Consider the following 52,669-nt stretch of genomic DNA (forward strand, 5'->3'; position numbering starts at 1 on the left):
CACTCTACATTCTTAGTGAATGATATTTGAAGGACAGAGAGTGATGCCAAGAAATCTTCAACTTCATTCAGCATTCATTTTTGGTGGTAATGCTCGTATTCTGTTGTAAGTATTTTATACTGCTTATAGATCACAGCATGTACATTAGTTCATTGTTAAAATCCAACAAGATGTTCAGGGGAAAAGCAAAAGATGCGAGAATAAAATTAAAGTTAAAAACAATGTGGTATTAAATTTGAATTGGAAGTATCAATATGAACTCAGTTTTTGTTTTCGTAAGTTAAAAAACTTTTAATTGAACTATAATAAACATACAGAAAAGTATACAAATGTACAAGTCAATGAATTTTCACTAACTGAATACATCAGAGTAATCAGCACCCAATCAAGCAACAAAACATTTCTACAGAAACCTCCCATTGCTCTTTCCATCACTATCCCTCCTGCCATGTACCCCTAACCCCCTCACCTCCACCAGTATCCTGACTTTTTTTTTTTGAGACGGAGTCTCGCTCTGTCGCCCAGGCTGGAGTGCAGTGGTGCGATCTCGGCTCACTGCAAGCTCCGCCTCCCGGGTTCACGCCATTCTCCTGCCTCAGCCTCCCAAGTAGCTGGGACTACAGGCGCCCGCCACCGCGACCGGCTAATTTTGTTTTTGTATTTTTAGTAGAGACGGGGTTTCACCGTGTTAGCCCAGATGGTCTCCATCTCCTGACATCGTGATCGTGATCCGCCCGCCTCGGCCTCCCAAAGTGCTGGGATTACAGGCGCCCGCCACCACGCCTGGCTAATTTTTTGTATTTTTAGTATCTTTTTTTTTGAGATGGAGTCTTGCTCTGTAGACCAGGCTGGAGTGCAGTGGCGCAATCTCATTTCACTGCAAGCTCCACCTCCCAGGTTCACGCCATTCTCCTGCCTCAGCCTCCCCAGCAGCTGGGACTACAGGCGCCTGCCACCATGCCCGGCTAATTTTTTTGTATTTTTAGTAGAGATGGGTTTTCATCGATCTCCTAACCTCGTGATCCGCCTGCCTCGGCCCTCCAAAGTGCCGGGATTACAGGCTGAGCCACCGCGCCCGGCCGTATCTTGACTTCTAATTATATTAAAAAGTTCTCAATTTTTGTATTCCACATAATCATATAGTATGTCCTCTTTTATGTCTGGCTTCTTTTGCCCAGCATTATGCTTCTGAGATTTATCTGTATTGTTGTACATAGTCATAGGTTGTTCATTTTCATTGCAGTATAGTGTTGATTCAGAAATTTTATTTCTGCAGAAAAGCAACAGTTCAATATTCAGAAAGAATAGGTGACTTTAGAACATGATGCAACATCCAGGGAAACATACCTCACATCCACCTTCCAACACAACTAACCACCTGGCATGAGGTCTGAACTTTCTACCTTTGCCGTCACCTGTTTTGGTTACAGCAGTTATTTGTTAAAATGGGTTCATAGCCCAAACATACTCACAGGCATTCAGAGTGAAAGTTACATGGTAAAAGGTGCTTCAGATACATTAAGTTAAATAAAATCAAACTCTCATTACTTCATTATTTGGAGAAGCTTATAGTTTTATTTTCTTAAACAATTATTAATTTTAATATGCTCATTTAACCACAGAATGCTTTCTAAAAATACCATCAAGCACTAACGTTTCCTGGGAAATGGTTTCAAATGCTATCAAGTTTCATATTCCATTTGAGAAATGGAATACAATGATGTAATACACTGAACATCATGGCTTCCCAATTATAGCAGCAAATACAGTTCATAATGGATGACCACGGTGAAATCGCTGAAGTCCAACTGATGCAATCATTTATACGAACTCTGTCTTTATTAATTTTGAGAAGGTAATTTTAAGGTGTTGGGTTATACTTTTACATACATAAAATTCATTCCATTCTTAATACATAGAAAGCTAAAAAAAAAAAAAAAAAAGACTATAAGCATGAATTGAGATGATACTGGGCCAGAATCATATCTCTTTTACTATCATTATGATGTTCTGAAGGTAGAATGCCTAGAATCTAAATATATAATTAAAGCTGGATGGATCTGGTCCAAGATATTCCACATAAATGATTTTCTATTCTATACTTAAACTGTTGGATATAATTTGCCATAGAAATTAGAATTACCAGATTTCTCTTCATACGGAAAATGTCTAGATTTTGGTTTTGCCAGCCCTCCTCACCTAGTTCTTATAATCAGTTTTAGGTTAGTCTTGTAGAATAGTATGTTGGAAAAATTTAGCAATTACCAATTCTTCAAAGATTTTACTTGTAAAAAATTAGGTTCTTGGAGTCTCTCTGAGACTACTCTGGCTCAGGAGAGTAGGATTTTTTTTTTTTTAAGTCAGATTCTAAATGTATTCTTTTAGAAAGCGTATCTTCTAATCGTCTTAATTTTTCATTTGTTTGTTGGTCTACTCAGGTTTTCTTCAGCATGTGATCAATTTTAGTATATTTTTTCCACAAAATAATTCTGGATTTTCAATATTTTAAAATACATGTATAGTGTGTGTATAAATATAAATATATATACCTACACACTACACACACATATTACATATATATAGTATAGCAACTTATAACTTTAAAAATCCATAGCTGTCACTTTTATCATTCATATAGCTGTAGCTGTGTAATCTCTCATATTTCTGTGATCAAAACTGCAAAGGTCTTGACTATATTGGTATCCTTTAAAGAAACACACACAAAAATACCAAGTCTACTTTTTATTGTTTATACCAGTGCTGACAATAGAAATATGTGAGCTACATATATAAAATTTTCCTGTAACACATTTTTTAAAAACAAAAAATAGTGTTATTCATTTTAATGTATTTTATTTGAACCAATATATCTAAAATATTATTTCAATATGTACTCAATATGAAAAATTGAGATACTTAACGTTTTTAAAACAACTAAGTCTTCAGAATCTTGTGTTTTACAAAAAAACACCATTTGAATTTGGACTAGCCACATTTCAGTGCTCAATAACTCAATTTCAAGTGCTCAACAGGTTGCTAGTGACTACCATATATTAGTACAGGTCTAATCCATTATTTCCCACATTTAGCAGTAGTAATTGCTTTCTTTTACTCATTCTTTAAACATATGAAGTGAGAGCCGGGCGTGGTGGCTCACGCCTGTAATCCCAGCAGCTTGGGAGGCCGAGGCAGGTGGATCACCTGAGGTCAGGAGTTGAGATCAGCTTGGCCAACATGGTGAAACCCCATCTCTACTAAAAATACAAAAATCAACCTGGTGTAGTGGCGGGCGCCTGTAATCCCAGCTACTCGGAAGGCTGAGGGAGGAGAATGGCTTGAACCCGGGAAGCAGAGCTTGCAGTGAGCCGAGATTCTGCCACTGCACGCCAGCCTGGGTGAAAGAGCGAGACTCCGTCTCAAAAAAAAAAAAAAAAAAAAAAAAAAAAAAAGAGGTGCATACCATGGGTACTATAATACAGAGATAGAGAGGTCAACTAAATAAAATGTGGACCTACATTTTAACTTCCTGAATACATTATCGTCATTGTAATTAATATTCCAATCTCAATGTGTAGAGCTTTGGCAACGTCCACAAGTTTTAATATGTAGAATTTTTTTTTTCTTTGAGATAGAGTTTTGCTCTTGTTGCCCAGGCTGGAGTGCAATGGCATGATCTCGGCTCACTGCAACCTCTGCCTCCTGGGTTCAAGTGATTCTCCTGTCTCAGCCACCCGAGTAGCTGGGATTACAGGTGCATGCCACCACACCCGGCTAATTTTTGTATTTTTAGTGGAGATGAGGTTTCACCATGATGGTCAGGCTGGTCTCGAACTCCTGACCTCATGATCTGCCCACCGGCCTCCCAAAGTGCTGGGATTACAGGCATGAGCCACCGCGCCCAGCCAGAAATTTTTTTTTAAATAATTCATTTTAAACTGGTTATAATTTCATGGATAATTTGATCTTTAAAAGAACATCATGGAAAATTTTAAATACACAAAAGTAGAATAGCAAAAACAAAACAAATAAAAACCATGTATCCAAGACTCAGGTTACCATCATTTTGCCAAACCTGTTATTCATCCCCATTTTTCTTTTGCATGAACAAAAGGACATTCCAGATATATCATCTCCTGTGTATAAACTTCAGAAATTATCTCTAACAAATATACTTTTACATAACCACAATGGTATTATCACACACAACAAAGTTTCTTAATATTATCTACTACTGTCAATATTCCATTCTCCCAATTATTGTAACTATGTCTTCTTTTACATGTTTGTTCAACTCATGATCTAAGTAAAAACCACTCTTTCATTGCATTTGATTGATGTCTCAAGTCTGTCAATACCTAAGCGTTCCACCTTATTTCTTAAAATGCCATTTTATTGGTTCGGAAACCAGGTGATTCCTCTTGCAGAATTACCCTTATTTTAGATTTAATTGCTCCTTTTTGTTTCATGTAATTTACTCTTCCATTCCTTGAATTTTCTCTAAACTGGGAGTTGGCTCTTGAGGCTTAAATTCAGGTTCAATATTTTTGGCAAGATGTGTATACCTTACTATATCACATTAGGAGGCACGTAATTTTTACTCTCTTGCTTTTTGTGAAGTTGAGATGATAAGTGGGTTCAGATGTTGTCAGTCTCATCTATTCACTGTAAAGTTCACAACCTTCACTGAATGGTCTCAACTTCTACAGAGAATCATGCCTAGATCCATTATTTCATTATGTGTTACACAATAGCTTTCTAATATAATTTTCTATTATTCTTTCTGCATTCATTAGCCTGGAATTTTCTAATAAAGAAGAACTTTACCTCATTAACTTGCCTTGAAATACAGTTCCTACAGGAAATGCAGACTAAATGACTTTCCTTTCATTTACACATTTTCAGAATGAGGTGGTTCCCTGGCAACCTCTGTGTGTATACTACACAGATGGAAGAATATGGAGATAGTAATAGGTAAGATCAAAAGCTTTTCCACATTCAGTCCTGTAATAAAGTTCCTTTCTAGGATGAATTTCCTAAAGTTTAACATGGTTTCAAAGGTGATGAAAGGCTTCTATATGTTAATTAACATATTCTTTCCTTTAAATAAAACTTCTATGCTTAGTTGTGAGCATGAAGCAAAAGGGATTCCCACGTTCAAAAACCTTTCCTCTAGAATGTACTTCCTATGCTCAACATAAAATTCGCAATGGAAGAGTTCTAACTATTATTAAGTTACATTATGAATTCGCTGATGGTAAGTAAGATGTGAATGTTGTCTAAATGCCTTTTTACATTCCTTACATTTGTATGGTTTCTCACCAGAATGAATTCTCTGATGTTGAATCAGTGATGAATGAAGTCTAAAGGCCTTTCCACATTCCTTACAGTCATAGGGCTTTTCACCAGTATGAATACTTTGATGTTGAGTAAGTTGTGAAAGCAGTCTAAAAGTCTTCTCACATTCCTTACACTTATAGGGTTTCTCACCAAAATGAATACTCTGATGTTGAGTAAGCTGTGAGAACAGTCTAAATGCCTTCCCACATTCCTTACATTCATAAGGTTTCTCTCCAATGTGAATACCCTGATGTGAAATAAGTTCTGAGTAACGACGAAAGAACTTCTGACATTCCTTACATTCGTACGGCTTTTCACCAGTATGGATTCTCTGATGGAGAGTCAGATGATAGCCACGACTGAAAGTCTTACCACATTCCTTACAATCATAAGGCTTCTCACCAGTGTGAATTCTCTGATGGAGAGTAAGTTGCTGCCGCACTCTAAAGGCCTTTCCACACTCCTTACATTCATAGGGTTTTTCTCCAGTATGAAGTTTGTGATGTAGTCGAAGGCCTGTACTACACAGAAAGGCCTGACCACATTCCTTACACTCATAGCACTTCTCAGCAATGTTAAGTCTCTGATGTCGAGTAAGGTGTGCATACTGCCTAAAGGCCTTCCCACATTCCTTACATTCATAGGGTTTCTCACCTGTGTGAATCCTTTGATGGAGATTAAGTTGTCCTCTAACTCTAAAAGCTTTCCCACATTCTTTACATTCATATGGCTTCTCACCAATATGAATTCTCTGATGTACTCGAAGGTCTAAGCCACATGTGAAGATCTTTCCACATTTTTTACATTCATAGAGTTTGTCAGAAGTATGAATTCTCTGATGTCGACTGAGGTGGGCACACTGTCTAAAGGCTTTTCCACATTCTTTACATTCATAGGGTTTCTCACCAGTATGAATTCTTTGATGGAAAGTAAGTTGTTGTCGTACTCTAAAAGCCTTCCCACATTCCCCACATTCGTAGGGTTTCTCTCTGTTACGACTTTTCTGATACAGAGGAAGAGATGTGAGTTTTCTGTAAGTAGGCGTTTTTTCAGAGTTGGTTTTTGTCACTTGTCTGAAACACACCTCATGAGGACTTTCTTGTCCTTCAAGTCCACAGCTTTTAATTCTTTCCATTACCTTCCACTGAGATAAGTTCATTTCATAAATATCCTTTCCTTGAAATAACTTTTTAGTGTCATATCTGGATTCCAAATCTGAAAGAAAACACAACCAAAACATATTTTCCTGTTCTACACAAAATAAACAAACGAAAACTTTATAATAGAAATCAGTGACACACACACACAAAAAAAGAAAGCCCAATTGAAGTAAATGGGCTCAAAATCTCTAAAACAGGTAATTTAAAAGAAGCTAAAAGGAAATAAGAAAATGATGAGTTAAGACCAGATTATTTGGGTGCAGATCAAAGTTTGAGACTCCCCACTTAAATTTTTCAATTTCTCTTTTCAATTAGAATACAGAGCAAATGCTTTATCAGGAGTAACATGCACTCTGTTAAACACAAGGTATCAACTCAAGCCACTGATCCCTTTGCTGTCCATGTCCCTATGACACTTGCCTCCTTTCTGCTCCTCGAATGTGTCGCAATCTTTCTTTTTTTTTTTTTTGAGACGGAGTCTCCGTCACCCAGGTTGTAGTGCAGTGGCTCGATCTCAGCTCACTGTAACCTCTGCCTCCCAGGTTCAAGCAATTCTCCTGCCTCAGCCTCCCTAGTAGCTGGAACTACAGGAGTGCACCACCATGCTTGGCTAACTTTTGTATTTTTAGTAGAGATGGGGTTTCACCATGTTGGCCAGGCTGGTCTCGAACTCCTGACCTCAAGTGACCCGCCCACCTCGGCCTCCCAAAGTGCTGGGATTACAGGCGTGAGCCACCACATCCGACCCAATCTTTCCACTTTTTGGAGCTTTTCACTGGCTATTAAATCTCCCAGGAATCCTGACTTGGGTTTGCATGGTTGGGTTTCTTTCATCCATCAGGTTTCATTTTAAAAATCAGAAAAACAATCCCTGCTGACTTCATGTAATATATATCCTTTGTTTTCTATCCCAGTCACTTCTTTCTTCTTTTCTTTCTTTCTTTTTTTTCTAAGACAGAGTTTCGCTCTTGTTGCCCAGGCTGGAGTGGAATGGCGCAATCTCGGCTCACTGCAACCTCTGCCTTCTGGGTTCAAGTGATTCTCCTGCCTCAGCCTTCCAAGTAGGTAGGATTACAGGCATGTGCCACCACTGTATTTTTAGTAGAGATGGGGTTTCACCATCTTGGCCAAGCTGGTCTTGAACTCCTGACCTCGTGATCCACCTGCCTCAGCCTCCCAAAGTGCTGGAATTACAGTCATCAGCCACCGCGCCCCGCCTACTTCTTTCCTTTTTTTTTTGAGACAGAGTCTCACTGTGTTGCCCAAGCTAAGGTGCAGTGGCATGATCTCGGTTCACTGCAATCTCTACCCCAGGGTTCAAGCAATTCTCGTGTCTCAGCCTCTCAAGTAACTGGGATTACAAGCACCTGCCACCATACCTGGCTAATTTTTGTATTTTTTAGTAGAGACAGAGTTTCACAATGTTGGCCAGGCTGATCTCGAACTCCTGTCCTCAAGTGATCTGCCCGCCTCAGCCTCCCAAAGTGCTGGGATTATAGGTGTGAGCCACCATGCCTGGCTACTTATTTCTTGCTTAACACTTTTCTCAACTGTGTTGTTATTCATTAATTTCTCCACTTATTATTCTCTTTATTTTCTTACCTTAAACTTCCCCAAGGGCAGAAACAATTTTTCACTCACCAGTGTATAGCAAATCCACAGTACATATTAACTGTGAATTAAATTCTCATAATTAGTCAACAATTATGGCATATGGTATCCTGCCTCCAATCTTAAACCTTACTACACTGATTAAACATTCTTTTTATCACTTCCTACAGAGATGGGAAACAAGTACATCTAAGCTATCTCAGTAAAATATATAAATGGAAAATAGTGATTTCTTTACACTTGATCATCCTTCCAATTGCCTCTTCATGTACACTTGCAGATACCTCCACTGCAGTTCAATTCCTACTTTGCATAATCGTAAGTGAACTTTGCCCCCTTTCACGACCAAGGTAATAAGAGGGTCTAAATATTTATCTTTACTTGAGTTTACATAACTTGCACATCTATGTTACAGGTTCCCCATATCTTCCTGAAAGTCCCCATAATGCCATTTGTGTACTTCCTAGAGAATATTTCAGTGATTTTCCAGGTGTAATAACAGGTTTATACTATGGTAAAAGGCTAGTAAAATTCTGAGCAAAGAGATGTTTTTTGTAAATGCGCCTTTCCTCAAAATCTTTGCAACAGGAATTCAATACTCTTCAAAAAGGAAAAGGTATTTTAAATAATGTTGCTTTAGGGTTAGGGTTAGCGTTAGGATTAAAGCAACGTTATTTGTAATATACCCAAACTGGAAAGAATCCAAGTGTTCATCAATGGAAGAACAGCTAATAAATGATGGCATATTAATACATCACAATACTATACAGCAACGAGAATTAACAAACTACAACTACATGCAGCAAGGGTTAATCTCAAAAACATAATGGTATAAACAAATGGTATAAACAAAACTAGACATAGAACAATATATACTGTACAATTCCATTTTTATAAAGTTTAAAAATGATAATTAATAATCTATGGTGGTGTCAGGACAGTGGTTAGTCTTGGTGGGGAGGAATGACTGAAAGAAGTCAAGAGGGGCTTCTGGTATCTAGTAAAGCTCTATTTCTGAATCTGTGTACTAATTAATTAGATAGGTGTGGCCACTGTGACAATTCACTAATTATCTGTATATTTTTGTATGTATTTATATTTCAATAAGTTTACTTTTAAAAAGTATACACTAAAAAGATACTAAAAGGCAACAATAATTTAAATGCTGTGGGTAAAATGTGACCAGGGACAGGTAAATGAATGGAACAGAAAATACTGCTATATAATCGTGTTTCTCTCACTCTCTCTGTCTCTCTCTTTCTCTGTCTCCCCACCCAAAAAAAAGCAATACAAAACTATGGCAATTGTCTAGAATTTTGGGGATAAAGTCCATTTATGGCCTCAATAAGACAAATAAGATATAAGTGATATTAACAAAAGCATCATAATTAGCTAAATAATGGTAGTAAATAAAAGTAAGTAGTTATGAAGGTAATACAAAGGTTAAGAAACAAGATGCTCATTTCAAAGGATTTACCTGCAAATTAAAAATAAAACCAGTAATCTAAAAGGAAAGCCAGTCAAAAATCAAATTAAAGGCTAAAGCATTCATAAGAAAGTAAGAAAGTGTTACTGTTCATAGCATTAAAGTCCACACAAACTGGGCACCATGGCTCGCACCTGTAATCCCCAACTACTTGGGGAGGCTGCGGTGGGAGGATCACTTGGGGTGGAAGGATTATTTGAGGCCAGGAAGTCAAGACCAGCCTGGCCAATGTAATCAGACCCCAATCTCAAAAAAATAAAATTTAAAAAAAGAAATTTAAGCCCATACAAATTGGCATAAGAAACAATAAACAATGGAAAAGGTAATGGAATAAAGGAAGTGAGAAGACAATGCAAAAGTAAATATAACATAAACAAATTAGGACAAAATGTCTGTATTCACTAATAATCAAATTAGAATAGGTTGTAAAATTTATCCTGTAAAATTTGAAGGTTTTCATTAAAAAAAAAAAAAAAAACATTGCCAGTGTTGATAAGGTGAACTTGAGATTATCATATATGGCTCCCTATTTAAGTGACAAGCCAGATCAAGATCTTGGTATTTTGAACATTCTCAGTTAGAAGGCTGTCTATAATATACACAGCTGAGCTGTATGCTACCAAATAGTCAGCCATGTTTGTTCCCAAATTTGCCTATTCCAGTTCTTACTGCTACAAGCAACTAAAATTATTAATGTTTAAAGACAATTATTTCTATGAAAACTAAGTTGGATGTTTTGGAAATATTGGCTATACATACACATTGCATTTTTGTCAATGTAGGCATGGATGAGAAAATAGTAAAAGACAGAAAACATAAAAATTCAAGAATTCTGCCCTCAGATTGCTTCACAAGTATCTTTACATTCCTGTTCTACTTCAAAGAAGTTGAAACGGGAAAGAATAGCCTATGTTTCATAAGTACTTTAATCAAGACAGAATGGGCTAGACCTACAGTGAAACAAAATGCTAGGCCAAACATCAAAAGATTGGGCTATGATAGACAATTTTAATGTTCTACCTCCTAAAACATGCATGTAAAATATTTATATATTTTAATTTTAATATTATTAATATTATTAATTATATAATACTATATAATTTATTAACAATTAATAAAATTAATAAGCCAAATACTAGTTTGGATTCTACTGAATCAAAGAGTTTATTCTAGTAAGCACTGCTAATATGAAAACAAAATATTAGTCCATCTTAGATCAAAATGAAAGAAGTATTTCCATTTGCAGGGCATTAGCTTTAATTTAAAATAAAATAGGGGCTGGGTGTGGTGGCTCACACCTGTAATACAAGCACTTTGGCAGGCCAAGGCAGACAGATTGCATGAACCCTGGAGTCTGAAACCAGTCTGGGCAACATGGAGAAACCTCAAAATAAAACAAAATAAAATAAAATAAAATAAAATAATAAAATAAAATAAAATAGGGAGCAAATTATCTTGTCATCCCCGGAGGTATGCTGTTTCCTGAGGTATAATGTCTCCCCCACCCCTTTTTTTTCTGGCTGATACAAGATTATACAGGATACAGAATATTTAGGACCAAGACAATTCTAATTATATTAATATCAGAGATCTGAAAATGTTAAAACCCCATGACCACAAAATTGTACTTCTGAAAATTAACACTGATCTAATACTGCATAATCCATACTGAATTCCAATGAAATACTGAATAATCCTCAGGTTCAGACGATAATCTTACTGCCATTTCACCAAGGAACCAGAAACAACTGAAAGAAAAATATGTATTCTCCTCTTCACCACATTCTCCAATCAATCTATGTCTGAATTCTTACCATATGTGTGGTTTTCCTTCATCAATTGGTTCCACTCCTTCCCATCTACTGAAGGTCGCTGCCCTACAAAACTACCCTCTCTCTCTACTTCATCAATGTTCCTCTCTTTGAAATCATCCTCGTAGCCTATAAACACGTTCTAATGTTTCACATCGTAAAATATATTCCTTGTACTCTATGTATCTGCTTCCCTTCTATGGCAAAATTCATCCAAAGAATAGTTTAGCCTTATTTTCATCATTGCCTCACCACCATTTTCTTTTTATCTCTCAATAACTCTAAAACAAACAAACAAATGAAAAACCTTTATAACAGAGCATTTCTAACATATCAAAAAGTAGACAGAACAGCATAATAAATCTCCATGTATCCAGCACCAACCATTAACCCCATGCCCAATCTTGGCCTATGCACCTCCCAATCTACTTCCTTCATATTATTTGAAGCAAATCTTGGCTATTATGTCGTTTCATGTGTACAAAGTTTGCATCTCAAAAAGCACTTTTACAAATAACCACAATACCATTATCCAAACCCAAAAAATGAATTATTAAATACCATCAAGTCAGTGTCCACACTTCCATCTGATAAAATTTTAAACAACCTAAAAAGAATAACTCATCCAAAGTTCACAGAATACAACTGTTGACGTGTCTTTTACATCTCTTTTAATCTATAGGTTTTCCTATCATTTTTTTATTTCCCTTGTAATTTATTTGTTGAAGAACCTGTTTTTGGTCCTGTAGTCCCATATTCTAAATTTGGCTCACTACATTCCCAAGGTGTAGAACATAGTCCTCTATCTTCTTCCCATAAGTTGGCAATTGGTTTTAGAAGCTTGATAAGACTCAGGACCTTTTGTCGGCAAAGTTACCTCATAGGTGGTATCGTGCTCTTTCATTAGGAGAAACAACGTCTGATTGTCTCTATTTCTTTGATGCTATCAGCACTGATGTTCAATATCTAAATCCAGTAGTCTTTATGGGTTCCACAATGGTAATATTCTATCATTTCTTCTTCATTTATTCACTGAATTATTAAGAGAAACATACCTCCATCTACTACCTATTCATATAATTCTTATAAGGCAAGATAAATGCTTCTTTTCCTTTTAATTCATGCTTTTTAAATGTTAGTTTTCTAGTAACTTCCAATGATGAATAATTTGCTGTTAGTATCAAGAATTTATAAAATTAAGTGTATTTTATGCATTGCAATACATTGCAGTCATTATATGATATGACGTTCAAATAGTCCCATCTTTGGCCAACTGGAGCCTCTTCAAATTGGCTCCTCTTCCCTGACCACCCCATCTAAAATTACTCCATTCACTCATTATAATTCTCCATATCCTTACCTTACTCACTTTTTTCATAATACCTAATTACTTCAGGATATTTTAGTAATCCATTTACTGATTTATTTACTTGTTTACTGTGTGACTCCCCACAATTTAAACTCCATGAACAGGGGCAATGAAAAAATGCATACATAAAAGTCAAAATATAAAAGATGAGCTAGAAAGGGATTAGATTCAAAATACACGTAAAATGGAATCACTAGGGAAGAAAGCTTTCCCTTATTGAAATAGGGGAAAGAAAAGGGAGGGAAACAAGACAGAAAAGAAACGAGTGAGGCCGGGCGCAGTGGCTCATGCCTGTAATCCCAGCACTTTGGGAGGCCGAGGCGGGTGGATCACGAGGTCAGGAGATCGAGGCCATCCTGGCTAACATGGTGAAACCCCGTCTCTACTAAAAATACAAAAAAATTAGCCGGGTATGGTGGCAGGCGCCTGTGGTCCCACCTACTGGGGAGGATGAGGCAGGAGAATGGCGTGAACCCGGGAGGCGGAGCTTGCAGTTAGCAGAGATCATGCCACTGCACTCTAGCCTGGGCAACAGAGCGAGACTCCGTCTCAAAAAAAAAAAAAGAAAAAGAAAAAGAAACGAGTGATAAGTGGAAGTATGGATGAAATGTCTTTGGTGGCTCATGCTGAGAAGATCTAAATTTTCTTCCCAAGCTTCAGGTCTCTTCTTCACAATTGACATCTAAGGGGTGTGTCTCCTCCTCAACCAGCAGGTCTGGCCATGCCATAATGGCTGACCTCTGCCTGATCAGCACTTACCTAGAGTCCATCTTCTTTTCTCATCCCTCACAACCATCCAGGGCTCTTTCCCTTGTTCCAATAGGGTGATCACATCTGGCTTAGAAATGGAACATCCTGCTTAAAAATAAATAATAGAATATAATGAAGAATTTATTCAAGGCTTCCAAACAAAGATGACTATCAGGATTGAAAAACATTCATAGCATAGAGTTACTTTAGGATCACAAGGGAAAACAAGAACAGAGAAGTAGGGACCTGGTTTTATTTTAATTTAAACTTACACAGGCTCTGTCTCTTGAGAGAAAAGAATAGTTGAAAGCACTGGTTTCAAATCCTGCCTCTCTTTCCCATGTCAGTAGAGCAACTAATTCAATCTCTCTGCACCTCAGTTTTCTCAGATGTGAAAAAGGGATAACAGCAACGTGTATACATAGCATTGTTGTGAGATTTGATTTAATGTGTTTAGATGAGTACCTGGTACATGTTAACCATCATATATGTTCATGAGGTACTACATTTGCTATTTTTTGATATTATTTTTTTAAAAGAAAAATAAGTTTCTTGCCAGGATATGCATACAATATTAAATGCAAATTCATGTATTTTAAACTTAATCACAAAGCAGTTAAAATATGTCTGTTGTAGGAAACTGAATACTGTCCACTTAAGTTTTAACAAACTGTCGATTCAACCCAGCATCACATACACTGTAAAAGCTCTTTTAATAGCTATGTAGAGCCAGACACCTCTGTCTTCCTATTCTCACTGTAAATGAGTTACAAATAACATGGACCATCCATAGCAGTATGAAATCAGATTGTTTTGACAACGGTTTTGCCATGAGTGTCTAAGAATTTATATCCAGCTGTCATTAAAGACCGGTAATAACAGAAAAGTCAAAGAAAAATGTAACGGTCACTGAATTATATGGAAAGATGAAGGTGCTTAATAGTGGTACTTACTGTCAAAGCACAAAGCAGACATTTAGCTAGTTTTTAGAAAGACAGCCCAGACACAGTGGCTCACGCCTGTAATCCCAGCACTTTGGGAGGTTGAGGTGGGCAGATCATGAGGTCAAGAGATCAAGACCATCCCGGCCAACCCGGTGAAACCGTCTCTACTTAAAATACAAAAACTAGCTGGGTGTGGTGGCGTGCGCCTGTAGTCCCAGCTACTTGGGAGGCTGAGGCAGTAGAATTGCTTGGACCCAGGAGGTAGTGGTTGCAGTAAGCCAAGATTGCGCCACTGCACTCCAGCCTGGTGACTCAGCGAGACTTCGTCTTTGGGGGAAAAAAAAAAAAAAAAGAAAGACAGCCCAGAAATTCAGTCCTGTGAATTTCTAAATTATCTGACACAGATATGCTATGCTTACCCAGTGACACCAAGTTGCTATAGTTCTCTAATATCACATCTCTGTACAGATTCCTCTGATATGAGTTCAGGCATTCCCACTCTTCCTGAGAAAAGTCTACAGCCACATCTCTGAACATCACCAAATCCTGAAATGATAAACGCATGTATTATTTATAAGATAAATGAAAATATTTTGAAGATGGAAGAAGGTGGCTGGGTGTAGTGGCTCAATGCTTATAATTCTAGCTTTGGGAGCCTGAAGCAGGAGGATTGCTTGAGGCCAGGAGTTCGAGACCAGCCTAGACAAAATACCAAGAACTTGTCTCTTAAAAAAAAAAGGCTGGGCGCAGTGGCTTACACCTGTAATCCAGCACTTTGGGAGGCCGAGGCAGGCGGATCACGAGGTCAGGAGATCAAGACCATCCTAGCCAACATAGTGAAACCCCGTCTCTACTAAAAATATAAAAAATTAGCCACGCATGGTGGCGGGTGCCTGTAGTCCCAGCTACTAGGGAGATTGAGGCAGGAGAATGGTGTGAACCTGGGAGACGGAGCTTGCAGTGAGCCGAGATCATGCCACTGCACTCCAGCCTGGGCGACAGAGCAACAGAACGAGACTCCGTCTCAAAAAAAAAGGAAAAAAACTGGAAGAAGGGTTTTGATTGATGATATATGTTCACTTCATATATCAAATGAATAGACTGGGGCTGGAAGCCTGTGATGTGGGAAGGTGGCAATAAAGATGTGAGTGTGACTAAAGCAGAATATATGTTCTTGAAGATTTCTATAAACAAAAGACCAGGGTTTGGCAACATTTTCTGTAAAGGGCCAATATTTTAGGCTTTGTATACCACATATGGTCTCTGTTCCACATTCTTCTTCTTTTTTTGTAACAATTATTTCAAAATGTAATTAGCTTGCAGGCTGTTCCAAACAAGCTACAGCTTGTGGGCCAGATTTGTAGTGTATCTAGCTTGCCCACCACTGCTATGGCCAAAACTTCCTATGTACTATGGAATAGGAGATAATTTTATTTATTTCCAGACATATTCAGGTAATTATCAGAATTTCTCAATGAACTGAAATAGGTTCATTGGAACAGTACTTGCAAAGGACCTAAAAAATTCTCAATAAATGGGATTTACTCTATCTTCTTTTCCTTTAAAGATTTAAAAAAAATAATAATAATTGATGGTATTCGCCCCAAAAAATGAACTGTAAAATGTCTATTTTTAAAAAGTATACTTTGCATAAAACTTAAAAATTTCTTCTAGATATAACTTTATCATAATGTATCATTAGCATTTTTATTATAACAGATCCTTTATTTAATATTTACAGTTTACTGCATGATACAGTAGTTCTCCCTTACTCATGGTTTGCTTTCTTCAATTTCAGTTACCCACAGTCAACCATGGTCCAAAAATATAAAATGGAAAAATTCCAGAAATAAACAATTCATAAGTTTTCAACTCCATGCCATTCTGAGTAGCATGATGAAATTTCACACTAATCACTCCGCCCCACCTGGGATGTGATATGCTTTGTCCAGCATATCAACATTGTATATACTACCTGATTACCGATCAAAACAACATCATATATATAGGATTCCATACTATCTGAGGTTTTGAGGCATCCACTGGGGGTCTTGGAATGTATCCCCCTTGGGTAAGGAGGGACTGCTGTACTCCATCTGATGGATGGATATGTTACACTTAATAGTGATTATATTTAGATATAGCTATACTTTTAAATATATTATATTTAGAATTTACACTACAAAAAATCTCTAAAGCTGCTTCAATGCCCAATATTCTAGTTAAGCAATATGTGGATATTGAGCACTTGAACTGGGACTAGTCCAAATTCACATGTGCTGTAAATGTAAAATATATACCAGATACCAGATAGTGAAGACTTTAGAAACAAAAAAACAAGGTAAAACATATTGATGATTTATATATATTCTTTATTTTATCTTGGTTTTGAGGCAGGGTCTCTCTCTTTCACCTAGGTTGGAATGGTGTGGCACAATCACAGCCCATTTATTGATTACAGCTCACTGCAGCCTCGAACCCCTGGGTTCAAGCAATTCTCCCACCTCAGTTTCCCAAATTGCTGAGACAACAGGCATATGCCACCACATCTGGCTAGTTTTGTTTTGTTTTGTTTTGCTTTGTTTTGTTAAGAGATGGGATCTCATTAAGTTGCTCAGGGTTGTCTCGAACTCCTGTGCTCAAGTAGTCCTCCTGCCTCAGCCTTCCGATTCCAAAGTACTGAGATTACAGGCATGAGCTACCACTGTCAGGGCCTGACCACGAGTTTTATATTGATTGCACTGTGAAATAATACTTTGGCCATATTGGGTTAAATAAAAGACATTAAAATTAACTACATGTGTTTCTTTTTACTTTTTTTAATGTGACTACTAAAGTATTTAAAATATTTGGTCTTGCATACTAGTCTATACTTTTAAAATTTGACTACTAGAAAATTTTCAATTATATTTGTGGCTTGAATTACAGTTATTTTGGACAGTGCTATTTTAATCCTGAGAATTTCAGATAAAATGCCCACTTCTAGGAACTTCATTTCTGCCCCATCTCTGCTCTAGACAGATAAGGAGCACACAGGAGATGCTGAATGATTTGGTCAATGCACACATGGATACTGATAAAATTTGGCTGTGTCCCCACCCAAATCTCATCTTGAATTGTAGCTCCCATAATTCCCATGTGTTGTGGGAGGGACCCGGTGGGAGATAATTGAATCATGGGGGCAGTTGCCCCTATACTGTTTCCATGGCAGTGAGTAAGTCTCACGGGATCTAATGATTTCATAAAGGGTTTCCCCTTTCTCTTGGCATTCATTCACTCTTTGCCTGCCACCATGTAAGACGTGCCTTTCACCTTCCACCATGATTGTGAGGCCTCCCCAGCTATGTGGAACTGTGAGTCCATTAAATCTCTTTTTCCTTATAAATTACCCAGTTTCAGGAATGTCTTTATCAGCAGCGTGAAAAGGGACTAATACAGATACAGATGGAGAAGACAGGGGCACTTAGGAATCTGGCTGGCTCCATCCCTTGCTGGAATGGGGAAGACTGGGGAGCAGCTGTTGAATGGGGCTCTGTTAGAAAGTTGCAGAATAACAAATGAGAATGTTCACATAACCTGAAAAAAATGACAGAATTCCAGAGTAGAAAGAAATTCCAACTTACACGAGCCATGATTTTAGAATTGCTAGACTGGTCAATTTTCCTCAAGGTTCATGTACTTCAGAAGCAGGGTCCACAGACACCAGAGCTGCAGAAAGAACGTGTAAAATCATGAGAAGAGAATTGCCTCAGAGTTTCCAAATTTTAAAAATCGATACTACTTCTCCATTCCTATATGCAACTCCCACCCCCAACACACAGACAAGTTTTGATAGGTAAGAGGTAGTTTAGACAAAAATGTCCTCCCCAAAACCACACTGAAATCAGCTCAGCTGCACAAGGAATTGAAGAGCAGAGACTCTGCGGCATCAAAGCATATGTCTACACACTTCAGCAGGAGGGCCGCCAGTTGGTCCCCAGCTCTGACCCCAGGGCAGGCTGGTTTGGACCAAAGAATGGGTTGTGCAGACCTGTCCTGAACAGATCCTCCTCCCTCCATCCCCACCTTCCCAGCTGAAAAGGGGCTACACCATCTAAACCAAAACTTCCTTCTTGGCCTTAGGAATCTGGCTGGCCTTCCCAAACATGAAGACAGAAAATAGCATAGACAAGAATTTCCCAAACTTTGCTCAAATTGGAATCACCTGGATATCTTTAAAATATACTGTTGCCTGGCTCCCACCCTTAAACACACTGATTTAATTAGTGTGACGTGGGATTTAGGATTTTTTTTTTTTAACTACCTCCTCCTCCCATGGATGTTTATAATGGGCAGCAAAGTTTGGTAGTCAAACTTTAGTATGCATCAGAATCACCCAGAGGGCTTGTTAAAACACAACTTGCTAGGTCTCACTCCTAGAGTTTGGCATTCAGTAGGTCTGAGATTGGACTTGAGAATTTGCATTTCTAAAAAGTTTCCAGGTGATGTTGATGCTGCTGGTCCAGATGCCACACTTTGAGAACCACAGGTATAAAACACCTGTAGAAAGGCTATATAGCAGCCTTTATTATGGCAAAACTGCAGGTGCACATTGGGATCCCTTCCCCAACGCTTAACTCAGAGCTCTCTGCTCCTTATTTTCCTATTCAGGATCATCAATATTGCCTGCATGATCTCAATTACCAAGCAATCTTTCTTGGTACTCAGACTTAAAGAAGTAAATGTATGAAACCTGAGCATGGATAATGTTCTAGAAGGTAGAAATAGGCTGGGTGCAGTGGCTCATGCCTGTAGTCCCAGCACTTTGGGAGGCCCAGATGGGAGGATTGCTTGATGCCAGGAATTGAAAACCAGCCTGAACAAAAAAAAAAATTTTTTTAATTAGCTGGGTGTGTTGGCACCTGCCTGTATCCCTAGTTACTTGGGAGGCTGAGGCAGGAGAATTGCTTGAGCCCAGGAGTTCAGGGCTGCAGTGAGCTATGATCTTTCCACTGCACTCCAGCCTGGGTGACAAAGTAAGACCCTGTCTCTTAAAAAAAAAAAAAAAAAAAGAACAAAATAGGAAACAGAAATAACCTATCAGCTTATCAGTCAAAATCTACTCGTAACTAGAGAGCATATTGAAGGAATTGGATTGGCAGATTTCAAAAAGCTATGACACCTCATAGTTACTAAGCTGTTGGGGAAATGGATACTCAATGATATGATGTACAAAGGATGAAATAATATGTGGATAGAAAGTGTTCAAAATGGGACCAAAAAAGCTGGAAAGAACCTAAATGTCCTTCGGCAATGTCAAATAAATTATCATGCATTCACACAATGGAAAATTAAACAGCCAAGTGCAATGGCTCACACCTGTAATCCCAGCACTTTGGGAGGCCAAGGCAGGTGACCACTTAATAAGTCCAGGAGTTCAAGACCAGCCTGGCCAACATGGCGAAACTCCATCTCTACAAAAAATTAGCTGGGCATGGTGGTGCACACATGTGGGCCCAGCTCCCTGGGAGGTCAAGGTGGGAGGATCGCCTGAGCCCAGGAGGTCGAGGCTGCAGTGAGCCCTGTTCATGCCACTGAACTCCAGCCTGGGCAACAGAGCGATACCCTGTCTTAAAAAAAAAAAGAAAAGAAAAGAAAAATAAACACCCATTAAAAATGAAGATAAAATTCATATTTGATGTCATGGGAAGACAGCCACTATATATTGTTGGGGGAAGAAGACAGGTTAGAAAATACGATTGCAATGTAATTGTATTTCGGCAGGTAAACTACATACACATGCATACATGTATATGCATGTGTATAAAATGATCTGTGAATTGGAATAAAATTTTATTGTTACCTCTACTTGATGTATCCCAGTCTTAGGTGATCTTTATTTGTTCTTCCCTGGAGTCTTTACATCTTTTTTTTTTTTTTTGGGCAGGATTTTGCTCTGTCACTCAGGCTAAAGTGCAATCTCGGATCTCAGCTCACTGTAACCTCCACTTCCAGGGCTCAAGCGATCCTCCTACCTCAGCCTCCTGAGTAGCTGGGACTAAAGGCACATGCCACCACCCTGGCTAATTTTTGTATTTTTTACAGCGATGCAGTCTATGTTGCCTAGCCTGCTCTCAAACTCCTGGACTCAAGTGATCCACCTGCCTCCACCTCCCAAAGTTCTGGGATTACAGGCTTGAGCCACTGCACCTGGCCTGAATTTTTTAATTAAAAATGTATATCACTTATATCTGAACAAAAATTCAAAACAGCTATGCAAGGAATATCACAAAAAGCTCCAACAGTTCCATCCCTGCTACTCTGCCCCTATCTTCCAAATCTAGAGGCAATAATTTTTACCTCTATTAGCCATTCCTTTTGGTGTTTAAAAAACATGCTAATATTTCTACTTCTGAATTTTTAGTTGTAATCGTTATATATTCACTTACTACTATGAGAGGCATAGTTTTAGCTATCTTTTACCTACTCAGCTCCCACCCACATATGCATAGTTGCAGTCCCTTTATCCTTTCAATATGATTTTCTTCTTTTTTTTTTTTTTTTTTTTTTGAGACAGTTTCACTCTGTCACCCAGGCTGGAGTGCAGTGGCACAATCTCAGCTCACTGCAACCTCCACCTCCTGGGTTCAACCGATTCTCTGCCTGTCCCAGCCTCCCGAGTAGCTGGGATCACAGGCGCACACCACCACGCCCAGCTAATTTTTGTGTTTTTTTGTGGAGATGGGGTTTTGTCACGTTGGCCAGACTGGTCTTGAACTCCTGGGCTCATGTGATCCACCAGCCTCGGCCTCCCAAGGTGTTGGGATTATAGGCGTGAGCCACTGCACCCAGCCTCAATATGGTTTTATTCTATTTCAGAGTAAATCAGTTTTTAAATTCAGTTTACATTATTGTGACTAAACACTGTTACCAACTGAACTATGTAATATACTCAGGTTATTTTTTCTTTTTTGCATATGACTTTTTCTTCTGAGATTAAAATGATCTTGTTTTTTGTTAGTTTTCTAAGAAATTATCATTAATTCATTTCCCTGAATCATGTAATTGAAGGATGAAGCTCCTGGTACAAAATAGCACAGCTGGCCAGGCATGGTGGCTCACGCCTGTAATCCCAGCATTTTGGGAGGCCAAGGCGGGCAGATCACGAGGTCAGGAAATCAAGACCGTCCTGGCTAAAATGGTGAAACCCCATCTCCATTAAAAACACAAAAAACTAGCCGAGCATGGTGGCACGTGCCTGTAGTCCCAGCTACTTGGGAGGCTGAGGCAGAAGAATTGCTTGAACCCGGGAGGCGGAGGTTGTAGTGAGCCGAGATTGCGCCACTACACTCCAGCCTGGGCGACTGAGCAAGACTCCATCTCAAAAAAAATAAAAAATAAAATAGCACAGCTGTCTATTTTATATTCTAAGAATGAAAATCAATCCTTCAGAAATACAAATACTTCAAATACCTGTATCCCACCTGGCAAAAGTCAATTCCTAAATGTGCCTATGTCTAAAATTCACATGACTCTGAGGTGAAAAGTTGATCAAGTCATAGGAGCCAGAAATCCTCCTGAAGGAATTACTTGGGCAGTTTGGAATATTCCTGTCCAATAAGTGATTTCTTAAATAATTTACAAAACATCCATAAAATGGAATACTAAGGTAATCACTAAATGCTAAATTTTAGAAAACAGTTAAGGAAAGGAAAATATTCAAGATACACTGAAAGAAAAAAAAACAGTTTACAAAACAATACATGATTAGATTTTTTAGACCACTAAAGGGAAACAGACTTGAACAGATGAAAAAAAAAACTCTTAAAATTTCAATTCTGAGATTTTAAAATTAATTTTAAAATCAGATTTAAATCTCGACTTAACTGAAATTTCCATAATCTGAAGAACTGTAAATATTTGGAAGGTCTGTCAAACCAGAAGTGGATCACTGGAATGTCACTTTTCTCCATACATCCATGGAGTCATATAATCCACAAGAGCACTGAATTCCTCTTTTAAACTAAGAACTAGAGGTCTTAGTTTCTTTTAAATTTGCAATTAGTATTAGCCTATTCTTCAGAGATAAAACCACCAGCCAGGTACAGTGGCTCACACCTGTAATCCCAGCACTTTGGGAGGCTGAGACGGGTGGATTGTCTGAGGTCAGGAGTTCGAGACCAGCTTGGTCAACATAGTGAAACTCTGTCCCTACTAAAAGTACAAAAAACTAGCTGTGCATGATGGCAGGTGCCTGTAATCCCAGCTACTTGGGAGGCTGAGGCAGGAGAATCGCTTGAACCTGGGAGGCGGAGGTTGCAGTGGGCCAAGATCGCGCCATTGCACTCCAGCCTGGGCAACAAGAGCGAAACTCCACCTCAAAAAAAAAAAATTAAATAAATAAATAAAACCACACACAAAACCACACAGACTTGTAGAAATATTTTGGGAAAATATGCTCTAAAACATTAATAATTATTATTTCTGGACATTGGGACCATTGATCATTTTAATTTTCTTTATAGGTTCCGTAGTTACTAATATTTCACAAGCTTGTATTAATTCTATCATCAGAAATATTTTAAAAAGCTATTCCAAAAAATTTTAAATGACTGGGAAGATAGGCTACCTTACAGTCATTAAGAAAATTGTTGGCCGGGCGCGGTGGCTCAAGCCTGTAATCCCAACACTTTGGGAGACCGAGGCGGGTGGATCACTTGAGGTCAGGAGTTCAAGACCAGCCTGACCAACATGGTGAAATCCCGTCTCTACTAAATACAAAAAATTAGCCTGGCATGGTGGCGGGCACCTGTAATCCCAGCTACTTGGGAGGCTGAGGCAGGAGAATCGCTTGAACCCGGGAGGTGGAGGTTGCAGTGAACAGAGATTTCAGCATTGCACTCCAACCTGGGCAACAAAAGCGAAAACTCCGTCTCAAAAAAAAAAAAAGAAAAAAGAAAATTGTGATTAAACAGGCCCTGCATAAATGGTGACAACAGGGAAATCAGTGTGACTGAAAAAATAATTTCTACCAGTTCCTGAGTATTGTATCTCATCAAGACCCTGAAATAGTTCTGTGAAGGATTACAATCCTGGTTTATGTCATTTCCAAAGTGTTTTAGAGCCAGTAAGAACTGCAGACAAAAACAAATGCTCATTTCATGGCAGCTACTTAATAACTTGCATTTACCCCTCCTCAGCTCCAATAAATAACTAATCATTAAATGCCTAGCAATTTAATAAACATTACATTGTTGCAAAATAACTTAAAAACTTTTATTGTAGTATACAAGATTCATATGTAACAATTTCTTGACGATTCTTATTTACAACAATACTTCTCAATATTACGTTATGCTTTTTTCTTATCACTAAATATAAACAAAATTCTTATTATTGCATAACATTCCATCACATGGATGGAGTGTGATTTAACCATTTCCATATTGCTAGATATTAACTTTATAAAAGAACATCCCTAAAGTCATTACCAGTTATTTCATTTCTAGACAGTGAGAATCAATGTTGTTGGAGCTTATACAACTCTGATAATACCACGAAATGATAGACTTCCTCGCTCCCCTGAAAAAATTAACCATTTACAAATACATACAACAATTCTGTATATAATCTTAAAATATCTTTGTTGCCCTGAAAGCTCATAAACAGAGTCCAAGGACTTATGTTACCAATCCCTGTTCTGGTCCACTGGAGGGTCTGGCTCATTTTCCTGCTTGCAAGCATCCATCATAATTACCTTCACATTTGCATTGCTCTTGGGAATACACAAAGCTGATAGGGAATGACTGAGCATCATCATTTTAATACCAGTAGCTAGTATGAATTAAGGACTCACTATGTGCCAGGCACTCTCCTAAGAGCTTCACAAATATTAATTCATGTAATCTTCAAAACAACACCGCAAAGTATACACTATTACAATTCTGAGGAAATTGAAGCACAGATTGCTTAAACTCGTTCAGATTTAAGTGGCAGTCAGGATTCAACTCCACTTAATCTAGGCTCGAAATTCTTAACCACTACACTACACCTCTTTCAGTCGATCCAAGATATACCCAAAATAAACTCATGCTGCCAAACCTCAAACCACATCTGACTGGTACCAAAAACTTCCACTCATGAATTTCCTGGAAAAAAAGAAATCTCCACTCCTACCCCAGAACCATTAAACATATCTAAACCCTAAAAAACTTAACAAATAAAAACGAAGTATGAACATTAATCTCCAGCAAGGGTATTTCCATATCATCAAAATCCTTAGAAAAACAGCGCTCACAGAGTAACTGAATATGCAGCCTACAGTTAACTAACCACGTGTCTAACTATAGAACAGCATGAAGTGGGCACTAAAAAAGGGAAATCTATTAATTAGGTCCCCTGCCGTTAACTAGGTAGGGAAATCCTAAGACCCAAATCAATGAATAAATAGATCATTCCTAAGCAGGATTTTAAACGGAAGGAACTCGAATGCATTTCACAGAAACAAAGCAGCAGCGCGAACTCACACAGAACTGGCTTTTAGAAGAGCAGCAGCGATTCGTTTCTCCTTCTCAGGCGCCTTCTCTGGAAACTGGCAGGGCTGGGGAAGCAGGCAGAGTTCAGGACACCCCAGGCTTTTCTTGACTCGATTGGAACCCACCCTCCACGCTTCCCTGGCTCCAGCTAACCGCCACCTGCATGCACAAATGGAAACGACAGGGCAGAGGGTCAGCAGTCACCCGAGTCTGGGTTCGCAGCTCCGGGTACGCTGTAGTTCCGCACCCGGTTGCCCACACCCGGGACCACCCACTGTGTCTTTTCGGAACTGTCCAGCGTGTCCTCCCAGACCCCAGACACCCGCCCCAAACCTAGGTCCCAGCGTTTTGCAGGGGACCTTCATCCTGGGGCGTTCACCTGACTTCCCTCTTGGGCCTTTTCGTTACGGCCGAGCCTAAGCGGCTGAAGCGCGGACGAGGATGCGCGGGGCCTCGGTCTCCAATTGCACCATAGGCCGCACCCACGAACCGGGCCCGGCACAGTTACTGCCGCCCGGGCCTCCAGGCCTCAGGGCTGCAGCAGCTCAGTCCCGGGAAAAAACGCACAGCGGCCTGAGGCGCCACAGGAACCTTTTCTCCACCTTCGGCCCGGCCTGCAAAACCTGGCCCACCCCGCGCTCTTTTCCCTCAGAAAAGCACCGGCCACAGCGGCGCCCGGCTCCCAGCTCCAGCCTCACCCGACTCGGAGGATCGTCCAGCCCCGGAGTCAGCGGCGCCAAAATACTGGAGAGCGCCTGTCTCGGTCGCGAATGCGCAAGCGCGCGGGGGTCGGAGGCAAGTCCCGCGGCTGCTCCGGGCCGGGAGGGGCGCGTGGGGCCGGGTCTCGGCGGGGATAGTCGGGCCAGGGAGACCGACCCAGAGGGGCCGCAGTGTCCCTTGCCTCAGGCCTTTACCTCTAATGGCGGCCCCGTGACTGACCAGTGCCATTAAAGATAATCCGGGCCTGCTCCCCTGTGGACACTGCGGTCCAAAATTTAAAAAAACAATATTCCGCCTTTTTATTTTTCATTTGGTTCTCGGCTTGGCGACAGGCGGAGGCTGCGAGCCCCGCCCCGCCCCCAGCGACGCCTCATCGGATCCTTCGGAAATCGGCTTCTGCCTGGAGTGCGCAAGCGCGCGGGGGGCGAACGCGCGGGTCCTTCAGGGAGCAAGGGAGACGTGTGGGGCCGCACCTGCCGAGGGGTCGGGAGGTTTGGAGGTGGGTGGAGGTTGGCTACAGGATCCCGAAGGGGATAGAGTGTTCAAATCTAGGCCTGTAACCGTGACCCTGGTGGTGAGTTGGATGGAGGAAACCCCAGTGTCGCGAGCCTGGACTAAGGCGCGGCGCGTGCTGCTTGTGGTGTTTGCTGCGTGACGGCCGCCTTGCCCCCGCGTACCTGGACCGAGTGCCTGGCCGCAGGCGGAGTAGTGTTTTCGTGCACGGGGCTGCTGCGTGCGCGTGTGCCGTTCTCTAGCGGGGGATTAGGATGGTGCCGCAGAGAAGGCTGCGCGGTGGTGCCTGACTCTGCCGCTGGCTGTAGGGGGTCTCGGGGTCTGCGGTTTGTGTCTGCGTTTGTGACGTACCTGAGATCGGATCTGTGACTGTGGCTCTGCCTCGTCCAGTGTTATTTCCAGAATCCTTTTGATAGGGCAGCGCTTCTGGTTCTGGTTTTCCATGGAGACGGTTTGTGGGTCTCTATGAAACTGAGTGTTGGGATTTTGATTATTTACATCTGGCCCTTGTGTGCCCTCAGGACCGTGGTGTTAGGCAAGTAAAATAATTGCAGAAAAAAAAATTGGAAAGGAATAAGGTTGCTATTACTTCCAAATGATGGAATTGTAGGACTGTGTCAGAAAATTGAATAGGACACCATGAAACGGGAGGGAGAGGCATTTTATTTTCTTCCACACCTGGACTTGGAATATTCTAACGAATGAGATTTGTTTTTTCCCCTTTGTTCCTAGATGAACTCTTGGATAAATTCAATGTCTCCAAGCATTCTTGGATAGTAAGTTTCTTTGATCTTTAGTTAAAAGATCAGCCTCATTTTCGTAGCTAAAAATACCTTTAGTAATAAAAATGTTCATTGTAATACTTCCTTTAAAATATTAAAAACTTTCTTCTTTCTCCTTGATGTCTTCTAGATATCTCAAGTTTTGGTTGAGTGAATATGTGGAGTATATGTACTAATTACGTCAATTATTTTCTCTTTAAAACCAAGTACATTTCTTTCATAAGTTTTTGTTTATCAAAGATTTATTGGTTTTCTTTGTACTTGTTGCTCTTTTTTAGAAATGTTCCAACAGATATGCTAAATGTTCATCGATTATTTTTTCAGTGGTTCAAACATCGGAGTAGAATATCTCTTCCATTTGGTGGCTCCAATTGGACTGTACAGTTGTCCTAAAATTTACCGTCATTGTTTTCCTGAGTTTGAGTCTTGTTTCTTAGAAATCAGCTAATTTTTGCTAAAGTTCTTTTCCAGTAAGTTCCTTAAGATGCATGTGTTAAAGCTGTTTTTTAGTTATGTCATGTTTGAAAATGTCTTTTTTTTTTTTTTTTTGAGATGGAGTCTCACTCTGTTGTCCAGGCTGGAGTACAGTAGTGCAATCTTGGCTCACTGCAACCTCTGCCTCCCCAGTTCAACCGATTCTCCTGCTTCAGCCTCCCGAGTAGCTGGGATTAAAGACGTGCACCACCACGCCTGGCTAATTTTTTTTTTTTTTTTTTTTTTTTGTAGTTTAAGTAGAGAGGGGTTTCACCATGTTGGCCAGGCTGATTTCCAACTCCTGACCTCGGGTGCTTCGCCAAAGTGTTGGGATTACAGGCGTGAGCCACGGCGCCGGGCCTGAAAATGTCTTTATCCTGCCTTCACACTTTGCCTAGATTCAGAATTTGGAGGCCTCACTTCACAGTGTTTTAGTAGCTAATGTTGTCAAGTCTAATACCAATTGTTTTCTGTTCCTTTTTGATTTCATGTCCTGCTCCCACCAACGCCCAGATACTTACTGCCACCTGTAATCCACAATGCACTTACATTTCATAATTTATGCACTTGGCATGTATGTTTAAACATTTTTTTCTGCTGATTATAGGTCAGCACTTTCAGTTTATAGGTTTGAACATTTTTCTTCCTCTTTTTCTTTTTTGACAGTCCTCTATCCTGAATTTTTGTTCTCTTGTCCTGGAATTTGTATTTCATGGAAGGACTTTTCATGACTTGTATGTTTTGTCTCCTATTTTTTCTCTTTTTCTTTTTCTCTTACTTTGGGAAATTTTGTTGAATTTACAGTACAATTGTATTTATTTTTAATTTGATAATCATTTCTAATTTCCAAGAGCTCCTTTATATTCTGTAATTTTTATTTCTTCATAGCCTTTTGTTTTTATTATGGATGCAATAAAACCTCTAATCTCTCAGAGGGTAATTACAGTAGTTTAAAGTTTTCTGGTGCTTTTTTTTTTTTTTATCTATTTTTGTCTTTTATATCCAAATCAAATTCCCCCTTTACAAAAAAGTTTGAATTTTTCTCTCCCTTTTTATACTGGATACTTCCCTGAAATGTGTGGTTATCCTTGCCTGTAGTCATGGCATGAAATCTTCTCAACCTGACTTCAGAGCCAGCCTTTTCACTGGGAGCTGTGAGCTGTTCTTTAGTTCCTCCTTAGAGGACAGTGAGTTAGTGATGTCTGAGACCTCAAAGACCTCTCAGAGGCCCACAGTTTTGAGTGTGGTTTTTCATTTAGTTTGCCTATGCCTCAGTTCTGTCTTTCTTTATGCCTTTCTTTATGCAGGTATACATCCTCTCTGGGTCATTTTATCCACAGATCACCCCCTACCCCAATTTAGTGTATTTGATTCCATAAGAGAGGAAAAGTAAAAAAGGTGAACAACCAGTTTGTGTTCAAACTTTCAACAAATCTGTTTCCAGATCCACATCTCTCCAGGGTCATGCTCTTTGGTGCCTGAGGTTTCAGGGATTTATGCATTGAATTGCCTCATTAATAGAAATCTGACTCCTAAGCCCTTTCATACCAGAATTCTTGGACTGTTCTCCTGTTTGTGTGTGTGTGTGTTTTTCGTTTTGTTTTGTTTTGTTTTTGCAGTCTCCCTCATTTTCTTTGGTTCTTACCTGTTAATACTTTTTATATTCCTTTACTTAATATATTCATTTTAATATTTTTTTTTGCAGAGGAGAAATGGGAAATCAAAGCATCTACTTACTCTGCTTATGGAGAAGCCTTTCATTACTCTTTTAAATAAGATTTTTGCTTTTACTGGACTTTTTTTCCTTACACCAGCTTATTTCTGTTAGTTACTGCTTTTGTTTTCTGTTTCATTAATTTCCACTTTTATCTTCATCAGTTTCTTCTGATGACTTCTCAGGGTTTATTTTCTACCTTTTTATTTACAGTTTCTATTCCTTTAAAATTCATCAGGTTGTATTCTGAAAAAAACCCTTGGTCTTAACTTCCAACTTGCTGAGAGATGTTCTCTAGCTGTTTCAGTATTTTCACTCCTTTTTTAGCTCAATTATTATTTTTTAAAATTAATTCTGAAAAATTACACAGATACACAAGAGAATATATAAATGTGTTTACAGTTGAATGAATGAAAATAATGAAAATAATTCTTGTACCGTAACTTCATAAAATATGAAGGTCTCTTAATATGTTTTTGGCTAATATTTACATAGGAAAAAATTTACACTCCTAAAACTCAATGCAAGATATTTTTTATTTTGAAATAATTTTGAACTTTCATTCTCCTATAGCCTTACCCCAGATTCACCAGTTGCTCATGCTTTTCCACATGTGCCTTATCATACTCTGTCCATATGTCTATTTTTCAGTGGACCACATGAGAGTAAATTCCAAACATCATACCCTTTACATCTAATTACTTAAGTGAGTCTCTCCCAAGCTCAAGGACATTTAGTTACTTAACCATAATTATTAAAATCAGGAAATTTAATATTACAAAAATCTAATGAATGCCGTTTATTATTTTACCAATTGTACCTGCAGTATTCTTGAATAGCACTTTCTTATTTGTCTAGAATTCATTGTATTATCACTGATTGAATTTGGCTTATAAGTATATTTAGTCTTTCATTTGGAGCAGTTCCTCAGTCTTTTTTGTCATTTATGACATTGATATTTTTGGAAAATACTGGCCATTTGTTTGGTAAAATATCCTTCAATTTGAGTTTTTCTAATGTTTCCTAATTATTAGATTCAGATTATGTATGCTTTGGCACCCATATACTGTACTACACTATACCATACTCTACTATATACACAGTGCTTTTCCATTTTATTTGATTTTTGAGATGGAGTTTTACTCTGTCACCCATGCTGGAGTGCAGCAGTGCAGTCTCGGCTCACTGCAACCTCCGCCTCCTGGGTTCAAGCGATTCTCCTGTCTCAGCTTCCCCAAGTAGCTGGGACTAAAGCCGCACGCCACCATGCCCAGCTAATTTTTGTATTTTTAGTAGACACAGGGTTTCGCCATGTTGGCCAGGCTGGTCTCAAACTCCTGACCTCAGGTGATCCTGAGGCCATCCTGGCCAACATGGTGAAACCCCGTCTCTACTAAAAATAAAAAAATTACCTGGGCATGGTGGCGCATGTCTGTAATCACAGCTACTTGGGAGGCTGAGGCAGGAGAATAGCTTAAACCAGGGAGTCGGAGGTTGCAGTGAACCGAGATCACGCCACTGCACTTAAGCCTAGCAACAGAGCGAGACTCCGTCAGAAAAAAAAGCAAAAATTAGCTGGTCGTGGTGGCACATGCCTGTAATCCCAGGTACCCAGGAGGCTGAGACAGGAGAATCACTTGAACCCAGGAGGCGGAGGTTGCAGTGAGCCAAGATTGCACCACTGTACTCCAGCCTGGGTGACAGAGCAAGACTCCATCTCAAAAAAAAAAGAGAGGATTGTTGACTCAAGAGTCATAGAAGTATGACCTGGCAGTCAGCATTTAGGGACTCGCAAGTGCTTGTGCATGGCCATAGTGTGGGGTGCATTTAGGGAGTGGGAGGGGAACTATAGGGGTAAACAAGGGCTAGATTTTCAAAGACCCTGAATGCCAAGCACAGGAACTTGAACTTCATTCTGTAAGTAATGGGGAGCAGGAATTAAACAGGGGAGGGGTAGGTTCATATTTATGCTTCAGAAAGATCACAATGGTCTTGATAGAGTGCGAAGTAGAGACAGGACCACTGGGCATCTAGATCATGGTTAGCCTGGGCATGGCTATCCCTGAGAACTTACAGGCTCTTGTCAGCCTCTTTAAATAAGCATGATGGCGTCACAGTCTTTGATCTGCAGATCTCTGAGGCTGCAGCATTTCCACTGGCATGAGGCTGGAACTTTAGTATATGGTCCACAGTTCGAGGTCCTCCAGCTGTATCTGTCTTTTCTTACTAAGTCCAGATGGACTCATCAGGATTGGTGATGTAAGAATTGGTCTGGCCCTTGATTTCTTCAAAGAAGTGATGTTTTCAGCACTTGAATGAAACCATAGAGAAGATCCCATTGTCCACCAGGTTCTGTTGGCTGCTGACCCTTTGCTGTTCCACTTGGCTCCTAAAGGAGAGACATGGCTGCCCACTGCCCCCTTGATGGACAGATGGGACTGGAGGTGTTCACTGGTAGTGTCTGGGCTGCTTCTGCAGTCTGTCTCACCCTCACTGGGATGTTCCTTGCTCACTGGAAGGGAGAGAAGAGCTGGTGAGATTATTTGGATGGCTTTCCATAGCTGGCTGTTGTCTCCAGAGCCTCACCCTCTGGTAATTGACTATTTAATATATTGCCTACTGAGACACCTTTAAAAGTCAAAGGAGGCTGGGCACAGTGACTCACGCCTGTAATCCCAACACTTTGGGAGGATCACTTGAGGTCAGGAGTTCAAGACCAGCCTGGCCAACATGATGAAACCCCATCTCTACTAAAAATACAAAAATTAGCCAGGTGTGGTGGCACACGCCTGTAATCCCAGCTACTCAGGAAGCTGAGGCACAAGAATCACTTGAGCCCAGGAGGTGGAGGTTGCAATGAGCCGAGATCGTGCCATTGCACTCCAGCCTGGGTGTCACAGGGAAACTCTGTCTAAAAAAAAAAAAAAAAAAAAAGTCAACGGAGATGCTGTCATTAACATGTGGACAGCAGGCATGGGCCAGACTGTCCCAGGCAAAGCAGGACATCAGGTCATCCTAGGCTTGCAGGACCATCACGTCTTCCCTCTTCCCCCGACTCACCCTAAACGCCATAACAACCAGAAACATTTCCGCAAACAACCACTCTTCATATTTGGAAATATTCAGAGGCCTTACCTGTCACGTGGAGATAATATTAGTGCCTATTGCATGGGTAAATCATGGGGCTGTTGTAAGGTTAAGTTACTTAATATATGTCAGGCATTGGGAACCGTGTGCAAAGACACACACAGTATACATTCAAGGATACTCATTGCAATAGCAGAAGTCTGAAAGCATCCTACAATTATCAATGGGTCACTCGTTATAAAAATTGGATACCTTTGTGCATTGGATTATAATTATCTAGGATAACTGTATGTTTGTATTTGTTGAGGACAGTCCTGGTTTATGTCCTTGTCCTGGAGTAAATGATATCACCCACTTTCACTCTCAAAAGCATACTGCTTTGAATGTTACATAATCTGGTTACTCTTTAGGTCTATACATATATAAAATTGTCTCTAAGAGGCCGGGGGCCACACCTGTAATTCCAGCACTTTGGAAGGCTGAGACAGGCAGATCACTTGAGGTCAGGAGTTCAAGACCAGCCTGGCCAACATAGTGAAACCCCATCTCTACTAAAAACACAAAAATTAGTCAGATGTGGTGGTACATGCCTGTAATCCCAGCTACTCAGGAGGCCGAGGCAGGAGAATTGCTTGAACCTGGGAGGCGGAGGTTGCAGCGAGCTGAGATCATGCCACTGCACTCCAGCCTGGGGGACAGAGTGAGACCCTCTCTCTCTCTCTCAAAAAAAAAAAAAAAAAGTCTCTAAGAGGCTGGGAGTGGTGGCTCATGCCTGTAATCCTAGCACTTTGGGAGGCCTAGGCAGGGGGATTGCTTGAGCTCAGGAGTTGGAGACCAGCCTGGGTAACATAATGAGATCCCATCTCTACAAAAAATTTTAAAAATTAGCTAGGCATGGTGGCATGCACCTGTAGTCCCAGCTACTCAGGAGGCTGAAGTGGGAGAATGGCTTGAGCCTAGGAAATTGAGGCTGCAGTGAGCTGTAGTCATGCCACTGCACTCTAGCCTAGGTAATAGAGTGAGACCCTGTCTCAGAAATAGAAAAATAAAAATAAAATAGTCGCTAAGAAAGTTTAATATGGGAATTGAATAACAATTGTTTAAGTAAAAAAAAAAAAACTAGAAATGTGCAAAAAATAGGAAGTATACTTAGATGCATACATGTGCTTGTGTGCAGATGGGATATCTGGAATGAGATGCAAGAAAATGATTAAGTGGATTTCTGGGACTGGGGTAGAACTGAAGGACTGGTCAGAACAGGAGAGAAACTTACTTTTAATAGGACACCCTTTTTAACAGTTTGATTTGCTTTTGAAAAGAACTATGAACATGTGTTACCTTTTCACCAACTATAAAATTATTATTATTATTATTATTACTAAGTATATGGAGAGGGGTCTTGACAGGAATCTGGTGTACCGTCCTGTTCCATGAATTTTCCATCCCAGAAGCCCCATGGTCAGCTGGGCATTGCCAATCAATGGGATGCGGCCTGGTCCGGGGTCACTCTGATGCATCAGACATCTGCTTTTCTTCAATTACTACAGGGTTGCCTTTGAAGACAGACAGAATTTCCATGCAAGGTGCGAGATGCAGGACCAATGATAAGCCTTCTCTTGGAGTAGGAGATTGGGGCAGGTAGATCTCTGAGTGAGCTCATAAACAGAGTCCTGGTCTGTGAGTGCTGGTTTCTTCTACAGTGATCCGTCCCAGGACTGCTGTGACCCCTGTGGGGAAGGAGCCCGCACAGCTGGTGGTGTTGTCTGGAGTAGAATCCTGTGTGCCACTCTTCTCATTTTTGGATATATCTACTAAACCTCGTTTTAATAGCAAGACATTGAGCTGCTGACAACCCATAAAAGGTACAGCCTTGGCCGGGCACAGTTGCTCACGTCTGTAATCCCAGAACTTTGGGAGGCCAAGGCAGGTGGGTCACCTGAGGTTAGGAGTTTGAGACCAGCCTGGCCATTATGGTGAAACCCCATCTCTACTAAAAATACACAAATTAGCCAGGCATAGTGGCAGGTGCCTGTAATTCCAGCTACTCAGGAGGCTGAGGCAGGAGAATAGTTTGAACCCGGGTGGCGGAGGTTGCAGTGAGCGAAGATCGTGTCACTGCACTCCAGCCTGGGTGACAGAGTAAGCCTCCATCTCAAAAAAAAAAAAAAAAAAAAGGTACAGCTGTACCCTGCAGGATGTCAGTATGTTAGTAAATTCTTTGACTTGATTTCTCAAGTGGCTACAGAGTAGGGCAGAAATTGCCCTACCTGTTTCACAGAACTGAGGCCCAGACATTTTCAGGGCAGAATTGCAGGTAGAAGAATGGCAGAGCTTGTTGGCTGAGACTTCCCTAGGAGAGGTGTTGCCTGTGCTGGGGACTTGGTGGTGTGGAAGCAGTTGGGGATTTCACTGTGAGATTGAAGTGAAGTCATTATTGAGTCATGAATGGAGTGTAAGTGTGGCTTGTACCTGTACATGCCAGACCTGGCAAGAGTCTCCGGTCCAGTTGCAGGGGTGCCATAAGCAGTGAACAGCCTTTGGCCATGAGGTCCCATTTTTTCCCCTTTCCCAGGTTGTTGGTGATGGGGTTAACTGGACCCAAGATGATGAGAGAGAAGGGAAGCAGGTCCGAGCCACACTCAGAGCTTTGACATCTGGAGCTCAAAAGATGTGGGACTGTGTGTGCCTCCGTGTAGGGCGGGCTCCCTTTAAGCTGAAGCTCTTGGTTTACGATTGGGCATATCAATTAACTTGACCCAGACAAGGTGAATCTCAGAGGTTTATTTTGGAATGCCAGGCAAAGGTGCTCTCCCTCTTGTACTAGAGGGGATATGTCCAGATAGGAGGCCTGGAACTGATGCAGTCATGAGGAAATTAGCCTCAAGCCAAAGCCAAAACACTGGCAAAGGGAGAGCTGAGTGTTCAGTGTTGAAATCTGATGACATAGTGAACATCTTGATCATGCCATACCTGAAGCTCCATTTATCTTTGGACTTTTCAGTTACAAAAGCCAAAAAAAAAAGTCATTAATTTTTTTTCTAAATGAACTATTTTTTACAACGGTTTTAGATTTATATAAGATACAAAGATATGACAATTTCATATGCCCACACCCGGTTTCCCCTAGTAGTAACACTTACCTTAATATGATACATTTGTTACAATTAACCAATACTGTCAGGGAACAGGGCCCATGCCTGTAATTCCAGTGCTTTGGGAAGCTGAAGCAGGACAATAACGTGAGGCCAGGAGTTTGAGACCAGCCTGGGCAACATAGCAAGACCCTTCACTACAAAAAAATATTTTTTAATTAGCCCGGCATGGCTGGTGCTGTGGCTCATGCCTGTAATCCCACGACTTTGGGAGGCTGAGGTGGGTAGATCACCTGAGGCAAGAAGTTTGAGATGAGCCTGGACAACATAGCAAGACCTTGTCTCTACTAAAAATACAAAAACAACAGCTGGGCATGGTGACATGCACCTGTGGTCTCAGCTACTCGGAAGGCTGAGGCAGGCGGATTGCTTGATCCCAGGAGGTGGAGGTTGCAGTGAGCTGAGATTGTGCTACTGCACTCCAGCCTGGGTGACACAGCAAGACTCTGTCTCAAAAAATAAAAAATTAGACATGGTGGCATGTACATGTACCTGTAATCCCAACACTTTGGGAGGCTGAGGTGGGCAGATCACAAGGTCAGGAGTTTGAGACCAGCCTGGCCAATACAGTGAAATCCATCTCTAATAAAAATACAAAAATTAGCCAGGCATGGTGGTGGGCACCTGTAGTCCCAGCTACTGGGGAGGCTGAGGCAGGAAAATTGCTTGAACCCGGGGGAAGGAGGTTGCAGTGAGCCGAGATCACACCACTGCACTCTAGCCTGGGTGACAGAGCGAGAGTCCATCTCAAAAAAAAAATTTTTAAGTATGACATAGTGTTTACCAAGCAAATTTGGAAGGAACAGGTAATCATCATTAAATGTTTATCAATTATTTCTATAAGATTAAATTACCTTTTCCAAAAATGGACAATGGTAGCATCCCAAAATTCTATGATACACTTTTATGTCTTTTGTGTCTTTTTGTGAAGCTAGCTATAAAAATTACCAGTAATCAATGAAAATGAGAAGACAAGGAAAGAAAAATGAATATAGAATAGGCAACTTAAATGAAAATTACATAAAAGCATTGATAGACATAAACCTTGTCAGTAATTCCAAAAGTGAGTGGACTGTTATAGTTGAAATTTTTTTTTAATTAGAAAATACTAATCTGGGCCGGGCGCAGTGGCTCACACCTGTAATCCCAGCACTTTGGGAGGCCGAGGCAGGCGGATCATGAGGTTAGGAGTTTGAGACCAGCCTGGCCAACATGGTGAAACCCCATCTCTACTAAAAATACAAAAATTAGCGGTTTTGATAATTACAGTTTCAAAGTATCTTCCCACAAAACACTTAGTAATTAAAAAGGGGAATATGATACTTTTAGAATGGACAAACCTGGTCAACAATACTTTAATCAAGAGATACAAGTTAGCATCACTGACGCCCTAATGTGATGCACTATTAATAAAAAGGGAAAGGCTGGGGCATGGTGGCTCATGCCTGTAATCCCAGCACTTTGGGAGGCCGAGGCAGGCAGATTACCTGAGGTTAGGAGTTTGAGACCATCCTGGCCACTATGGCAAAACCTCGTCTCTACTAAAAATACAAAAATTAGCTGGGCGTGGTGGCGTGCACCTGTATGTAGTCCCAGCTACTCGGGAGGCTGAGGCAGGAGAATTGCTTGAACTGGGAGGCAGAGGTTGCAGTGAGCCGAGATCGCACCACTGTACTCCAGCCTGGGTGACAGAGCAAAACTCCCTCTCAAAAATAAAATAAAATAAAATGGAAAAGCACTGTGTATATAGTACAGTATGGTATAATGTAATACAGTATATGGGTGCCAAAGCATACATAATCTGAATTTAATCATTAGGAAACATTAGAAAAGCTCAAATTGAAGGATATTTTATAAAACAAATGGCCAGTATTTTCCAAAAATGTCAATGTCATAAACGACAAAAAGACTGAGGAACTGCTCCACCATGCCCGGCCAAAAAAACTTTTAATAGAGTTGAGGTCTCACTATCTTGCCCAGGCTGGTATCAAGCTCCTGCCCTCAAACAATACACCAGCCATGGCTTCCCAAAGCACTGGAATTACAAGTGTGAGCTACCATGCCTGGCCTAAGTAATAGCTTTTAAAGGTAATTATCTTTTATTAATTTTTCAATGTTTTTGAAGGGATAATTTTTTTTTAAAGACCTTTCTAAAGGTCTTTCCCCATATCTAACATTCATGGGGTTTCTGATTAGTATGACTTATTTGATACTGAGTTAACTGAAAGTTATGACCAAAGTCTCTGCCACATTCCTTATATTCTCTGCATTTCTTTCCAGTGAAATTTCTCTGTTTCATATGATTTGTGCAAAATATAAAGGTGTTCCCACACATTTCATTAAGCTTATCACTGGCATGGATTCTTCCTTGTGGAGTAAAGTTTTCACATTTTGGCTTCATTCAAACTTTCTGTAGCTTCAAGTTTGGCTTCATTCAAATTTTCTATACCTTAATGAACCAACTAGAAACATTTACATATTCCTGTAAAATGAAGTTTACCATAGATATCTTAAACTTAATTGAAATACTAAACAAAATATTTCATACTATTAAAAATGCCCATAAAATTTCCATGTTCCCATTTGCACTGATGCATTTATGTCATTTTTCTTACTCATCTCAATCATAACTGGCAAATCTAGTCTATATTACTGGTTATTTCAAACCACTTTTAGATAAAGTCCACTTTCTGTTTAGCTCATTAATTTTTCTTTTTAAGTAATCCATTCAAATTCAAATTCATTGAATAAACAGATGATTTGTGTAATACGTTTCCAGCGTCAATTTTGGGTTTGTTACTTTTCTGCTTGAATGTTTATTTATTCAAATGAGCCACATACCTCAGGTTTTATTATGCAACACTCTCACTATCTTTCATATCTAAATAGCCTGTTATTTCAGATTACATTTTTCACTTAATCCAAGAACTATATATGGTGGTGTTTATAAACTGCAAATTTTTAAAATTCACCTTTTGTATCTACTTGTCTTATTTGTTTGTTTTTTGAGATAAAGTCTCACTCTGTCGCCCAGGCTGGAGTGGAGTGGTGAGATCTCGGCTCACTGCTACCTCCATCTCCCAGGCTGAAGCAATTCTCCTGCCTCAGCCTCCCGAGTAGCTGGGACTACAACTGCCCACCACCATACCCACCTAATTTTTGTATTTTTAGTAGATATGGGGTTTTGCCGTGTTGGCCAGGCTGGTCTCGTTTTTTTTTTTTTTTTTTTTTTTTGAGACAGTCTTGCTCTGTTACCCAGGCTGGAGTGCAGTGGCACAATCTCAGCTCACTGCAAACTCCGCCTCTCAGGTTCACACCATTCTCCTGCCTCAGCCTCCCGAGTAGCTGGGACTACAGGCACCAGCCACCACGCTTGGCTAATTTTTTGTATTTTTAGTAGAGATGGGGTTTCACTGTTAGCCAGGATGGTCTTGATCTCCTGACCTCGTGATCCACCCACCTCAGCCTCCCAAAGTACTGAGATTACAGGCGTGAGCCACCGCGCCCGCCCTGGCCAGGCTGGTCTCGAACTCCTGACCTAAAGTGATCCACCTGCCTCGGCCTCCCAAAGTGCTAAGATTAGAGGCATGAGCCACCACACCCAGCCTGTCTTGAGTTACTGTCAGAAAATGTACACTGCTTTTTGAAACTTGCTTCAGATATATCACTTCTCATATCAACTTTACTCTAAAAAATTTACTTACTATATCCATTCAGTGTTTCCAGAGTGAATTTTCTGATTCAACTAAAATAAATTTAAATGAGTGTTTCCTCATACTCACTATATTCTAATAATTTTCATTCCAGAATAAATTATCATAGATTTGCAATCAGAGAAATTGTGATGGTGGATTTCATTATATTAATAAAATCTGCATAATTAAATGTTCTTATATAAATATTCCAAGAGTGGTAATGAAGGTGATAATCATGACAGCCAATATTTACTGAATAGTTTCTATTTGCCAATAACTATTCCAAAAGTCTTTGGATAAACTCATTTAATCTTCACAATAACCTTATCACAATGTAAGAAATGTGTAATCTGAAGTATACAGTTTAAATTACTTGGTAATAAAACAGACGTGGAAACTGGTGAAAGTATAATGATGCTGAAAAAGATTCATATTATAGATAGAAGCTTTTCTACATTCACAAAGTCAACATGATTATTCTCTATATGCTATTCTTTATGATAAGTCAAATATTTTAGTGGTAATGATGTTTTTATTAATAATTGATATTCTATTTTTCCCATATAAATTCTGATGCTTAATAAATTGTGAAAATTGTGAATTATGAGGCAAAAAAATTCACACAGTCACTGGATTTTCTTCACTTACAAATTGTTTGCTATTCCATAATTGATAATTTCAAAATCAAGGATTTCCTATATTAATCACACTATACATTATATAATGTTGAGTATATTGTGAGAGTAGATCTTTACACATATCTGGCTTTCATAAGGCTTCTCACTGGTACAAATTCTGTTATGAAAAAGTATACCTGAGGGACAGGTAAAAGTGTTTCCCACATTTCTTATATTTCTGAAGTTTCTCTGCAATGTGAATTTGGTGATGTTAGATAAGGATTGTTAAATAAAAAGATGCTATTCAAATACATAAGATTTATCCCTTCATGTATGTATTCTCTGGTGCTTTTTCACCTGTGAAAGACAAGAAGAGGCCTTCTCACATTCATTACATTTATAGGGTTTCTCACCAGTATGACCTCTTTGATGTTGAGTAAGATGTGCCCTCTGCCTAAAGGCCTTCCTACATTCCTACATTCAAAGGGTTTCTCACCAGTGTGAATTCTTTGGTGTTGAATAAAAGTTGAACAATCAATAAAGGATTTTCTACATTCTTTACACTGATACGTTTTCTCACCAGTGTGAATTCTCTGATGTCCATTAAAGTAGGAAACAAGCAAAGGCCTTCCCACATTCCTTAAACTCATAAGGTTTCTTACCAGTATGAATTCTTTGATGTTGAGTAAGATGGGCTCTCTGCTTCAAGGCCTTGCTGTATTCCTGACATTCATAGGGTTTCTCATTAGTATGAGTTCTATAGTGTTGAATAAACGTTGAATAACAAAGGAAAGCTTTTTTACAATCTTTACATTCATAGGGTTTGTCACCAGTGTGAATTCTCTGATGTTTATTCAAGTTTGAAAGCCAAGTAAAGGTCTTTCCACATTCCTTACACTCATAGGGTTTCACACTGGTATGAGTTCTTTGATGTTGAGTAAGAGTTGGATAATTATTAAAAACCTTCCCACATTCTTTACACTGATAGGGTTTCTCTCCTTTGTGAATTCTCTGATGTCTATTAAAATCAGAAAAACAAATGAAGGCATTCCCACATTCATTTACATTCATAGGGTTTCTCCCCACTGTGAATTCTCTGATGTCTCATTAGATGTGCACTCTGCTTGAAGGCCTTCTTGCATTCCTGACATTCATAAGGTTTTTCATTAGTATGTGTTCTCTGATGTTGAACAAGTGTTGAACAGGAGACAAAAGCCTTCCCACACTGCTTACGTTCATAAGGCTTCTCACCAGTGTGAATTCTCTGGTGTTGAATAAGAGCTGAACAACTGTTAAAGGCTTTACCACGTTCTTTACATTCATACAGTTTTTCACCAGTGTGAATTCTCTGATGTCTGTTAAAATCAGAAACACAAGTGAAAGCCTTCCCACATTGCTTACACTCACATGGTTTCTCACCAGTACGAATTCTTTGATGTTGAGTAAGATGTGCACTTTGCCTAAAAGCCTTTTTACATTCCTGACATTCATAAGATTTCTCATTAGTATGAGTTCTCTGGTGTTGAATAAGTGTTGAGCAATTATTGAATGCTTTGCCACATTCCTTACATTCAAAGGACTTCTCACCAGTGTGAATTCTCTGATGCCAGAGTTGAGCGATTGTTAAATGCCTTCCCACATTTTTTACATTCGTTAAGTCTCTGACCAGTGTGAATTTTCCGATGTCTATTAAAATCAGAAACAGAAGCAAAGGCCTTCCAACATTGCTTACATTTATAAGGTTTCTCACCAGTATGAATTCTTTGATGTCGAATAAGATGTGTACTCCACCTAAACGTCTTTCCACATTCCAGACATTCATAGGGTTTCTCATTAGTGTGAGTTCTCTTATGTTGAATCAATGTTGAACAACAGATAAACACTTTCCCACATTCTTTGCATTCCTATGGTTTCCCACCAGTGTGAATTCGATTATGTTGGGTAAGGTGGGCACGCTTTTTAAAGGGCTTTCCACATATCTGACATTCATAGGGTTTCTGATTAGCATGACTTATTTGATATTGAATTAGTTGAAAGTTACAAGCAGTCTCTGCCACATTCTTTAAATACATTGCATTTCTTTGAATTAAAATTTGTCTGATGTTTCATATGATTTGTGCAAAATACAGAGGTGTTCCCACACATTTCATCAAGCTTGTCACTGATATGAATTCTTCCCTGTTGAGTAACATTTTCACATTTTTTTTGTTCATAGAGTTTCTTTCCAGTATGAATTATTTGATTTAGAAGAAAATATGTAGGCTGGATGAATTCAGATAATATTTTTTCAAATGGCACAGTTACATGCCTGAAACATTCCTCTGTAGTTTCCTGTTGTCTCTCAAAGAGTCCTTTGCATTTCCAATCATTTCCCAAAAAAGATTCCTCAAGGCAAGAACTTCTGACTCTTTCTATTATTTTCGATTTTAATGATTCCTTTTAAAAAGTGCCATTCTTAAGACGTAACTCCTTGGTCTCATACCTAGACAGCATATCTGAAAGAAAATAAACATCACGTTTTCCTCTTTTATGAGAAATAAAACTGCATAGAAGCAGTCAAACAGATAATAATGCCCTTAAGCAAGAAATGGCTTAGATAACTTTTAAATCTTGGCATTTAATTTGCAGAAAAAATTTGTTGGAATGGCTATATTAATATCAGATGAAACAGACTTCAAGTTACTCTATATTATCAAAGATAATTTTCTCATAATGATAAAAGAGTTATAATAACTCATCAGGAAGAGTTGGCAATGTGTAAGTGCAGAATAACAGAGCCTGAAAATATATGAAGCAAAAATTGACAAAAGTAAAGCAGAAAATAGATAATACTACAATCATAGTTGGAGATTTTGCAACCATCTCTCAATAACTGATAGAACGACTGGAACATCCCCCTCCCCCAGAAAATTAGTAAAGTAATAGAGGATATAAGTAACACTGTCCACCACCTTCAACTAGTTGATATATACAAAACACAATATCAAAAACTGCAGAATGTACATTCTCTTCAAACACCTATACACATTCAAAATAGACCATATGCTGGGACATTAAACAAGTCTCAATACACTAAAAAGGATCAATGTCACACAGAATATTTTCTTTGATCACAATGGAACTCAGTTTGAAATTATTAAAATATCTGGAACCTGTCCCCCAATACTTGAAAACTAAACAATACACATGGAAATTAGAAAATACTTAGAAATGAACAATATAAAAGTATAGCACACCAAAATGTATGTTATATGGCTAAGGTAACATTTATAGTGAAACCTATAGCTTTAAATGCTTATATTAGAAAAGAAAAACGTATAAAATAAACAACCTAAGGTTTTACTGCAAGACAGTAGATAAAGAAGAGCAAAGCTGGCCAGGCAAGGTGGCTCATGTCTGTAATCCCAGCACTTTGGGAGGCCGAGGCAGGTGGATCATGAGGTCATGAGTTCGAGACCAGCCTGGCCAACATGGTAAAACCCCGTCTCCACTAAAAATACAAAAATTAGCCGAGCGTGGTGGTGGGTGCCTGTAATCCCAGCTACTCAGGAGGCTGAGGCAGGAGAATCGCTTAAACCCAGGAGGTGGAGGTTGCAGTGAGCCGAGATCGTGCCATTGCATTCCAGCCTGGGCAACAAAAGCAAAAACTCCATCTCAAAAAAAAAAAAAAAAGCAAAGTAAATCTACAATTAGTAGAAGTAAAGAAATAATAAGGATAAGAGCAGAAATCAATGAATGAGAAAACTGACCATAACAGATAATTAATAGTCAAAAACTGGTTTATGGAATAGATCAGCAAGCTTGATAAACTTTGGAGCCAAACTACCAATAAAAAACAAGAAGAAAAACACAAATATCAGGAACAAAAAGGGGTTTCTAATTATAAATCCTACATAAATAATAAAAGTAATAAACAGATAATTACATAAGAAAATATTATGAACCATTTAATATCCAGAAGTATAAGAAGTTAGTGAAAATGGACACATTCCTTGAAAGACACAAACTACCAAGGATCAGTCAAGAAGAAATAAGTAAAACAAGCCAGGTGCAGTGGTTCACATCTGTCATCCCAGCACTTTGGGAAGCCAAGACAGATGGATCACTTGAGCCCAGGACTTTGACACCAGGCTGGCCAACATGATGAAACCCCATCTCTACAAAAAATACAAAAATTAGCCCGGCATGGTAGTGTATGCCTGTAGTCCCAGGTACATGGGAGGTTGAGCCCAGAAAGTTGAGGCTGCAGTGAGATGTAATCATGCCACTGCACTCCAGCCTAAGTGACAGAGCAAGACCCTGGGAGTGAGGGAGGGATGCAGAGGGGGGAGGGATGGAGAGGGGGGAGGGATGGAGAGGGGGGAGGGATGGAGAGGGGGGAGGGATGGAGAGGGGGGAGGGATGGAGGGAGGGAGGGAGGGAAGGAGGGAAGGAAGGAAGGGAGGGAGGGACGGAGGGAAAGAAGGAGAGGGAGGGAGGGAAGGAAGGAAAGGAAAGAAGGAAAGGAAGGAAAGGAAGGAAGGAAGGAAATAGCTGTCTATCACTGAAGCTGAATTTATAGTAAAAACATTGCCCCAAGGACAAACATGGCCCAATGACTTTAACGGCAAATCCTATCAAATAGTCAAAGAAGAAATAATACCAATGCTACACAAAATCTTTTGGAGGACAGAAATGACTCACAGCTAATTACAGAAGCCCACCACTACCCTGCAACTAAAACCAAAAAAGCTTTCAAAAACTACAGATCTTCCTCATGAATGATCACACAAAAATCCGTTTAAAATAATAGCAAATAGAATCCAATAATATATATATTAAATCTATAACACAACATCCAATGGCATTTACCTCATGAACAAGTCAGCTTAGCATCTGAATATCAATTAATGTAATTCAACATATTAACATATTTTAAAAGTCAAATGACATGATCACTTGAATAAAAACAGAAAATACTCTTAACAAAATTCAACACAGAATCATCATAAAAATTCTTGCCAAACTAAAAACAGAAGGGAACTTACTTTCTCAAGTAAAGGACATCATTCAAAAATCTACAAGAAATATCATAGTCAGTAAAAAAAATATTGACTGGGCGCGGTGGCTCATGTTTATAATCCCAACACTTTGGGAGGCTGAGGTGGGCGGATCACTTGAGGTCAGGAGTTCGAGACCAGCCTGATCAACATGGTAAAACCCCATCTCGACTAAAAATACAAAAATTAGCTGGGCATGGTGGCACACGCCTGTAGTCCCAGCTACTCGGGAGGCTGAGGCGGGAGAATCACTTAAACCCAGGAGGCAGAGGTTGCAGTGAGCCAAGATCATGCCACCGCACTCCAGCCTGCGCAAGAGGGTGAGACTCTGTCTCATCATAATAAAGAAGTCTTTTTTCCTTAGATCAGAAGCAATGGGAGTGATTAATAGGTTTTTTATCTTAATTATGGTGATGGTTTCATAAGCAAACATGTACACGTATAAAGTATACCATTTGACACATCAAAATTTGTCAAACCATATACTTTATAACATAGCTGGTTCATTATAGGTCAATTATGCCTCAATACATCTGCTATAAAAAAAAAGTTCTTTGTAAATATTTGAAATACTTCCCATTTGTCAAACTTTTTCTCCCAAGACTTTGGGCCTCTGAGGGAAGGTTTCCACACAATATCTCAAACAAAAGACATCACCACTCTGACCAGTTTGGGCTTCCCTAAAATGCACTTCTGCTGGGAGTACCCCAACACCCTTACCCACCTGGATACCGTCCTGTTTTCCCAGCCATCCAGGGTTCTTTCCCTTGTTCCAATAGGGAAATCACTGATGGCTTAGAAATGGCAAGTCCTGCTCAAAGAAATAGGATATTAAAAATAAATAAGCCAAAAAATGTTCTTATTTAGAATTGGTTTAATCTAAAGCTAATTCAGGTTCCTCTGAAGACTGATGGAAACAGAAAATCATAATCTGGCAAACACCAGAGTAAATAACTACTGTCAGAGCCAGGTGTGGTGGCACACGCCAGTGGTCCCAGCTACTTGGGAGTCTGAGGCGGGAAGACTGCTTGAATCCAGGAGGTCAAGGGTATAGTGAGCCAAGATCACGCCACTGCACTGCAGCCTGAGTCACAGAGTAAGACCCTGTCTCAAAAAAATAATAACCATAACTGTTCTCTGCAGGAATCATTGATGAAACTAAAGTGATAAAAATGTCATGAGCAAGAGGGTATTTGTAGAGCCTCAAATTTCTTTACAAGTTACTTACTGATTGCAAAGGTACAAATAGTGGCTTTACTACGCGGAACCCTAGAGGATACCATTTCAAGCATCAAAACAAGATATTGTTTTTGATTGGCCATTATTTATGTCCTGATACAATGCACTGAAAAAGGCATCACTTCTGTAGTATTCTTCCCCAAAATACATAACTTTAAAGTAATCACAAACATATGGGTCAAGGCCGGGCGCGGTGGCTCATGCCTGTAATCCCAGCACTTTGGGAGGCTGAGGCAAGTGGATCACGAGGTCAGAAGATTGAGACCATCCTGGCTAACACAGTGAAACCCCATCTTTACTAAAAATACAAAAAAATTAGCCGGGCGTGGTGGCGGGCGCCTGTGGTCCCAGCTGCTTGGGAGGCTGAGGCTGGAGAATGGCATGAACCCGGGAGGCAGAGCTTGCAGTGAGCTGAGATCGCGCCACTGCACTCCAGCCTCGGCGACAGAGCAAGACTCCGTCTCAAAAAAAAAAAGGACAAATCTAAATCCAGGAATAATCTATGTAATAACAGGCCAGTACAGTTTAGAAGTGTTAATTAGGGTCATAAAAGAGAAAGAACATTTCCAAGATTGAAGAGGGCTACAGATACAAGACAACTAAATGCAATGTGGGATCCTGGATCAGTACAAATAGGATCCTGGATCAGTACCAGGGTAATTAATGACATTTGAAAAAAGGATATAGATAACTTAATAATATTATATCAATTTTACTTTTTGGTTTAGATGTTTGTACTATGCTTATGTAAATTGTTAGCATTAGGGAAAACTGACTGAAGAGTAGATGGACATTTGGCATACTGGTTAGTTCTAGCTCTTGAAATCATTTCAAAATAAAATGTTTTGGCCAGGCACGGTGGCTCATGCCTGTAATCCCAACACTTTAGGAGGCTGAGGCAGGCTGATCATGAGGTCAGGAGATCGAGACCATCCTAGCTAACACAGTGAAACCTCGTCTCTACTAAAAATACAAAAAATTAGCTGGGCGTGGTGGCACATGCCTGTAGTCCCAGCTACCTGGGAGGCTGAGGCAGGAGAATCGCTTGAACTCGGGAGGCGGAGATTGCAGTGAGCCAAGATTGCACCACTGCACTCCAGCCTGGGCAACAGAGCGAGACTCCGTCTCAAAAAAAAAAAAAAAAAAAAAAAGTTTGGCTGGGCATATTGGCTCACGCCTGTAATCTCAGCACTTTAGGAGGCCAAGGCAGGAGGATCACTAGAGGCCAGGAGTTCAAGATAAGCCTAGGCAACATGGCAAGACCATATCTCTACACAAATTTTAAAAATTAGCTGGGCACGGTGGCACACTTGTAGTCCCAGCTACATGGGAGGCAGAGGTGAGGGGATCACTTGAGCCCAGGAGTTTGAGGCTGCAGTGAGCCACAATCATACCACTGTACTGTAGCCTGGGTAACAGAGTGAGACCTTGACTCAAAATAATAATGATAATAATAAATAAAATAAAATTTTAAAATGGGCCCCAGAGAAGCTTTTGGATAAAAGAATGATGAAGACGTCAGAATACATTCACATTAAGCTGACCTAAGGAGCACAAGGAACAAAGAGACAAATGAGGCACAAAGGTCTTAGTTAAATTTAAATCTACGTGGGCTCTATCTCTACTTATTTGGGTAAGAAAAAGCAAGAAGCCTCAAGACAGAATCCATGCGTCTTCCTGTGAAATGTCAAATTCCTAGAATGTAGGTCTCAAACATAAACATACAGGGTTATGTGTTTTCCTAAATTTTAGATGAACCATCACATCTTAAATCCTACAGGTTATTATATAAATGTCCCTCGACCATCATCTAGCTCCTTAAAAATCAAGAAAAAACTCAGTTACGTAAGGAGCCCAGGGAAAGAGTGAAGGTCAGTGAAGAACAAGAAATACGAAGGTGCCTGAGAGTAGCAATCTATTCCAAGAAAACAAAATTCAAACCAGTTTTTTGGAACATGGAACAGAAATTTAGATATTTAATGCAGCCCCAGAATTCCCAGTGGAGAGAATATTTTCTGAATTACAGGGAACAGGTGATCTTACCCAGTGACACAAAGTTGCTGTAGTTCTCCAACATCACATCTCTGTACAAGTCTCTCTGAGCAGGGCCCAGGCATTCCCACTCTTCCTTAGAGAAATCTATAGCCGCATCCCTGAATGTCATCAATCCTTTAAAGGAAAAGTCCATTTAACATATGTAATAATAAAGAAAATATATTTTAGGTGAATGATAAGGATATAAAAAGGGATTTTCCTAGAAGGCATTCTATAGTAAGCAGTAGGTTGAAATTGGAAACTTATAACACAGGAGGGGGCAATAAGGAAATGAATACACACATATTGTTGAGCAGTCCTGTGCTGTGAGGTGGATACAACATCCTGCCACTGTGGGAAATTTCTATTAATCAGAATGTGTTGAGAAGCCAACAGTGTAAAACAATGTAAGTTGAAACTGGGCCAGGAGCAGTGGCTCTTGCCTGTAATCCCAGCACCATGTTTTATTTCTCCTAATTTGAAGGAACTTAAAAGGCTGAAATGCAAAGATGACACTGAGAAACCTGATCTTGAATCACTAAGGCAACAGCCTGACAAATTAATCAGGATGATGAACCAAGCTAGGACCAAGGCTATATCCATGTGTGTGAGTTAAGACCAAGGATGGAAAAGAAACATTTCTAGGACTCCTTGACATGGAGCCCAGTGCACTGTGATTCCAAAATCTGTTGGTGACACCCTAATAGAGACTACAGTTAGATTGGGAGGATATGGGGATGCAGTGGTTGATCGTTATTAAGGTGAAAGTTTAAATGAAAACCAGAAGGTCTGAATGGACCTTATGTGAAGTCATTGCATCTCCTTGCCTGAATACATAATGGGGAAGGGTATTATGTCTGACTGAGGAACACTTCTCACACTTCTCCTACCTAGTATTTTAAAACTAAAGGCATGTAAGTTTGTCCTTCAATCAATGTTATTAGACAGGCCAAACAGGAACCTATAGAATTGCTGAAGCCCACATAGGTTGTTAATCTTTTTTTTTTTTGAGACGGAGTCTTGCTTTGTCACCCACACTGGAGTGCAGTGGCGTAATCTCAGCTCACTGCAACCTCCGCCTCCTGGGTTCAAGCAATTCTTGTGCCTCAGCCTCCCAAGTAGCTGGGATTACAGACGTGCGCCACCACGCCTGGCTAATTTTTGTATTTTTAGTAGAGACGGGGTTTCACCATGTTGGCCAGGCTGGTCTTGAACTCCTGACCTTGGGTGATCCACCCGCCTTGGCCTCTCAAAGTGCTGGGATTACAGGCATGAGCCACTACGCCCGGCCAACATAGGTTGTTAATTTGAAGCTGTATAGAATACCTGGTAGATACAAGAGATTACCACTTCATTAATAACATGTTAGAAGCTAGAGTGCTGGTACCAACAAATTCTCTATACAATAACCCTGTTAGGTCTGTGCCAAAGAGGGAGACTAACAGTAGATTGTCGAGGCTTGAATGAAGTAGTACCACCGAATTAAAGGACATCAGTACTCTGACTGATCTTGCAAATGCTTTTTTCATTATCCCAATCTTGGGAAAGAGACAAGCATAGTTTGCCTTCATGAGGGGACGATCCCAATTTATATCTACTGTATTCTCACAGGTTATTTGAATTCACTGGCTTACTATTACAATTTGATTAGGAAAGCGTGGACTTGAGACCAGTCCTAAGTGTAACAATATACTACATTGATGATAATGATAACATCAGAACTTGAAGAACAAATTAGGACTGATTTCCAGCAGGGAATGCCCACGCAGAGAGGTAGCACAGCATGTAGACTCTATCCGATGGCCACTGGTAGCCCTGGGAGCCTACAAAAGGATCCTGGCAGTGGACAGACACACTTACCCTGTGGTAGATGTAAAGGCTCAAAATACTATAAAACACCTTGAATAGAAACGTGCCAATTGGCATTACCATGTTATATTTCTTCAGACCAAGGGAAACACTTTACACCCCACAGTGTCCAACAATGTCCAAAGAGTTCTCACATCAATTGGATATACTATGTTGCATATCATCCTCAAAGTAGTGGTTTGGTAGACAATTAGAATAGAAGAGTGATAGAGTTGTTGGCTAAAGTAAGGGAAAGTAAAGTATGGGCTGGCTTGCATTCTTTCATGAGGGTGTGCTTACTCTCAAGATGGGGAAAGCCAAGGACAGTCTCCACTAGATAGATTCCTCTGCTTTCCTGGGCGATTAGGAGGAGAGGGTGTGTGGCAGAATGCTGGCACAGTTACACAAATCTTCCCCAAATAACCTCAACTTTCTTTTTTCCTACCTGATGCAGTGACCCTGGAACTATGACTGTAACTCCAAGTGACAGAAGCAGGGATGATCCCTAAACAAGAAACTGGAATTTTACCTTTCAATCTTTTTAAAAATGTTATTTATTTATTTTTAGAGATGGGGTCTTGAGAGTTGTCCAGGCTGGACTTGACCTCCTGGGCTCAAGTGGATCCTCCCATCTCAGCCTCCCGAGTAGCTGGGACTACAGGCACATACCACCATACCTGGCTAATGAAGTAACAGTGAAAAAGACTGGCTTGAAGGAGAATTTAGCCAACCACCAGCTAATTTCTACACTCAATAGTTCTGTACAAGTTTATCATGTGGCACATAACAGTAGATTCAAGGAGGGAAATGAGTAATCAAATTAATACAAAAATATGAGAATGCATGTAATGGCTTTATCAGATAGGTTAGTTGTTTCTTTAAATCCATTGCTACTCCATACTGGCTCCTTGAAATGATAGCCATCTACATCCTGATACTATTGCTGTTTCTGTGTAGATGCTCAGATAGTTTTGCTACAAGAGAGCCTAAGCCAAGGCCTGGGTGAGTGGACAGGTAACTCAGTACACCTGGAATGCTCAAATCCTGCACATTCCAAAGAAAGAACTGGCCCTTGACTGGCTCTTGGGAGATAACCTCTGAGCCCTTAAAATATCCTACCTGATAAGATTGTTTTTCTAAGATTGTTTTTCTATGCCACAGGCCTTGGAGCATGCTGTATCAGTTTGACATCTGGGGAACTGGAGACTGAGTAGCTAAAGTCAGGCATTGAGTGATATATCCCTGCAAGACTGACTCCCCAGTAAAAACCCTGGAAACCAAGGCTCAAGTGAGCTTCCCTGGCTGGCAATAGTTCACACACTGTTGTGACATGTCATTGTTAGGAGAATTAAGTGTGTCCCTGTACAGCTCCTCTGGAAGCAGCCACCTGAAAGCTTGTACCTGGTTTCTCCTAACCTTTGTCCATGTACCTTTTCTTTCTGGTGACTTTAGTATGTATCCTTTTACTAGAATAAACCATAACTATAAGAATAACAGCTTTTCTGCATCTTAGCAAATCTTCGAGGCTGATAGTCTCTAAAGTTCTTAGTACAGTTTCTCTTTTTACAAAATAAAATGGAACATTTGAGGGAATCTTCCCAAAATATCTTATTAAAACCTCTATCATGTAATGAATATGTTAATTAGCTTGATAGTGGCAATGACTTCACAATGTACATTTCTCTCAAAAGATTAAATATATAAATATATATTTAAATATATAAAATTTTTATGTGTCAATTATACCTCAGTAAAGATGGGCAGGGAGTACCTCCATCTCAGTGGTCCCCAACATTTTTGGCATCAGGGACTGGTTTCATGGAAGACAATTTTTCCACAGAGTGGGGACAGGGTGGTTTCAGGATGATTCAAGTGCATTACATTTATTGCACACTTTATTTCTATTATTATTACATTGTAATATATAATGGAATAATTATACAACTCACCATAATGTAGAATCAGTGGGAGCCCTGAGCTTATTTTCTGCAACTAGACAGTCCCATCTGGGGGTGATGAGAGACAGTGACAGATCATCAGGCATTAGATTCTCATAAGGAGCCCACAACCTAGATCCCTCACATGCACAGTTCACAATAGGGTTCGTGCTCCTATGAGAATCGAATGCCGCCACTGATCTGACAGGAGGTGGAGCTCAGGCAGTAATGTGAGTGATAAGGAGCGGTTGTAAATACAGAGAAAGCTTTGCTCACTTGCTTGCCACTCACCTCCTGCTGTGTGGCCTGGTTCCTCACAGGCCAAGGACCAGTACTGGTCTGTGGCCCAGGTTTTGGGGACCCCTGCTCGATCTTAATAAAGAGGCTACAAATAAATTTGAAGACTTCCTTGCAGAAGATGCAAATAAATTTGAAGAATTCTAAAACAACAACTACTAAAGAAATTTCAATAGAGAGGTAAGATGCTACTTAAAATCAAGGATTTGAATGGTAGAGCAACAAAGAAATATCATTTCCCAGTTATGAGATTAGCAAAATGAGACAACTGGTTACACCCCGTATGATTACATGAGAAATAATCTCAGGGCATCCTGCACATAAGAATATATTTAGAAAAATGTATGAGCACGTACAGGCATGCCTTAAACTCAGCAATTATACATCTTAGATTCTATTCAAGTGAAGATTTAAATGTGTACAAAGAGGAAACAGTTTAATAAACCATTATTGTATTCATATAATGAAAAACAAGATAATCATAAAAATGATGGCTTTGCCAGGCACGGTGGCTCATGCCTGTAATCCCAGCACTTTGG

The 52,669-nt window shown here is 39.9% G+C and overlaps 2 protein-coding genes across 8 annotated transcripts; both read right to left on the bottom strand.

The window, feature by feature from the left end:
- Positions 1-264: 264 nt before the first annotated feature.
- Positions 265-26,549, bottom strand: ZFP30 (ZFP30 zinc finger protein). 7 transcript variants are annotated; one of them, XM_054462508.2, is made up of 6 exons: positions 26,380-26,549; positions 24,974-25,141; positions 18,092-18,176; positions 14,888-15,014; positions 13,534-13,629; positions 265-6,552 (listed from the first exon to the last, which is right to left on the bottom strand). In XM_054462508.2, exons 3-6 carry the CDS (start codon positions 18,098-18,100, stop codon positions 5,228-5,230), a joined length of 1,557 nt encoding a protein of 518 aa, XP_054318483.1. In that variant the 5' UTR covers positions 18,101-18,176; positions 24,974-25,141; positions 26,380-26,549; the 3' UTR covers positions 265-5,227. The 7 variants fall into 7 exon arrangements, with proteins under 7 accessions (XP_054318483.1, XP_054318480.1, XP_054318481.1 ...); XM_054462505.2 differs by having other exon boundaries at positions 13,534-13,632; positions 26,380-26,540; XM_054462506.2 differs by lacking the exon at positions 26,380-26,549 and adding an exon at positions 25,681-25,725 and having other exon boundaries at positions 13,534-13,632.
- Positions 26,550-30,618: 4,069 nt separating this feature from the next.
- On the bottom strand, positions 30,619-48,178 carry LOC129019597 (zinc finger protein 781-like). The gene is given in 6 exon segments (XM_063657390.1): positions 30,619-31,697; positions 40,399-41,345; positions 41,347-41,429; positions 41,431-41,840; positions 45,500-45,586; positions 48,058-48,178. Coding segments are annotated over 6 exon segments (1,986 nt in total). The 3' UTR covers positions 30,619-31,359.
- Positions 48,179-52,669: the final 4,491 nt, after the last annotated feature.

The sequence above is a fragment of the Pongo pygmaeus genome, chromosome 20, assembly GCF_028885625.2.
Source record: "Pongo pygmaeus isolate AG05252 chromosome 20, NHGRI_mPonPyg2-v2.0_pri, whole genome shotgun sequence".
NCBI lineage: Eukaryota > Metazoa > Chordata > Mammalia > Primates > Hominidae > Pongo > Pongo pygmaeus.

Coding starts and splice junctions, on each gene's coding strand:
- ZFP30 (XM_054462503.2), bottom strand. CDS start 15,032: ATGCGTTTATCATTTCAGGATTTGGTGATGTTCAGAGATGTGGCTGTA. Junction 13,633..14,887: donor TAGCAACTTGGTGTCACTGG/GTAAGCATAGCA, acceptor TTTATTTTTAAG/CAGGATGTTCCATTTCTAAG. Junction 6,553..13,533: donor GAAAAGAAGATGGACTCTAG/GTAAGTGCTGAT, acceptor GTTTTCTTTCAG/ATTTGGAATCCAGATATGAC.